Here is a 72,089-nt window from a genome sequence, read left to right on the forward strand (position 1 = left end):
AACAACCTCCTTACCTGCCATAGAAACCCTAGCTCGAGTGCTTGCATTTACCCTAGTAGTTGATGCCGAACTAGAGGCCAAATTATTGACCCCAATAAGCTGCATCTTTAGTGCAGTTGGAGTAGCCACCAGTGCTGCACCCAACACTGTGCGCTCGACTTCATCATCTTCCTCCAATGGAGGCCCGGAACATGGTAATCTTACATGGGTAACTAAACCACAAACTGAGCATCTACCAAAAAGTTTATCATACCTGAACTTGTAGAGAAACTCAACCTCATCCTCCACCCAATACCAGCGTTTGAAGGACAATGGTCTGTTGAAAGGTATTTCCACCTTGATGCGCAAATTGACTACCTTCTTGGCCTGTTTATCAATCTCCTTGAAATCCCCAAGAGTGAATCCAATCATAGTCATCACCCTCTCAAATCCATTGGTAGGAGGGATGCCCTGCAATGTGATCCAGTATGACGACGTCGCAAAAGAGACAGATTTAATGGGAGCAACACCATCATAATAGGCTAGGGCAACCGGTGCATGGTTATAACCCTATGGGGCTCCCTTCTAGATTCGATCTCTATCAGTTGCATCGGACAGAGTGAAGAGAACTCTCTGCCCTTCCGCTTCTTCAAACCGTAGCGATCCATTCACTCTTCATGCATTGCGAAACATCCCCAGGAAAGAACGAACTTTGTATTCCCGAGCAGTGAGAAATTTGCCCACCAAAAACACGTTTGTCTGACGCAGACCCTTCCCTTGTGTAGGTCGCAGATCGACCTACTTCCTCCCCTCCACAATTACAAGAGAAGATGCAAGCCGAGCAGCCATAGCATCAACAAAGGTCATTGTTGAAATTTGCACAGAAACACCGCAAAAAACCCTAACCCTAGCAGAAGAGGGAGGCGGCTCTGTCCGCAGGCAGTGACTGTAGCCCAACTGCAACGAAATTATATTTATATAATAATAATTTCCCAATAACCCCTTATTTAGTAATTTATTATAATAATAATCATCGGAAAAAAAAAATTATTATAATAATAATGAGCGAATCATCTCCGACATGGATGAGTGGATGACTTTGGCCGGTGGGTCTGGATGCTGTGACAGCTCCAGCCAAGTCCACGTGGAATTGTACGGCAGCTTCCTCTTCTTCTTCAGATCTAATTGTTAATGACTTCTGAATAATATAAAGGGGTCGTGACCAGTTACCCAATTTTAGCCTAAAAATTGTCCACTTACTCCACTAAAAGTTTTTTAACCTCATTCACCCAATTTAACATTTAATGACAGTTTTGCCCTATCAATTAAACTGAAACTCATCGATCTCTCTCCTCTCTCACTCTCTCTCCTCCCAAACTCTCTCTCTTTCCCTCCTTCCCTCCTCCCCCTTCAGCACCGTCGTCGAGGCCCAATCCGAGGCCATTGGAATCGCGTCGTCGTTGACACTCAAATTGGTCCGACATCAAGGCTCTCAATCTGTCGTCGTGCAGCAATGTTTCGACTCAAACAAAGACTCCGACACAGTCGTCGATGCACAAATAGGAGGTCACGGCAGTGGCGACGCCAGGTTCCTTTTTGTCTACTCTCTGAGAGGAGCTTCTCTCTGTCGCCGTCGTCAGAGGTAAGATCTATGGTTTTCTCCTCTCTCTCTCTCTCTCTGCACACACTCACATTCTCAGTTTGTTTTGCTTCTTCTTTTATTTATTTATTATAAACTGTTAATTGAGTGAAAATGGAGACTCATTGAAAGCCTATTGTGGAGTTGAAACACTAAAAAAAAAATATTATTGCCCCCTAATAATATACCTATTGGGGGTCAATAATCACTGCACTCTGTATTTAAGTACACTAATCTATTATTGATTGAAAATGGAGTGTTTTCTTGGTGGTCTATTGGGGGGCAATACACAAATTATTGGCCCCTAATAATTTCTTAAGTGTGGTTATTTAATCACTAAAATTGGAGCCTTGAAATGTCTTTTGTTGTTTTGAGTTTATTATAGTACAATAATCTGTGAATGATAGAAACATGTGATTTTTGGGTGGTCTATTGGGGGGTAGTAGACAGATTATTGCCCCCCAATAATGCCTTTATTGGGGGTTAATAATGTTAGAAACTTCGATTTTGAAAGTCTAAGATAATGATTTTGGTTTTGTTTACGCGCAGAATGGCAAGACCAAGATTCAACCTATTGAGTGATTCTGAAGAGGAAGCACAAGTTGAGTGAATCATGCCTCTTGATGCAGCTTGGAGAAAGTGAAAACTGAGATCATGAACATGATATCTAACTTCTAATGTACTGTAAAGGAGGATCTTTATTTTGAAAGTAGAAATTTAACATAGGGATTCCGAAAGTAGGGATTGTACATTCTCCTATGCAATTTATTCTTCAATTACGGTGAAATGATATGATTTGGATGATATGATATACTTTTGTTGCATTCAAATTATTACAGGTCCTTTCAACAAATTGCAGATGGATTCAATAAACATGTTTATTGGGGGGGGAATAAAATCTCCATTGCCCCCAATATACCTCTTATAAACAGTCACTGCAAACTCAATCCTGTTCAAAATTTAATTCACTTCTTAAAAAGCAAAAAAAATCAAAATAAAAGTTAATATCAATCATCCCTAAAAGAAAAATGTTACAATGAGCCTGAACATTAACAATTATTGCCCCCCCAATAAACCTATTATTGTCCCCCAATAAAAACTGTAAACCTAACAATTCTGTCCAAAAACATGTACTACTGCTTCAAAGGAATCATATAACCTTTTCCAGAATAAATTCACCTAGCAACGAAAGGATCACCAATATTCCTATAAAAAAATCAACAAAACAAAACTAATATTGCCCCCTAATAAACAGATTATTGCCCCCCAATAATAATTTCAAAACTACCAAAACACATCAGAAGTAGCAATAAATTACTTTGAACACAAAGAAAAAGATCATTGAACAACTATTATAGGGACTTCATAACAATTAAGACAGATTATTACCCCCCAATAGACAGATTATTGCCCCCCAATAATGTAGTCAGAACAACCAAAACACTTCATAAACTGTAACAATTTGCTCTTAACACAAAGGAAAAGATCACTAAACAACAACTAGAGAGACATAATAACAACCAACACACATTACTGCCCCCCAATAGACAGATTATTGCCCCCCAATAATATAGCCAAAACTACAATACAGCCAGTTCAACTAAACATGAAGCTCAGATTCCCCAAAATCACTTCAAAATTAACACAACAATTCAAATCTAACACAATGTACACAAAAAAACCCATAAATTCAAATCAAACATATTAGATCGAGTTAAAATAATACAATTTGAGATCGATGAAGAAAAGAATCAAACCGCGACGAAGGAGGAACATAAACAAGACCTCGATCTCGATCCATGGTGATAATCACAGCACAGCTCCTCTCTCTCTAGAAATCGCAGAGTTCGAACTTAACACGAAACTTAGATTCACTAAAATCAGTTCGTAACCCAAAAATTTCAAAACTAACACAACGTACACAAAAAAACCTAGAAATTGAAATCAAACATATTAAACCGAGCTAAAATCAAACAATTTGAGAATGATGAAGAAAAGAATCAAACCACGATGAAGGAGGAACACAAGCAAGAGCTCGATCTCGGTCTATGGTGATAATCACAGCACAGCTCCTCTCTCCTCTAGAAATCGCAGAGCTCTCTCTCCAGAAACTGCGCAACTTCTCTCTCTCTCTCTAAAATGGCAGAGATTCTCTCTCTAAAATCGGGGAGTTTCTCTCTCTATCTCTTTCTGTTTCAATATTTAGCTTTGACAATTAGAAAAGGGCAAAACGGTCCAAAAATATGAAGAAAACATGTCAAACTCTTAGAGTTTTGGGTAAGTGGGGTTTAAAAATAAAAATTGTTGTGTAAGTGGGCAATCTCTTAGAGTGTTTGGGTAAGTGGGGTTAATTAACCCAAAATTAGGGTAAATGATCATTTCCCCTAATATAAAAAAGCATGGCCCGAGCCCTGGATTGTAACAAAATCTGAGATCAATGTTTTCCTTCAAACATATAATTTGCGTTTGGTGTATGCATACCAGTCAAGTCCATTATTGGTTGGGTCAATAGACTCAAAACCCAAAACATAGACAAGAGCGTTCCTAGTCCATGGTGTTCTTTCATCCCATTACGTGGACATGGAGATTATCCAATTCCGGTTCTTCATTTTGAATTTTAGGATTTGAATAATGAACTTTCATCTACTAATTTATTCAAAAATATCAGCAAATAGATTTTAAAGGTCAATCAATAACTGATACACATTTGATACAACTTGACGTGGCGGGTCTGGACCCCAATAGTGATTTGGAACAAAATTGATTGAAAATGTATTTTGTTGATACAGCTTGATGATGGTGAGCTCGACTACGAGGGTAATTTGGGACAAAATCGAATGAAAATGTATTTTGTTGATACAATTTGATGTGGCTGGTCCGGGCCCCAAAGGTGATTTGGAACAAAATTGAGTGAAATTGTGTTTTGTTGATACAATTTAATACACATTTGATACAGTTAGATGTGGCGGTCTCAGGCCCAGGCCCTGACGATGATTTAAGACAAAATCATTTGTTGATACAGTTTAATACACATTTGATACAACTTGACGTAGCAGGCCCAGGCCCCGAGAATGATGTGGAAAAAAAATTGAGTGAAAATGTGTTTTGTTGATACAAGTTTGAAAACGATTTAAAAAGAAATAGGAAAAAAAGAGGGAGTTTAAGATGAACAATTTTGTTTAAAAGGGGTCTTAAAAGATTACCCTTAAAATAAAATTATATAAAACTGATAGATTACACTCTTATCCGTATGTTTTGTTTACACACTGTTATTATAACAATGGATTTCAATTTCTTTCACTAAAATATGTATCAATGCTCATATTTTTATCTAATATATTATTTTTTCGTTAATAGAAACATATTTACTATGTTGTTCAAAAAAAAAAAAAAAAAAGGGGCAAGAACTACTGCCTAACCTAAGCCACATACGGCCTAAAATCAAGGCCATGCCCTGGTAAAATTACACCATTATAGACTTGGGTTGTATATAACATCGAAAATCCTAAGGATGCGCCGGTCTAACCCCAGCCCAAAAGCAACAAGTAAAAAGGATTAGGATTTGAGACACAATAGCCCAAACCTAGTGATGCCCTTCCCTAGTTCCCTGCAACTAAACAGGGGCAGCCGGCTAACGCCACAACATGAGTCATGTGAGTGCATCACCACCCGAATAGAATTAGGTGGTCTACCTTGCCAAAACCCTCCAACTCTCCAACGTTCACCATTAGGGAAGCACCAAAAGAAAAGAGAAGCACACTTTCACCTCTTCAACAATATTAAATTGTAATCCCTCAATGATATTAAATTTTAATTTTTAACCAAAGAAAAATCTGTTCTTGACTGCTTTGAGTATGTAGAAGTAACAAAAGTTAGGAGAGTAAATTGAATGACCGATTTTTCTCCATAATCAATCTAATCATTTACAGTTAACATCTTTCAAGAGTAGCATTTTAGTTGGCACTTCTAGAATTCTTGCCTTACTTCCCCCCAAATGTTCTAACGAGCCAAGCACTTTTCCAAAAGATAGCAAAGCATTCTACTTCACAAATTACAAATTTACAACACAATGTTTGAGTTCACGTCCCATGACCATGTGATATCCATCTTTACAATTGATAACAAATAATGAATTGAGGCTTGTAAGCTAAACCTTGCTTCCTCTGGTACTCGTAACTTTTTGGTTTTTCACATGGGAGATCATGCCCCGGCCATTTTCTCAGATCTCAATCAGTTCATAATTTCATATTCCTTCTTCTTTGCGTGCGTTCTTTCTGTTTGTTCAACTATATAGCTGCTTAATTAGCTAGACAGCTGCAGTAAATCAGTCCCATGCTGTCTATCTGTTCTCATGAATAGTGAACTAGTGATAGAGCTGGCCTATCCTTATCTTGAGGCTCAATTTCGTCTTTTTGGCATAGCTTATGTCATGTAAAAAGTTAGTTAATTATAAGGTTTAGTATTATATAGGGAAAATCGTCTGTACAGTACCTGACCTTTTCTTCATTCTAAACTTTAGTACCTCACGTTTAAATAATATCAAAACGGTACCTGAGGTTCTGACCCCGACCAAAGTTTGGTACCTCGGACCGTTAGCTCAGTTACAAAAACTGACAGCTGAAGGATTTTGATCATTAAATGACCAATATACCCTTTTGTTTCTGTTTTCGTTAATTTTTTTCATATAATAAAAAAAGCAAAAAAATTTTATGAAGGCGGCAGAGGAATTGGGCATTCCAACTCGATTACTCTGCGGGGTTGGGCGGGATGAGATTCGACGGCCGCCTAGGCTGGGCGGGTGGTGGTTGGGCGATAAGCGGCCTGCCTGCTCCTCTCTGCGACTGTGAGACGCGCATCTCTCTCAATCCAAAACCCAGTGAAATCAGCCTCTCTCAATCAACCACCGTAGTGACGGTGACTCCGCCGTCGACCACCGCGCGCTTCTCTCTCCCCAGCTCTTGACGTCTCAATCCGATTCTGAGGCTCAGAACTTCATCTCCGATATTGCTCCTTTCTCTCAATCTCCAACCTCCGTCTCTGTCTCTGTCTCTGTCTCTCCTTGTTATTCAGCTTTTAATCAATTTCAATTCTTCGGTTTACGATTGGGTCTATTGATTCAAGTAACTGAGTGGGTTTTCTGAAATTATTGTTTCTTATTGATTGGGTATATGAAATCCATGTTGGCTTGCTTGAGTTGCTGATTGTTTGGAATTGAATCAATTGATGCTTCGTTAATCCAATTGCTGGTTGTTTATGTTTATTAAAACAAGTGCTCATTGTTTGGAAAATCCAGTGGATGATCCACATCTTGGCTCTGCAACAAGTGAACCAAGCTCAAAGCTAAGACACCCAGTAAAAGAAATGAGCCAAAGTTTGAAGCTTTGAGCTTCCCGATCATTTTGGATGGTTGAGACTAATGGGTTCTTGAATTTTAATGGTGACTGTGAGTTGGACTGAAGAAATTTTGAATCAAAGACAAGTTGGAACTGAAGATTTCCTCGTCCCTGTTATCCATGCTCTCCATCTCTGCCAAAACATTATAGAACAAATCCACATCACAAGGAAGGAACAGTGGACCAGCATTTTGTACCCATAGTCCAATGCTGCATCCTCTAACAGAACCTTGAACAACTGATGATTAGCAAACTCTGCCTTCACCACATCCATGCATTAAATGATCGAGTAAGTGATCAATTAAGCTCCTAGGAAGTTCTAGTAGGTGTTTTGGGGGCCTATCTTTTTTCTGGGAAACGAAACAGGAGAAGATGAGAAGAAGAGAACTAGCTCAAGGACTATATATATTTGGGTTGTGCAGAAATCGTTGAATATAAAAGAAAGGAGCCAAAGTTTGAAGCTCATTTTGGATGGTTGAGACTAATGGGTTGTGGAATTTGGAGAGGATTCAATGTGGGACTTGGACATTGAAGTGGGGTTGTTTGAAGGTTCAGAGAAAGGGAGAGAGGAACAGTGGGGAGAGAGAAAAAAAGAAATTAAAAAAAATACTTAGATAAAAAACTAATGGATTAAGACATGAAAAGACAAAAATATCCTTCAGCATATATTTTCCGTAACTGAGCTAACGGCCCGAGGTACCAAACTTTGGTCGGGGTCAGAACCTCAGGTACCGTTTTGATATTATTTAAACGTGAGGTACTAAAGTTTAGAATGGAGAAAATGTCAGGTACTGTACAGACGATTTTCCCTATTATATATGATGTATTTGACAAAATGTAATAAAACAGATTATTTTAAAAGTTATATTAATTTATTCTTGATAAGAAATTGATAAACGACAACTTTAATTAGGCCTAAACCGGTTTGATGGAGAAGAAAACTCCAAAGAAAAGAGAAATCTCACAACGGATTTCAATCTTGCTTTGTTGTCTTGGCTCGTCAGTTGTCACCCTTTCAAATTCAAAATGTCACTAGTGCGACGAAGACTGTTATAGATCATTGAAGTTTGGTTGTTGTCCACTCGAGTCGGTGGGGAAGTAGCTGTTAGATGAGTGGGGTTGGAGCTTAAATAACTACACCTCACTTCTTTGTTTGGATTAGGAAAGATGGATAGTGACGACAAATTATCATCTCATTTTTAACTCTTTAAAAATCTCGGAGCAATTTGCAAAATGTATAAGACCAAATAAATAAATAAATAGGGTTTAGGGGAAGAACCACAATAAGTTTCAATTATTGGACTTGTTACTCTTTTAGATTCATTTCATTGAATTGCTTCATAAATAGGGTTTAGGGGAAGAACCACAAATTTTGTTGCTCATAGGTTGGCAAGCCTTGGTTTTGAATCTTCTATTCAAACTGAGTGGTTTACTTCTATTCTGACTATTGTTTCAGATGCCCTATTAGAGGTGGCAAACGGGCCGGCCCGGCCCATTTTAAGCGGGCCTAGTCGTGCTTCGTGCCGTGCTTGGGCCGGCCCATTTATTATCCTGCCGGGCTCGTGTCGGCCCATTTACATAAACATTAAGCCCGGCCCGGCCCATGGCCCGAGCCCATATCGTGCCGGGCCCATGGCCCGAGCCCATATCGTGCCGGGCCAAGCTCGTGCCGGGTTAATAACGGGCCGTGCTCGTGCCTATCCACTATAAAACATGATTTTAAAATCTTAATTTGAACAAATAAAAATTAATTTTATTTAACTATTTAGAAAATTAAAATAAATTAAGTTCTATAACGTTTTTCTTAATCTTAGCTTTTTAAGATTTGATTTCTAATAATTTTTTATATTCCACTATAAGAAAGAAAGAAAGAAAAAACTCAAAATATATTGTTTTTAGTATATTATTGTGAGATTAATCTTTATTAATATAATGAAGATTTAATATCTATTATTTTTTCATTCATTCTATAGTTGTATTATTATGATATTAGTCTTTATTAATAAACATATATTTAATATTTAGAAAAAAAATACTTATGTCAAAATAAGGTTATAATGTTTTGTTTCATTATTTTGACAATATAAAAGAAAGCATTGGTGGAATTGTCATGAGATTTTAAATAAAAATATCTCATATTCAAATCTCATCATTGTAGTTTTTTAATATTTTTAAAAATAAAATGAAATTTTGTGTTTGTAACGGGCCGGCCCACAATATATCGTGCTCAGGCCGTGCCGGGCCCATTTCGGGCTCGGGCCGGGCCGGGCCGGGCCAATTGGCCAATATTCTTAGGCCCAGCCCGACCCGTTATTCTAATGTGCTCGGGTCGTGCCGGGCCACTAACGGGCTTGGGCCGTGCCGGGCCCGTGCCGTACTCGTGCTTAGTGGCCCGTTTGCCACCTCTATGCCCTATTGTATGATCTAAATCATACTTGATGAATAAAATTCATTGTTTCCTTCAGAACAGATTCATTTTTAATAATATGTAACTTTCAGTCATATTGAAAACACTTTGTTCTTCTACAATAATTAAGTATTCTTGACAAAAGAAAATTCTATAATATGTTAACATATGACATTTATACAATTACCACTTTTAGGACTTAATTATTCGAATGAGAACCTATTGTAATTATCACTTTTAGGACTTAATTACTCAAATGAGAACTTATTTTACTCTAATGAGGACCTTATTTACTATTACAAGGACTTTTTTTTAGTTACCAAATGAGTCTTCAAAGTACTAACATGAGTTTTCAAAGTGGTAAATATTACATAAAATATAACACGTATAAGAAATGCTAACGTACTATAGCTTTACCCCTTGACAAATACAAATTATCTAAGCCAACTGAATCGATGAGAATTATAATTAAATGGCGAATAATTTTTAATTTAACTGAATTTTTTATAAATCATATTTTAATATAGACTCTACGCCATTTTGATCGCCATGCATTAATTTTTATATCAGATTATTTGGGCATCCTTTCTTTTTATCATGCCCCTTTTTTTGGCAAAGAAGAATGATTTATTGAATGAAAAAGAGAACAATTCAAGGGAGACAAGAAGCCAAAATCCTTTGACACCAAACTATCGCCTCCATTAAGGGAAAATGTTAGAGTCGAAACCTAGGTTTCTCATTCAACAGCTACGGCGCCCTCCTTACGGTCGGATCCCATCGTGCCTAGCAACGCTTGACGTCGATATTCTCTTCCTCTGTCTTCCAAGGATTAGAGATTTGGTTTCATGGGTTTCAGCCGATTTCAATTTGGCTGGCCTCCTTATTGATTTTGGGTTGTCTGGCGATGCTAATCACTCTGTGCAGTTGGGTTGGCTTCAATCAATGCATTTGTTGGTTGATTTATCTTTTGGGATCAAGGCTGTTCTAGCTTGTTTTGTGGTAGATCATGGTACAAGAGATTGCAGTGCAACATATCAAAGGTTTTTACCAGGCTTTACTGGTGTTGTAGTAACTTGGTGGTTAGTGTTGTCGACTACCTGCTTCCTGGTGAGCAGTTTAGCTACAATGAGCTAAAAGGGCTGGTCACCAGAGATAGCGACGGTGACAATTTAGCAAGCGGAGCAGAGTATTCTTCTTCTTGCTAGCATAGTTTTTGCTTGGGCATTCGCCTTTGCCTTTGGGCTTGGTCTCAGATTTAGAATGTTAAGGGTGGTTTTTCGAATAGGAGATTTTGAGCCTCTGTGAAGAAGGAGCAAACTCTGACCCTAAGGGAAATGAGCTTGTTGTAATTTTATTTTTCCTAGGTAGTAAGTCTGTATCAGCTGGGAGAACTTCTATGAGTTTTCTAAGATGTTTTTAGTTTACTTTTTTTTTTGTGATCGAAGTAAAGATACTTCATTAAGAGGCCCAAAGGGAAAAACCCAAGGACGGAGGACAGAGCTCCGAAATACAAGATTAATTAGAATAGGAAAATTACATCTCTAACCTAACTCCACATGAATTAGGATACAAGAGACTAACCCTACAAAATAAAGAGAACATATCCTAACTTGATACCACTGCTGCCGCCACCCAAGCAATATTACACAACCAAAAGCTGCACAATGATCGACCAAGATGTTGCCAGAATAGCCAAATTCAAGGAATAAAATCCATGACACCGATGCCAATAAAACCCTAGAAAGCAGCTCCAATTATGCCCAAAATGCACTTTGATACGGAGGAAGAACCAACACCTCAGACCAATCTTATCATCTCTACCAGAACCCAACGATCCGGGAAGGAAACGTAGCCACCAAAAGAGGACAGAAGCCAACAGAAAAGAAAAAATACAATGGTGAATGGGGGGTGAAACACCCACGCGTGAGCACCCATAGACTGCAAGGTAAGTGATTTTCACTTTAATGAGGCAGCCATGAGAACCTCCATGGAAGTCAGTGGTAGAGGAAAGGGAGTTGGTATGGGATATTGGGTGGAAGGAAGTGTGGGGACTGATCTCAGATCTGAAAAATTTCATAGATAATTGACAAGAAATTAAAGGAACAAAGTAGAAGGAGGAACAGAGTCCTCTAGATCCGGACATAGCCAGCACAATCACCATAAGAGGGTGTAATATTTAGACAAACCCAGTAAAATCACCACAGAGGTTGTAGAGGATTATGGTTGGGGATGGAGGCTGGTGAGGAGTGGAGCAGATGGAGGTGGGTGAGGATGATGGGTTTACTGACGGTTGAATCTCAATGGATGGGAATGGCAGATGATAGGAGCACAATGTGTGACGTTTTTAATATGTATTTTCCCTCATTTGGCTAAGTTATTCTCTTAAAATTAATAATTATAACATAGTTTCTTTTTTTAGGTACTTCAATGACGGAAATGGAGAAAACAGGCGAAAAAGAGCAGAAATAAGCGTAAATTAAGGACAAGTCATTTTAGAAACTTTCCTCTTTCATTATAGGAAATATTTCCTGTTTTGTTTTACGGAAACTTTCTTCATTTGAACTTTCATATTTCTGATTTTCTTGTTTTAAAGAGAGAATTTAGGAGTCCATCACATTAAGAATTCTTGACTGATGAAATCAAGGAAAACTTAAAAGAAAAGAAAACTTGCATAAATCAGGAAGAATTCAAGGAGATAAAATGGAGTGTTTATAGTCAATATTTATTCCTAATTATCTTATTTACTATTGATTATAACACTAATTAAATTCTGATTTTTCTTGATTGTAGGAGTTCATTATGTGCACAATTGGAAGAAGATATTAGTGCAATTCAAAGGAGAGGAATAAGGGATGTATCCGGTCACTATTCAAGGAATATACAATGAGTCATTAAAGGGAAAAAAGATCAGAAAAACCAAGACTTTGTCATGAGAAAATCAAGCAAATTTGGAGGAGAAATCACCTCTAGATGATTGGCCATGATTGCATCACAAGATAGGAGAATTCCACTATAAATAGCAGCCATTCTCTACTCCAAAATCATCACTTCTCCACGCAAAATTCAGTTCATTAGCCTAGCTCTCTTTTCTCCAAAACCCTCTGCAAAATTCAAAAAAAGTCTCTTGTCATGAAGAGGTTTAGGACTTCTCAAAGGCTGTTCATGTTCTTGAAGGCTAGCTATGTGTTCTCTTGACGTTCTCCAAGCTTCCTTGAAAATCAAAAAGTGTAATCCATGGCCCTTATTTATGTTGTCGTACTCTTTAGTATTGAATTTCAGATTTTGATTATAAACTTTGTTATTGGAGTTGGATTTTTGTTAAGAATGAGATTATGTTAGTAATTTTCAGATTCATTTCTTTATGTTCTTGAGTTGTTTATGATATCTGTATAATCTGATTTTGTGCTATCCTTTTATATTTTTAAGCATATGATTTTGGTTAAATAATGATGTTAATCTGCAGGTTAATAAAGCCAAATTTGTGTTCTAATTCCCCTAATCGTTTTAGGGCAGCAATTGAAGTGGTTAAGACTATGTACAATGGTCGAGATTATATGCTACATGTTTGTGCGTTTGTAACTTCTTATGGATGCATGCATGTTTGAATTCAAAATTCAAATTGCACTTATTGATTCATATTTAATGTTGACGGATGCTCTTCAGTATTAACGTGATGTTTTATATGAAATATTTTAAGTTATGGACTTTTCCTAACTTAGGAGATTAAAAAGAAGAATTAAAGTGGTACTCGATCTCTTCAGACTTGTACTTCGAATTCATTTCTGATATTTAGTGTTTGCACGATTTTAGGTTGTATAGATTGAAATAATTCGTTGCGTGTTGATATGGTTTGAAAATTATGATTTGAGTGTGAAGAAGTCGATCATTGTAGATAGTTTTATTTGTTTTGTTTTTATTTTAAGTAGATTAGAAACCAAATCTCAAAACCCCCCATTTTATTCTTTTATTTGTTAACTGACATTTTTGTGTAGGTGTACCCTACAATCCCCAGACTGAACGATCCCTGCTTATCCTATACTGACAACTATATTTTGTAGGGTTAAATTGTGAGGCTATTTCAGCCGCACCAATTTTTGGCGCCGTTGCCTGGGATTGGTAAAATCTCTAGCACTTAAAGTGTCACTGATTTTGTTATTTATATAGAATGCATGCTAAATTTTATTACTATACTTGTGGAATGGTGACAAATTGCGATTTATGTTTGGCCAAGCTATAATTGTGATTTAGATTAAGTTTTATGAGTGTTACCAAATTGAGCATGTCTTTTATAATTGTTGTGCAATTTGTAGAAGTTTTTTTTAAGCATGTTGTAAATTGTATGTGTTTCACTTAGATTAATATACTTAGGTTGTTATGAATTTTGCTAAATACTTAATTGTTGTAAGTGTGTAAAATCGTATGAGTAGACAATGGCCCTTTTGTTAATATTGGCCTTAACCCTTTATTAGTACCTTGCTAAGGTCTCTTGAGGTTGGGGGCGGCCTTTATTAGCACTTGGAGAACGGTCTAACACATAAGTTAATTTCTCAGCTGAGTAAGGGGCGAATACGAATGGTATCTTAGATTGAGACACTGGGTGATGGGTTCAATTGGATCTCAGAGATACTATATAATGAGCCTAAACCACTATGTGGGAGTAGCCGATAGGAGCCTAAACCACTATGTGAGAGTAGCCGATAGGGGCCTAAACCTCAATGAGGGAGTAGCCTCCGTAATATCACCAAAATGAGTCCTCCCTCTCACTTACCTCTTAATCTGGCCATCTAGCCTTCTCAAACAAAGGAAAGAGACTTATATCTAGGCGACTATCCCTATATCGTATCTCACCAATAGTAGTGGTTTCTATTGGGCTCGACTTACAACTTGGAATCAATTGAGATAATAACTATGTTTATAACAAATTTAAAAAAAAATTGTTGTGCGACATGCTTAAGGTATATTGGATTAAACATGACCTTGTTGAGGGTAGCTGTTCTATAGTCCCATTGCACAACGAGGTCCTCTGTTCAGTACCTAAGTATGTAATTGAAAATGTAAAAGTAACTTAGAAAGTTGAGGATAGGCCTTTCCTTCAACCTCAGGACGTGTGAACAAGGAGAAGAGTTCAGTCTGAAGAACTATAAATATTAAGCGCTGCATGGGAGGCAATCCATTTCAACCGAAGCTGTGGAGGAGCCATCAACGAGAGTTTGACATTTCTATCCCTTCACTTGCTTAGGTTGAATTGTACTTGTGTGTTTGTTTGTTTGTTTATTTTACCCTTTCCTTATTTTCGTAGCCCCCCATTTTTAGGGTGTATATACCATATTTTTTTGCCTACATTGAGGACAATGTAGATTCTAAGTGTGGGGTAGGTTTACACCTTTATTTCATAATTTTTTTCAGTTTAATAAAAAAATTAAAAAATGTCAGAAAAATAAAAAATTTCGTTGGTTTTTGATTAGTTTTAGAGTCTTTTGTTTTAACTTTGAGTCTTAGGAAGCCCTTAACTGTCTAGGATGATTCAATATCTCTGAAATTATGGCTAAAAGAGGATCACAATATTGAGATGAGATGTTAAATGTTATTCTTTGGTTAATTGAAATATATGAAAAGCATGTGCATGAGTAGTGGATATGGATTTCGTAACCTTGGTATAGAATATGAGCATGTTAAGGTGAGTTTTGATTCATAAAAGCCCATGTGAGATATTTGAGCCATGTCCCTTTTTCTTTGAGTGATAAATAAAATATATTCTTATTTTCTTGGCGATGTTTTGATGATCTCATTATTCTTTCATTTGATTGATTGCTTGCCATAGATTAAGTTTAATGGACTAGAGAATACTAGAATTCACTCTTACGTTTGTTGAAACTTTTATCAATACATGTCCCTGATTCTGGAAATGATAAAGGCACCATAGGAATTATCACCAATGCCAAAATGCCATGTGTCCCTAATTGTGTGCACAAGATGTACACCCCTTAGATAAACCCCTTTGAGCCTACATGTATAAGCCTTTCTTTCATCACCCACATAATCTTCACCATGTGAACCTTAGTATAGTTTTGACTCTACCCTTGTCCTTAGGGCCTAGTAGAGCTTAATTTTGTGATGTATTGTGTGAAGGGATGATGAAAAATAAGTGTGGAGGTGGATTTGTCCAAGAGAAAGAAAAGAAAAACTATGAGGCCATAAAAAAAAAAAAAAATTTAAAATGATGATGAAAAAGAAACGGCAATAGAAGAAAAAAAATGTTGGACATGTTGCTTTGTTTGTGAATTAGGAGATTGTGTATGTTGAAGGTTCAAAATCATAATATGAGGCATTTGTTCTTTTTCACAATGATGCAAGGAGTTGAAAATGATGGTTGGGCCCAACAAAATGAAACCTGGGCCTTAATATGGAGACATAAGGTGAATTGTAAATGCTCTGGTAGGTCTTTAGGATCTTTTTGTGATTCCTTACCTTTCATTTCTTAAAAATCTTGAGCCTCGGCCCCATTACAACCCTTATAAGACCTTTTTTATCCTTAAGATGGGACAGTTTTTGATCTATGGAGATAAGTTATAAGAGTTGAACTCATGGCCTGAGTCCATTTGTGCAAGTAGTTGATATCTTTCATGAGATCTTGAAAAATTATATTCACAAAGTGCTTTTCGTTTCTTATATATGTGAGCTATTTGATTGCCTCAAAATATTTTCTCTCACATATAATTAAGTGATTATAAGCTTTTAAGCATTGCCTTGATTTAAAGAAGAAAAAGTGGCTATACCTTGTGAGGATATGAATCATACTTATCTAAAACATGCTGAGCTCCGCCCTATCACCACTGTTACAACCAAGTCCTACTTATTTGTATGTGGATTATATGCTTCAATTAACTCTCGAATATCTAAATATTGATTCTTGATTACGTGCTAATTTTGATGCTATGAGAGTAAGGATTTATGAGACAAATGTTAACGGCAATATAGTCTTTGTGTGTCACCTGTGTAGAGTCTAGTAGTGACTTGTTTATTTTGGTTGAGTCTTTCGTTTTGAGTTTGCTAAGTGACTAGCAAAAGCTAAGTGTGGGAGAATTTGATAGGAGCACAAAGTGTGACGTTTTTAATATGTATTTTCCCTCATTTGGCTAAGTTATTCTCTTAAAATTAATAATTATAACATACTTTCTATTTTTAGGTACTTCAATGACGAAAATGAAGAAAACAGGTGAAAAAGAGCAGAAATGAGCGTAAATTAAGGACAAGTCATTTTAGAAACTTTCCTCTTTCATTATAGGAAATATTTCCTATTTTGTTTTAGGGAAACTTTCTTCATTTGATCTTTCCTATTTTTGATTTTCTTGTTTTAAAGAGAGAATTTAGGAGTCCATCACATTAAGAACTCTTGACTGATGAAATCAAGGAAAACTTAAAAGAAAAGAAACCTTGCCTAAATCAGGAAGAATTCAAGGAGATAAAATGGAGTGTTTATAGTCAATATTTATTCCTAATTATCTTATTTACTATTTATTATAACACTAATTAAATTCTGATTTTTCTTGATTGTAGGAGTTCATTATGTGCACAATTGGAAGAAGATATTAGTGTAATTCAAAGGAGAGGAATAAGGGATGTATCTGGTCACTATTCAAGGAATATACAATGAGTCATTAAGGGGAAAAGAGATCAGAAAAATCAAGACTTTGTCATGAGAAAATCAAGCAAATTTGGAGGAGAAATCACCTCTAGATGATTGGTCATGATTGCATCACAAGAGAGGAGAATTTCACTATAAATAGCAGTCATTCTCTACTCCAAAATCATCACTTCTCCACGCAAAATTCAGTTCATTACCTAGCTCTCTTCTCTCCAAAACCCTCTCTAAAATTCAGAAAAAGCCTCTTGTCGTGAAGAACTTTAGGACTTCTCCAAGGTTGTTCGTGTTCTTGTAGGCCTAGCTGTGTGTTCTCTTGACGTTCTCCAAGATTCCTTGAAGATCAAAAAGTGTAATCCATGGTCCTTATTTCTGTTTTCATACTCTTTAGTATTGAATTTCATATTTTGATTATGAACTTTGTTATTGGAGTTGGATTTTTGTTAAGAACGAGATTATGTTAGTAATTTTCAGATTCATTTCTTTATGTTCTTGAGTTGTTTATGATATCTTTACAATCTGATTTTGTGCCATCCTTTTATATTTTTAAGCATATGATTTTGGTTAAATAATGATGTTAATCTGCAGGTTAATAAGGCCAAATTTGTGTTCTAATTCACCTAATCATTTTAGGGCAGAAATTGAAGTGGTTAAGGCTATGTACAATGGTCGAGATTATATGCTATATGTTTGTGCGTTTGTAACTTCTTATGGATGCATGCATGTTTGAATTCAGAATTCTAATTGCACTTAATGATTCATATTTAATGTTGACGGATGCTCTTCAGTATTAACGTGATGTTTTATATGAAATATTTTAAGTTATGGACTTTTCCTAACTTAGGAGATTAAAAAGAAGAATTAAAGTGGTACTCGATCTCTTCAGACTTGTACTTCGAATTCATTTATGATATTTAGTGTTAGCACAATTTTAGGTTGTATAGATTGAAACAATTCGTTGCGTGTTGATATGGTTTGAAAATTCTGATTTGAGTGTGAAGAAGTCGATCATTATAGATAATTTTATTTGTTTTGTTTTTATTTTAAGTAGATTAGAAACCAAATCTCAAAACCCCGTATTTTATTCTTTTATTTGTTAACTGACCTTTTTGTGTAGGTGTATCCTAAAATTTCCGGACTGAACGATCTCTGCTTATCCTATACTGACAACTACATTTTGCAAGGTTAAATTATGAGGCTATTTCAGCCGCACCAGCAAAAAACTCTAAAGAGAGGGAGGAGCCTCTCTCTCTAGAATTCTCTCTCTCTCTCTCTCTCTCTCTCTCTCTCTCTCTCTCTCTCTATAAAAGAACCTGTTTTATGTTTTTAGTTTACTTGTTTTTATTAAGTTTTTATTAACACTTTAAAACTTAATAAAAAAACACATTATATGAAATAATGTTATTTTTTGCATTTTTGACCCGTAAGAAAAGAATTTCTTAAATGGATCGACTACATAAAAACAAGGGGACGTGACCACTTACCCAATTTTAGACAAAAAATTGCCCACTTACTCCACCAAGAGTTATTTAACCCCATTTACCCAATCTAACATCTATGGACAATATTGCCCTCATACTCTCTCTCTCTCTCTCTCGACTCCCATCAACCTCTCTCCTCCCCTTGCTTCTGGAAAGCCCTCGCCGGAATTCGAATCGGACCCACCGGCCACTGTCGTCGGCGATCTCTGAGTCTGCGACCTCCGCTTCTTCTTCCTCGCCTTCCTCCTACTCCAACTCACTGCTTCTTCCTCTTCACCAACTCGTTCTCCCCAGCCAGATTCCGATTCACCATCTCCGTCCTCCGATTCACCTTCACCATCCAAGATCCGCGACCTCACCCGCCACGTCAGCGCCAAGGTCTTAGAAGCTAGATCAAAGGCTGGGAGGCTCCGGTGAGGAGGCTGGATCGGAAGCCGGAATGCAGGCGGTTGGGATCGGTGCTGCAGATGACTCCGGTGAAGGGGAGGCGGTGCTGCAGTTACTTATGGGCTGGCGGAGACGAAGGACGATCTGGTGGGTAGGACGTCGGGATTTTTTTTTTTTTTTTTTTTTTTTAATTTTGATGGTCTACTGGGGGCAGTAGACACATTATTGGCCCCCAGTAGACTTTGATACGAGGGACAGGGATCACTATAGTGTGGTGTTTTGATAAGTTACATGTTGTTTTCTGTGTATTAAGGTCAAATTATCAGTGAATCCTACAAAATGGTGCATTTTTGGTGGTCTATTGGGAGGCAGTAGAGACATTGGACTTTGTATTGGGGGGCAATAATATGATTACTGGGGGGCAGTAATATGATTATAAATTGATCAATTGTTCCTTTAGTGTATTCATTTTGGTTTTGGGAGTTCATACAATTCACTGGACGTCAATAATATGATTTTTGGGAGGCAATAATATGATTACTGGGGGCAGTAATATGATTACTGGGGGGCAATAATAGCCGGATTCTGGAATCCGGTCACCGGTAGTCGGAATCCGGTCACCGTTTGCCGGATTCCGGTCACCGGTCACCGGAGTATGGTCGCCGGAGACCGCGCCGGCCACTGGTCACCGTAGCACAGCAAGGTGGAATGTGACTTCTCTCTCTAAGTGAGAAAGAAGGAGAGGGCAAAAAAGTCTCAAAAAAAAAGAAAAAAGAATTAATTGGGTAAAGGGGAAATAATCCCTTAGAGTGTTTTGGGTAAATGGGGTTAAAAAACAGTTGGTGGAGCAAGTGGGCAATTTTTAGCCTAAAATCGGGTAAATGATCATTTTCCCTAAAAACAATGACTTAGCCAGGGCTAGCTAGTTGTTCATGCCTCTTTTTTTACCATAGCCATATCCCATAATATACATGTCATATGTACGTAATTTCGACGAGTCTTCTAACTTGCTTAAATATCTCTCAGTTTCAACTTTCAACAATATTCTCCAACCCGTATGCATACATGACGCATACAGATAAGAATATATAAAAGCCTTGCATGCCCTATTTAGATTAATTAATACATACCCTTCTTTTCAACACCAAATGGAAGAAAAGGCCACTCTTCTCAATATTGAAGCTTAAGCTATATTGTTTGTGAACACCATAATGTACTTTTCGCTCTTCCTTTCTTCGTCCTTCTTCATTTGTTAATATTAATTTCACAAACTTGGGTACTTTTGTCGTGCCGGCAGTCCGGCACTTTGTTCAATTAGAAAAGTCCAATGCCTTCCTATGCTCTTTCTCTGCTCTCCTCCAAGTTTGAACATCTTTTAATCTTAATTTTAAGATAGTAACTTGTCTTACAGCGTAATACCCCTCTCTCTCTATATAGGATTTCTAGTGGCTTTCTAGGGTTTTGCCAACATTAATACAGCGATGACATGCTCGTTAAGCATCACCAACAAAGCACTCTCAGACTAAGATGGGACTGTGGATCTCAGTCCTCAAGGGTATGTACCCTCGTTGGAAAGCCAATCTTGGTTCTTGATAGGCATCTCCTCACCCATCGTTCCTTCCATTTGAATATTTTCAAGGCTAACATGAAGAAACTATGTCGAAAAGCTAATTATAGTTCTTGGTAAACTAATATAACTGATGTTAAGTATTATATATATATATATATATATTTATCAAATAAATTCTTTTATATAAGAGTGTTATAAGTGGTATGAACAATACAATTAGGAGCCACTAATGATTAAGTATTAATTGATATCAAGAAGTTGTGCATTTTCCTTGTTCCATCATGTCTTGGTGAACTAATGTACGTTATAGTACACTTTCTCACACCCGATATACTATTCATTGTGCAGCCATTTATTTACATGATTATGTGCCAATATGTGATCCTCGTTTACTTATTATAATGATGGCATGAAATGCAGGTTTCAAGTGCCTTGGACTTGGAGAGTGATACCTTTAACGGAGGATATTTGTTATCCTACCTCTACTTTTGATCACATTTCTTTACATATTTTCAGAGAGGCCTCACACCCCAAAAAATAAAAAAGAATACATCACAGACCAAAAATGTTAATCATAATTGTAGTTCATGCAATAACATTTCAAATAACTGTATAAGCCCTTCTTGTATTTTCTAGTAGTACTGAAAAAGATCAGACCTAAAAAAAAGAGAAAAAGAAAAAAAAATTGAATAAACATATGAAAAGGAGAAGCTGGTTAGGAAAAGAAACGAAGAAAAATGAGTAGTGGAAGAGGGAGGATTCAGTGCACTGACGTGCACTTGCACTGACATAAATAGATGGTTAGATTATATTAAATACACTCTTCAATTATTAATAAAAATATTAATTATAAATATCAAATGTTAATTTATTTGCACCGTCGGTGCATAGAATAATTTCCAATAAAATTAAATAAGCACCTCGCATCTTGATTCAGTGGGAGGAAAATTAGTTGCATCAGTCACAGTCAGTAACTGTAGCGTAAGCTCCAACGAGATTATATAATAATAATCGCCCAATAATTAAATAATTAGATTCTAATCAGCACCGACATTTCTCTGGGGGTTGACGCGTCCGTCTCTACGTTGAGAAAAGTCCACGTCGAATTGTACGGCACCGTATTCTTTTGGGTTAACGTCCCGACGTGTAATCACTTCACTTCTTTAAACTGTAAGAATAATATATAGTATAAAACCCATGGCCTGGATTGTAACAAAATCTACGATCAAATGCTTTCCTTTTTGGTCAGGTCAATGCTTGTTTCATGTTTGGGTCAAAACTAAACAGAGACAACATTCTCCAATTGAGGTCAAATTCTGCGAGTGCACTTTCATCCACCGGTTAGTTCAATTCAAAAGCAGAAATATTAGCATAAATAATTAAATTTTGCTATCCACAATTTTATTTGGTATTTAGTTATTTTGTTTGGTACATAGACCTTCCTAAATTTTTGTAAAAATTTATATTCGATTTTTCCCTAGTATAAAACTGAAATATAAAAAGCACCACAACTTACTCAATTCTACCTTCTTCTCCCTGACTCTCTCTCTCTCTATCTCATTGTTTCTCCTTACTTTTTCTCTATCTCTCTGTTTCTTCTCTCTCATTCTATCTCTATTGTGATTGATGGGAACTTGGGAAGGTAGTGGTTAATTAACTATGGCAAGTGTTTCCAAGATTTGCAGACTTGAATGATGTATAGTATTGCAATTGTTAAAACAACATACCAGAATATGGTCTAAAACGTAGCTAATAAATTAGAGGACGATAGAAATATCAAATCAAAACACAAGTTAAATGACAGCATAGAATTAAATCAAGCAAGGTCACAAATCAACCTTTATGCATACGGCAGAACTTGAAATCTTATATTCTCAGACCTAAGACCAAAATCCTATCCTTGAAATCTCCACACCCACCAAAATTAATTACCAAAATAATCCATCAACCAAAAAGAGAAAGAGCGAGGAAGAAGAAGGAACACTACGGGCTTGGTTCTAGTTTTTTCCTTCTTCTTTTTTTATCTTATGTTCTCTACTGGGACAAAATGGCTCAAAAAAGTTTACAAAAATTTAGAGAGATCCATATATCAAAAATGTGAAGGTATGAATAGAAGCACTCTTAGTTATTTGCGGATAACTTAATAAGATAGAATGAAAAAGTTCAAATTGAAATTTGCAACTTTAATTAGTGATATCTTTTTCTTTTTTTGAATATTAATTAGTGGTACCTTTGTTCACTTTAGTTCCAACTTTTGTTTGAGTATTTTTGCTTTGTTATGTGTTAGTCATATTTCACATAAAAGAAATCAATCATTTGTTTTAGGGTTTAGGGCTGAAAAATGTTTCTGCCTCTCTCTCGAGGGCTCTCTCCTCCGCCTCCTCTCTTCGCTGGCGGAGGCAATGTACTTTCGATCTGGAAGGATGGAGTTGCCTCCTTCTATGGTCCAATATGTGGTGGTAAAGACGGGCCTCTTCGTCGAAACCTACCTAAAGTTCTCTTTCAAGCTCCTGATGGCGGAATTGACGGGGATCTGATGTTTGATCGGATCTACAGAGGTGTACTCGTGGGTGAAGCGACTGGCGGCGCTTGGTGGCTGCAGCCGTCCAGGGCTGTAACGTTTGGTTCGCATTGGAGAACTGATGGAGGGTTTTCCGTTTGATGGTGGCATTCTCTGGCGTGGTTGGGATTAGTCGTTCCTGTTGAAGGACAACGGGATATGTGGTGCCCTCGACTCTCCTTCGTCAGCAGTGGATGCCGGACTGGAAGGGGACTTCGAGTATGGTGATGGAGTTTGTTATCTTTAGCGTGCATGGGATCCATTTCTGCTCGGGTTTCTTCCTGGTATGGGGTGGTGGTCTACAGGATGATGCTATCAGTGATGGTGGTCATGCAGGCATCAAACTCCGGCGAGTGATGTATGGCGGCGGTGATTTGACAGCAATCTCATCTAGGGTTTGTCCTAGGTGTTTTGGTTGGGCCTGGAAGTGGGCTGCTTGGTTTTTGTCCCATTCCTAGGCTTGGTGGGCCTGTTGGGGTTATTTAATTTTGGAAGGGATGGAATGTGACTTGTCATCTTCCATTCCTAGCTTTTAGTTTTTAATTAGGTCGCAAAGATCACATTCTCTGAGGCTTCATTTTATTATTTGCTTCGGAGGATGTTTTGATCTTTGTTTGAAATAAAGGTGTGTTATTTGCCTCAAAATGTGGGTGTACTCGGGGTGGCCTGGGGCTTGTTCTTGTAATAGAATAGGTGTTTAGGGTTCCCTAAGGAACAATTCTTTCTGTTGACCCCATAGGGGTGTTTCGTTTTTGTACTGCTTGCTGAATATATATAATGGGCTGACCTCTTTTAATCAAAAAAAAAAAAAAGTCATATTTCACATAAATGTTACTGGTAATTTACATAGTTATAATTATTATTTTACCAAAACTAAAATCCTTAAGTATTAAGCTTCATTAATCTAAAAATCAAGGATTACTTGTGAGATATAGAATGTAGTTAACCATTCGCCCCAAAATGAAAGATAGCTTTCATAGGTTTGTGTCTCCATTATTGTGTTCTGGAAAAGAAATGGCAACTAATTTTCAGTGAGGGCTCTTTGATATCTCTTCGTTTCTACCCTCCATGAAATATTTAGTTCATATAGTGGAGTTATACCTAACTGAGATGGAATGAGTAGAAAAGAGGATTTACAATTATAACTGAAATTTTTTTATATAAGTAAATCAGAATCCAATTTAATAAAAAAACACAATGATTAGAAAATAGAAATTATTAAAATTAAAAAATAAAACAAAAATAAAGTGTATAAGCGACAAATAAGTCTCGCACACGAGTCCTTACCAAAAGACACTACCCTAGCTACATACATATCAGTGATTGAAAATTGAACTGGAGATTGTGTTCCAAAGATCATGTAGAATACGACCCTAATCAAAATGCATACAATTGTCTCATCATACACTATGGGAATGGTGAGAAAATATATATTTTACATCCCAGAGGGGTTATAATTGAAGATACCGTTATTTTTAGTACTAGAAGTACTAGTGCTATAAGAATGGGAAATGCCCAACCTTTGAGTGCAGATTGAACTACCTCAACCCTCTTGTGGGGATAATAGTTTTCATTTTCCATCTCATGGAAAACCCTTTTTGATCCGTTTAGCCCTATCCCTCTCTTTTCTTCCTTTTAGATTTGATGTGCAACAAGTATGAGGTTTTAATACAAAATGCCTCAGCATGAGTGTGCATGGTTCCGCTTCTAAACTCTTTTTCACCCTTTCAAATGTGGGTTTCCAAAAGTCCAATCTAAGTCACCACTAATTCCAACAAATATCATCCACACTTCTTTTGGTAATCGCTCAGATTTCCATGTTCATCTATGCTTCGAGATTTCTAGTGTTTACTAAAAGGAAAACAGAAATAATAAGAAGACAGTGCAAAGAAAAAGTTGCCTAGTTATCTTCCTTGTGAAGACAGGATTACATTGTAGATGTTTCAATTAATCATGTTTAGTTAAAAGGCCAGACAAGAGAGTTAATGAGCACTCCACAGAAAAAGTTGGTTAGGGTTGCTTGATTTATCATCATACTACGAGCCCGAGTCTCGAAGAGAATAAATAATAAAAATGGAGAACAAAATCCATTTACTAGATCCCAAAAGATCTCATTAAACTCATCGAACACCCAACATTTGGCTAATTTGGCCGGTTTCCAATTTCTCCGAACCCAACAAACACATTTGACGGTGATTCCAATCTTGGTCAAAAAATAAGTAAGTTTTGTCTTCTGTATCAACGTCTCTTGTGGGACCGTCAATCTGCCGCTCCCATTAACCTACCGACTACCGTCATCCACGGAGAAAAAGAACTTTTTCCGTCACCGTCAGGTCAAATTAGTGAAGGAGATCCCACGCTCTTCTCTGTTATCCACTTCCATCAAGTCCTTGACAGTAACTTTTTGTCTCCAATAATTACATTACTACAACGGATTTCGGATTTACCAGTTGTTTTTTCCCTATCGGGGAAATTATTTTTTATTCTGACCTGATTTGTCAAGGACTTGGTGAATTATGGGTCCGTGACAGATATCATGGGGACAGGGGGACATCCTGCCATTCTGGCAGTATTTAACCATCAATTTAGATCAGAAAAAATAAGTGAAATATAAATTTAATGAATGAGTCATTTGTCTTAAATTTTAATAAAGTTGATAATCGTCAAAAGAATGCAATAAGAATTTGAATTTGTCATTTTGAATTCTAAATTTTTATTTTGAATACTCGTGGAAGATTGATGAAATTGCTTCATTTCAAGTATAAATGACATTTTGAGTTCTGTAAAGTACCTCTAAGTGGTTGCTTTGGGTCATTGGTATTGGAAGGGGGCAATGAGGTACTCACTCCTCACCCTTATCAAGACCTTAACCCTAAATTTGGGTTGGATTTAGAGTTGACTATGGTTTTGTTCGGACCCTCTTCCTCAAGGAGTGTTTGGCTCTGTTACTAACTTGGTTGTTTAGGTAAGCTCCAAAGTTGTTTATAATGCAACCGCTTATTTCTTATTTTCGTAATCCTTCTCTTGTGCCTCAGAATCTTCGAGTTCAGTGGAATAATTGTTTGCTTAAGATCTCTATAATGACATTTCGGTCTTCTCACATCTTCCGTGAAGGGAATAAAGTTATAGATGTTTTAGCAAACAATGGTTCATCTTCTTCTGAAATGGTGTGATGGGATTCATCTCATTCATTTATCCTTTCGCACTATGAGAATGATTAGTTGGGTCTTCCTCAATTTCATTTTCGATAACTAGCTAGAATTTTATTATGCTTGTACTTTGGATTGAGAGGTTTTGGTTTTTGGTCCTCCTCCTTTGTATTCTTTTTTCCTTTAATCTCATGCAGTGATAGAGAGTATCATCTTCTTCTATCTCTCTCATTACCATTAAAAAAAAAAATCCTACATAGACACAAAGCTCAAAGATCGTTGTTGAAGCAAATCGGTTGCTTTACATGCTCCTGCCCCAACATGGGATGTGCAAAGCGGTTGTGTTTACATGCTCCTGCACAACACTAGATGTGCCTATGCTCATAATTTTGAAAAGAACTAGAATGTCTTTGCTTACTATGGGTAAGCACACCAAACTGCTGGAACTCTCCATCAACTATTCTAGTGGAAAGTTATTGTATTTTTTTTTTTTTGGTATTGAGGATAAATTTCTTCTCGAAACTCCGAAGTCAATGTACACCAAAGAAGAAAAAATACAAACTTCAGTCACACAAATTGGCACCCCAATTCATGCAATGTGTAAATCAAGACTCACAAATACAGTAGATTGATGTATGAATTTACAACTCACTTCACAATCGTCCTACTAACCAAACTTCACTAGCGTCAAGATGGCTAGTCTTTTTAGAGTAAGTGAATCGAACCCACAATTGGTTTTGCCAATCCATTAACCCTAAGGGGTTAAAGATGGAAAATTGTTTCAAGAGTTTATTTTAGCATTACCTTTTAAGGAAGAGTTAGGTGACTATTTAATTAAGAATATATTTACTGATAATGTAAGATTCTCTGTATCTTGATTTTCTTTATCTCAAATTTATTAAAAATTCACTTTCTCGTATTAATTACCTGTATCGATATAAATACTCTCACATATGAAAGAATTTCCTCAACACCGTGTGGTTTAACATCAGGTCAGATTCATTCTAAAAAAAAAAAAAAAAACATCAGGTCAGATTTTTCTGTTTTTTAAAACAATTTTCTCAGTTAACGTTGTGTAGAGCATATCAGAAAGGAAATTTGAAATAAGAAGAAGGCCATGCCCCAATAATTAGGCCACGAAACATGGTAAAGTTGGCCGGTGGTTAATTAACTACTTTGCCCTCTTTAATGCACTTTCATTTTTTTATAATAATTCACGACAGGCCCATCGCCCAAACTGCACCTTCACGCGTCAAAAGAAAATCCTTTCTTTCTTTAAAAATTCGTTAAAATAAGACCCCTCTAGCTTCTACGTGTACCGCGTACATTTGGCACTGACGTAAATATTCCCTCAATTTAGGGTCAATCATTTCCCATTATTCCCCATACTTCTCATGCCTTGGTCCCAAACTCCCAACCCAACACAGTGAAACTCGTCTCTTTCCTCAACATCATTCAATCTCTCTCTCTCTCTCTCTCTCTCTCTCTAAGTTGAGTTTAGTGGGTTGGTGTTTAATTCACTTCAGACTCCTTTGTTTCTCTCTCTCTCTCTCTCTCTCTCTCTCTATTTCTTCTCGTTCTGGCTCCTCCACACCCACCATGGCTGAGGCAACAAAGCACAACAACCTACCCATCAATGGTGGAACATTGATCTCAGACATGAAGAGCCTCTTCTCCATCATCAAAACCAGAAGAACTGTTGCCTTCGCCTATGGCTTCATGTTTGCCTTTGTTGTCTTCACTGTTTTCTTGGCCTTCAATCCAAACCCCAACTCTGGTGCTCCTTGGTTCACTAACATATTCAGCACCAGCAGCACTGCTACTACTTCTGGTAGTGGATCTCAGTTCTCTTCCTTTTTCTCTTCTTTCTTCTACCCCAATGCTTCTTCTTCCTCCTCCCAACAGTTCCAAAGTTCTGTTCCTTCTCCACAAACACAGCCATCTAGATCTAGTAACACCACTGTGAATAAACAACCGCCGAGCCAAACTCAGCCCATTGTGAATTCTGATAAACCACAAGTTTTGAGCCCAAATCAGACATCAGATTCCCCATCTAACGCTTCCTTAGCGACCCAGGACAGTTCAAGTTTGCCTAAACAAACCCTTGTGAAAAACCAAACTCAGACCACCCCAAATTCTGATAAGGCCACAGTTTTAGAGGCAAATCAGACCACAATTGCCGCCCCAATAATTCCGGTGGCGGTGCCGGTGCCGGTGCCGGTGCCGGCCAATAAGACCACGAGTTCACCTCCGAAATCGGGTTCCAGTGGGAAGAACGACCCTAAGAGTGTTGCTGAGAAGGGTGTGACATCGAATTATACGGATGTGTTGAAGAAACAGAGCAATGAAACAAAATCCAGTGTGTCGGTGAAGGAGGGGAAGGATGATTTGATCAAGTCTTTGTTGAGTTGTGATTTGTTTCACGGGGAATGGGTCGAGGATGATTCATACCCTCTTTACGAACCTGGGTCTTGTCCTTTGATTGATGAGCAGTTCAATTGTATTCGTAATGGTAGACCTGATAAGGATTATCAGAAATTCAAATGGCAGCCTAAGGATTGCAATCTCCCAAGGTATGTGGTGAAAACCATTGTTTTTTACTTTTTTTTTTTTGGAATTATTTCTTACATGTTCAACTCCAATTCGTTATTTTTTTTTGATATGTTTATGAAATGGGTATTGGAACTGGCTTTTTGAAATGGTTTTTTTTTTTTGTTGATAAGCTTGGATTAGTTGACATTCATACCGATCTGTCGAATTTAGATTTTGGACTTTTTGATTCTGTTCAGCATTGCTAAAGATTCTAAATTGGAATTTGATCATTAGTTCTACCGCCTTTAGAGCGTTTTGCAGTTTTGGGTTTTTATATTGCAATTGATCCATTGATATAATTTATCTTTATGATTGACCAAGACTTAATGTGAAATGTTGCTTATGACCAGGTTGGATGGAAGTCATATGTTAGAGTTATTGAGAGGAAAGCGCTTGGTTTTTGTTGGTGATTCTCTGAACAGGAATATGTGGGAATCTCTGGTTTGCATTTTAAGAAACTCAGCAAAAGATAAAAGCAAGGTTTATGAAGCCCATGGAAGAACCCATTTTCGTGGGGAAGCTTCATACTCGTTCATATTCAAAGTACGTTTATTCTATCATTTGACTTATTCTGTTCTTAGGTTGTGGCCGTTGTGCAGCAACATTTCCTCAATTTAGTGGAACTTATTTTTTACGATGTTCTGTTTAATTAAATGGACTGGCAGGACTATAGTTGCACAGTGGAGTTCTTTGTTTCTCCCTTCTTAGTTCGAGAATGGGAAATGCCGGATAAAGATGGATCGAAGAAAGAAACACTTCGTCTTGATTTAGTCGGGCGATCATCCAATCTATACAAAGATGCAGATATTCTCATCTTCAACACTGGACACTGGTGGACACATGACAAAACCGCGAAAGGGTACGTTTAGTATTATGGTCATAGTTGTCGCAAGTTATTATTTTTAAAAACCAGACCGGTGCTGCTTGTAGTTTAGACCCTTAACCTGTCCACGGGAACTAAAGTAGCGTAAACATTTGCAGGAAAGACTATTACCAAGAAGGTAGCCATGTTTATGGTGAATTGAATGTTCTGGAGGCATTTCGGAAAGCTTTGACTACGTGGTCCAGATGGGTTGATGCTAGTGTTGACACGGGGAAAAGTATGGTATTCTTTCGGGGTTATTCTGCCTCCCATTTCAGGTAAACTGGAATGATCATATTAACCTTTATTTGTGATGCATTGCACTATCTTGTCCTTCCATTATTTGTTTTCTTTTAAGGTTCCTCATCACCATTCAACTTCAAGTTAAAAATGGAAACCAACTCTTATGTAATTAGTGATTGTAACTATTCATAAATAATTGAAGCCTTTTCTCCAAAATGTGTTTAAAGTTACCAATTTCTTTCTTAAAAAATTTGCTGGCACTTGAAGAATTTATTATCTTTTCTTCAACAGTGGTGGACAATGGAATTCCGGTGGGCAATGTGACAGTGAGACTCTACCTATCTTTAACGAGACTTATTTAAGGCCATACCCGCCAAAGATGCTGGTACTTGAGAAGGTGTTGAAAAACATGAAACACCACATCACCTATCTCAATATCACAAGATTGACCGATTTTCGGAAGGATGGCCACCCATCAATCTACCGGAAGCAAAACCTTTCCCCAGCAGAAAGGAAATCCCCAAAAAGCTTCCAGGACTGCAGCCATTGGTGCCTTCCAGGTGTTCCAGATGCATGGAATGAAGTTCTTTATGCCGAGCTCCTAGTAAAACTGCACAAGAAGAATCTGCATCAGCAACTGCAACAGCAGAAGAAGAGAGCATAGGTAAAAGTTACACGAGCTTAAGAAAGCCATAATTCATACATACTCAAAACTGTGTCTAAATCACACTGTAGCACTATACTTCCTCCAGTTTTTGCTATTTCGGCATTATTCATAAAAACATGGAAGCAAAGTTATGTGAAGAGAAATGATGTTCTTGGAGACATGAACCTGAGCTTGTAGTAAACTTATCTGTTTATGTGAATGAAGAGAGCTGAGGGAAGAGTGAAGAGGGAAAGAGGGTAGAGAGGGATTTTAGCTGGTATTTTCTCTTGTAAAGTCATCCTTCTTTACCACATCTTGTTCTTTTAGCCTTAAAGGCTTGAGAATTGTAAATGTCTTAATTCTATTTATTTAGTTCTTTTATTAAAAATAAAATAGTGGGATATATTATAATAATATGTTCCTTTAATTATTTCTCTATGAAGTCACCAACTCTGTACTGCTTTTGATGAATTTATAATCTGATATCGATGTGTTTTTGTTTAGTTTATGCTGAGGAACCCTTTTCCAACTTCTCACATGGGATGTTTGACCGTAACTTAGCAACATTCCAATCCATACTATAATTGAGAGTCAGGAGATCCGTGTTTGAATATAATTTGTTATATCTGGTCATGTTTTCCTTCCCCTTTATTTTGTTGGGAGTTGAGACTGGATTCTTAGTCGTGAGAGCTAAGTCTAGTATATATTTTGTTTCTTTGGTCTGAGAGAGTAAGAATAGTTTAGTAGTTTGCCCTTTTTTATCTTCTTAGGTGATATGTCGTCGGCGATGATCTTTGTTTACAGTAACTCATGGATTTTAATGGAAGGAGGAGCTTCAGTCCGACGACGATCTTTGTTTACAGAACTCATAGATATTAATTAGCGCTTCAAACTCTGGCTTCAACATTCGAATCTCATTAAAGATGGCTTCTTCCATAGTTAAGTCCAAACCTGTTGTATTCAAAGCCCGGATAACAATAGCTGCATCACTCTAAATCCACCTTCTTGTAGCCTTCACTTGGACAGAGTTGTAAACCCATGCAGTGCTGTCATTGCTTCAATAGCCAGGATAGAAGGGTGGCCTGGAATTACATTATGGGCTGCAAATTTCATTTATCCCATCTCATCTCTTTAAGATCATACCCACCCCAGACACATCATGCTCACTGGTACTGAAACATTAAGCTTTATGCACATACCTGATGGTGGAGACCACTTTTCAGCAATACTAGGAGCCTTCTACTCGGTAGTAGGGTGGGCGCGGTTTGGTGTTGGGCCAAAACCGCAACCGAACCGCTTCATTTGGTTGTGCTATATCCAAAACCGCAACCGCAACCGCATTTTAAAAACCCACACCGCTTACTTCGGTTACACCCTTTTGCGGTGCGGTAGGGATCGGTGTCGTTTGTGTTCGGCTTTCTTTCTTTTTTCTCATATTTTCGACCAAAGTCGATAAATTTAGCTGTCCTAAAATAAGCAAAATCAACTATCAAAATATCAACAAAATAAACAAATCATAATCTATTCACTAAATCAAGTAATGAACATTTCAAATAACCTGTTCATGAAATCAACATCTCAATTAGATAAATAACATTAACAATCTGTCAGCATCCCAGTTGGTGTTGTTCCTGTGCTTGACCCAGTTGGTGTCGCATTGGAAGTTTGCGATGCTCCACTTCCCTGACAATGAAATCAACACATAATTTAGCATAAATGAACATAGTTTGCGATGCTCAACTAATTTGCTGTACTAGTAGCTCAATAACAGTAAACAATAAAACAATCAATTAACAAACACTCATTGTCAAACAATTATCAAACACTCAAATAGTCATTTATCAATCAATTATCAAACACTCTGTAAAGGAAAACTAACGAAAACCAATTATCAAACACTCTGTAAAAAAAAAAAAATACCACACTGAAATCAACAGATCAACAACAACCAGACTTGAAATCAACAGAACAACAGCGTTAAGACTTGAAATCGAACTCAAAATCATCACTATCCACACAATAGCTCAATCATGATTTCAGACTTCTCAAACAAACTTAAGAAGCAGTGATAACAAAACCAAATCGATTTGAAGAACTAAAGAAGAAAGTAAGTAAGAATTGAGATAACATAAACAAGCTGAACCCAAATCAATTCGAAGTCGAACTCATAATCAAGGTGAACCCATATTCGAAGTCGAACTCAAAATCAAGGTGAACCCATACTGATTCCATCCGGAGATGAGATGAGAGGACGTCCTCGATCGGAGTTAGTCAGCTTTGTCAGCCTTAGTCGACGTCTTCGGTCGGTGTTGGACTACTGTGCGTCAAGAGAGAAGAGGGTTGTCGTTGTGAGTTGAGAGAGATGAGAGGACGACCTCGGTCGGAGTTAGTCGGCCTTAATCGGTGCCTTCGGTAGCCGTTCGATTGCTGCGAGTCGAGAGAGAAGAGCGGCTGTCGCTGTGAGTTGAGAGAGATGAGGGTCTCGACGAAATGAGGCAGAGTCGACATGAGTCAACTAGGTTTTCTTCAATGAAAGCAATCAGGTGCAATAAGGAGTACGTGTAACCAGATTTGAACCAATCAAAATTCGACAACTATTAAAAATAATATCAATATAAATATAAATAATATTAATTTAAATAAATATTAATTATTTAAACCGGTTCGGTTTTTTTCGGCCGGTTCACAAGCTGAACCTGGTCCAGGACCGTATATATCCGGTCCGGTTCGGTCAAGTCTTTTTTTTCCCCATGTTTCATCCGGTTCAGTCCCCGAGCCGATTCGGCCGATTTTTGGCCTCCGGTTCGGTTTCTGCCCACCCCTACTCCGTAGGCACGACAATTAGATGACCCGGCTTCTTTGCTTCCGAATAAGCATCCAACCATTCTTTGTTATTATTAATATCTTGCTGCCCTTCAACACCTTTATTCTCATGCTTAAAGCAATTTCTATTTCTCCAAATCAACCACACCACCACTCCAAACAATTGTAATTCTTCCTTTGTTGACGTCTGAATAGCATGCATAAACAAATCAATGAAAGTAGGCTCCTACCATCTTTTATAAACTCCATTCCAGAAAGAAAACTTCCAAACCTTCTTTGCCTTTACAAAAGCCCATAAACAATGTATTGTGGTTTCATTCTCTCTTCCACAACGAAAACAAACAAAAGAATTACCAATCTGGCGTTTGGCTAGATTTGCGGCACAAGGTAAGAAATCATGATCATGCGCGTCAAAGGAATAATTTCACTTTATTTGCAACATTCAAGCTCCAGATAGACTCCCAAACCAGATTCTTCAAGGGAGCTCGCTATCACTACATTGAGCTACTCCATTCTTAATCTAACACAGATCTCAAGGTAACCAACACCCAGACTAGACAGATTTAGTCTTAGTTTGGGATTGCTGTGCTGTGAGAAGAAGCACTTCCAAATTTGTTGTGAGAGGAAGCACTTCCGAACTTGCTGTGAGAAGAAGCAGCTGAGTGTTGGTAAACTGTTTTTAAAAGTGCTGTGAGAGCGAAAAGCAATTTCTGAGTGTTTGGTAAGTTGCAAGGAAAAAGTACTTTGGCTGGGTATAATTACCAAAATAGTCATGAATCCTGCAAATACTTCTAAAATACATGATTTTGTTTTTTAATTTTGTACCCGTACCAGATAAAAGTTATCTCATGTATTGTCTTGTACACTTGGTCTAGTGGCATAATCTCCCCTTGTAAGTGGGAAGTTGTGAGTTCGACTCACGAAAAATTAATTGTAGCATTTGAGTTATTTACCTAATAAAAAAAATTAAAAAAAAATTATCACTACTATTAGACTAACAATGTACAACCCAGACTGCATAGCAAGATATTGTCCGCTTTAGGCTCCACCCTCACGGCTTTATTTTTGGGCTCCCACCCAAAACGCATCTCACTATAGGGAGATGAGTCTGCACAAATAAGACATATCACCGCCATGTGCGTGAGATCCTACAAATAGTAATTATAATCTAATTAACTTGAAGGGATTTTGTCCATTTACACCATTTTTAGAGATTTTTTTCCCACTTACCCCATTAAGTTTTTTTAATTCCCTCTTACCCAAAACACTCTAAGGAGGTCTTCTCTAATACCCTATTAAGATTTTTTTTAATTTTTTTTATTCTTTTTAATACCATCTTACCCTCACCTCTTTGTTACTTAGAGAGAGAGAGAGAGAAACCATAGGAGACTTCGCCGGAGCCCGGTCACCGGCAGCTAGATTCGGGTCATCTGTCACCGCCCACCTGAATTTGCTAAAAATCTCAAGGGAAATTTTTTTTTTTGCCCCCTATAGACATCTATTACCCCCTATTAGAGGAGCAATATAGGTCTATTGCCCCCCAATAGACGTCTATTGCCCCAATAGTCTATTATCCCCTAATAGACGTCTATTGCCCCTCAATAGATGTCTATTGCCTCAATAGTCTATTATCCCCTAATAGACGTCTATTGCCCCCCAATAGGACTTTCAGTTGCCAGAATGGGAACTAATCTCCCTAAATTTAGACAAATAAAACTTTCATTACAGAAAAAAAAAAAAAGCAAGGAGATTACATCAATTAAACGTCTATTGCCCCTTAATAGACATTCAAAACTCTTTTTTTTTTTTCTTTCCTTTTGTCCTATTACTTTAAAAAAAAAAAAAAATATTGGGCACCCATGTCTTTCTTCGCCGATGCTCGTCTTCTTCACCAGTTTCAGACCTGGACTGTGAGAGTCCAGCAGCCATATAATGGGTAGAAGGCAAGGTCATGGACGACGTACGACAGCCTAGATTTATGAGTTACGATCGAAAACTCGGCGTAGGGCAGCCTTGTGACCTTGGATTTGTGGCTGAGAATGCTCCAATCGGAGTTCTTGGCGGAGCATCGAAGCCTGACGGGCCTCCGGTTGGGTGACGTTCGACTCCGATGAGGGGTGCGAGAGAGAGTCTTGATGAAGCATCGAAGCCAGAAATGTCCATGGAATCGAGCAAGGAGAAGCTCTGTCGGTATCGAAGTCATTTGTGATGGTCCGGATATGATTTTGTTCGAGTTTGAGACCCGAGACCCAGAAGCAGACAACATGATCTCAGAAACTGCATAGTCCGGCCATTAGTGTCGCTAGAGTTAACAGGGACAACGAGAGAGAGAAGAAGAAGTGATTTTGCAGAAAGGGAGGAGAGAGAGAGAGAGAGAGAGAGAGAGAGAGAGAGAGAGAGAGAGAGAGAGAGAGAGAGAGAGAGAGAGAGAGAGAGAGAGAGAGAGAGAGAGAGAGAGAGAGAGAGAGAGATGTTGTAGTTTAATTATTAGGCTTAGGGAAAAATGGTCAATTGATGTCAAATTGTGTATGTGGGAATAAAAATATGTTGTTGGGGTAAGTGGGATAATTTTTGCTCATTTTGGTCCTTTGGGTCAAGGACCCTAACTTTAAAATATAGATTATACATTATTGAGTAACATAGTAAAAGATCATTTGATAACCAATTTTATTGAAAATATGTAAAGTTCTCGGTTATAAGCTGCTTGCTTGCTTTTCTTTCATGACTTTATAGAACAATTAATTAATGCATTAAACCTATCGAAAAGTCTTTCATGGCAAAATGTACATATAGCGACTCCAACTTAATTAGTAAAGACTGTCGGCAACTCTGCAAGTGAAGTTCATAAAGCAGAACAAAGAGGTCGGGTACTTAGTGTTCACTCAAAAATCGTCTCGGCCACGTGGCACTCGGCCGAGGTCTTCTTGGCTTACACGCATCCTTCTGGCTTGGTGACGTGTGCGCGGGCGTGCCAACTCGTAGCAGAGAGGTCGAGCGAGGTTTTCATCTAGATTACTGAGTTTGTGCTGATCTGACTTCTAATCAGTTGATTGTGGGCTGAGGAAGGAATGATCTAGGCAGCGGGGTTCTATCTGCCTTGGATGCAAGGACTTTACATGATTCGGCTTTGCTAGCCGGAGTGTTCGTGCTGTGCAACTCGGTGAGTGAATGTGAAAGTGCGAGTGACAATTGATAAATCTATAGGATGCAGATACTCACAAGTCACAGTAAAAACAAAATCAAAGTATAAGGTGTTACCCTGATGCCTTGATTTAATACGAGTACGGACGAAGAAACGCATGAACCCTAAACACTTGTTTATATGATTTTCTTAATATGATTTGTGAAAAAGTAAATGCAGGAGAGTAGATGCAAAGAAATTAAGTGCAGGAAAAATAATGAGCAAGAGATATAAAGAATGACAAAATAAATTTGCAAGAATGTAAAGTGCAGGAAAGACAAGAACAATACCAGTAAGTAAAATAATTCACGAGAGATATTGTAAATTGATAGAGTGTAGAGATGCGATAGAGAATTTAAGAATGTTGAATTTGTATTGAGCTGTTGTGTTTTTGGTCGTGGACCTCTAACAAGGATGTCTACAACCTTTTTTATAGTACAGAATAAAGATGATAAAACAAATACAATCTCAGCTTTAATTGTTGAGACTGGATTGATTACAAATTAAATTCTAAGAATAAAATTCCTTTGATGTGCATAACTAGCGATCAACCATCATGACTCTTCAATGCTTATTTTTGTAACAGACCATCATGACTCTTTAATGCTTATTTTTGTAACGGCCACACTTAGTGCTGCAATGTCTCTAAAAGTACATTTAGTAGCTTTTATCTGCTCATAATGTCCTGCCATCAATGTCCCTGACCAATTAAAACGGGCATTGGATAGGACTTTCTCAGCCACAAGTAAACCAGAAATCGACAATGAGGTGAAGCGAACCGGACCTCAGCTGAAGTGAGCCAGGCCTCGGTTGAGGTGAAGTGAGCTGGACCTCGGTTGAGGTGAAGTGAGCCGGACCTCGGCTGAGGTGAGCCGGACTTCAGCTAAATATTTATTATATCACGGCTTACTATGACCCAGGCCTGCTTCATGTGGGACCCGGCTTAACGTCATGTAGGCCTTGCCAAATTTAGGTTCAAACACCTAGCTAATAATTCGCTTAAGGGATTATTTATCATCATATATGCAGTTGGTCGGTTAATTGGGTTATTTTTCCAACATTTTTTTCTTTTTTTCCGCTAACAGAGTTAGCTGCGGTTAAGTGAGATGCCATATGTCAACATAGGAGTGGATGGGACAGCTGATTTCCTCCCGGATTGTTGGACTTCATATTGAGTTCTAGCCCCTGCAGTTTTTGCTTTGAGGTTTCATTGGCGCTGGTGGCATTGGTTTTCTATATGAGATTTCTGAAATGCAGTTCATGATTGCTTTTGCTTGTTCCATTACACAAAATGATGGCATGGAATAAAAAGAAATTGAATTTAAGCTTATTATTATTGGAAAACCATGTCAAAGATTTAAATTGCTTTTCCTCTAGCTACAACAAACATGACCATCCTACTCAAACAGCAACCGGCGACAATCACAACCTGAATTTACTCTAAGTACTAGTTAAATTTATAACCAAACCAAACAAAATTTAAAACATTTGTAGTCTTTAATCACAAACCCACTACAAATGTGCCTATGATATTCGGCAATGCAGTTATTAGTACTCATCTTTTACTTCTCATGTTGAGTTGGAATGAAGTGCCACCAAAGATGCATAAGCACCTTCAGTGATATTCATTAGAGAATCATGGCTACCCTTCTCAGCAATCACGCCGTTCTTCACCACAGCAATTATGTCTGCCCCTTTAATCGTGGTAAGGCGGTGAGCAACGACCACAGTTGTTCTATTCAGCATAACACTGTCCAAAGCATCTTGTACTATGCGTTCTGATTCTGCATCTAGTGCACTTGTAGCTTCATCGAGCAAGAGGATTTTCGGGTCTTTTAGAATAGCCCTTGCAATGACTATTCTTTGCTTCTGCCCTCCAGATAGTTGAACCCCTCGTTCCCCGACAGAGGTGTCATAGCCATGAGTTAGTAAAGATATGAAGGTGTGTGCATTTGATGCTTTTGTGGCAGCAATGATCTCTTCTTTAGTTACATCTCCACGCTTGCCATAAGCAATGTTAGTCCGAATGGATTAGTTAAAGAGAATTGGTTCTTGACCAACCAAACCTATTTGTTGCCTCAACCAGTTTAGCTTGAACTTGTTGATTTCCACTCCATCTATTAGTACGCGACCTGAATCGGGGTCATAGAATCGCTCTTTGAGAATTGAGACCTACCACTGTCGATTTCCCACTACCACTCTCTCCAACCAAAGCAACAGTCCGTGTAGAAAAAAAAGTAATAAGCTAAGCATCATGCTGCAGTATCTGTAATACACCAAGTCATGATTTGTAACTACCTTTCCGGAGGGTATTTTCAAACAAATGTCTTTAAATATCTGCACATCTGGCCTTGTGGGATATTTGAAGCTAACATGCTCGAGATCAATTTCTCCGGTTATGCTCGATAATGTAGTGCCTGTATCGCTGCTCGAATCAATCATAGGCTTGCTGTCAAGAATCTTAAATATCGAAGCTGCTGAGTCCTTTGCTTTGTTGGAGTCAGGACCCATACCACTAGTCACTAGATTCTGAAACCCCTACTGCTGAGATTGTCAAAGCAATGAATACCTGAAAAATAATGATTTAGAATTAGAGCAAAAAACACTCATGAATGGTGAATGGAACGAGGAAGAAGTTTGAAACCTTACCATGAATACTTGTTCAAACGTAGCTTGCCCATTTTTCACAAGAATAGCTCCAATATAGAAAATTAGCGCATTTGTACAGAACATTACGAAGAACGAGAAGCCAAAACCTACTCCACTCACTACTCCTAACCGTACTCCTTGTTTCATAGGAGCATCGCACTTCTTCTCGTAGGCTTCCATCACCTTCTTTTCAGAACAAAATGATGCAACAGTTCGAATGCTACCAATTGCATCATTTGCCACTTGGCTTGCTTCTTCATACAAAACCTGTAGGTAAATTGAATATATAAGCAGCACATTAAGTGTAGAATATAAATAACTTGTGGGGAAAGACTCGACTGACCTTAGCATCTGCACTAAACCCTTGAAGAAATTTTGTTTGCAGTACTCCTTGCATAATCAGCAATGGCGACATGGCTAAAATTATAAGCGCTAGTTTCCAGTTAGCTGTAAAACTTATAATCAACCCTGCTATGACTGTCGCTATATTCTGTGCAATCAATGCTAAAGCATCACCAACAAGAGCCTTCACGGTTGAAGCATCAGAAGACAACCTTGCACCAATGGCACCACTAAAAGTACACAATGTTTCAGTTAAAATGTATAGATAACTTAAAGCTCATTTAAATACTGTTTGTTTATCTCACCTTGACTTTGCAGGATCATCAAACCAACTAATTTGTTGGTGCACAACCTTCTGGAATGTCAAGGAACGAATTTGCTTTATCAATTTTCCACCTGCAATTGCAAATAAGATATTCTGCACTGGAATGACAGCCAGTGCAAAGCATCCCATCCCTACATACACTCCTGCCCATGTTTTTGAGTCTTCTCGTAGCTCGTTATGCGGTTCATAGAACATTTTAATGACTTTTGAGAGTAGTAAGCCGAAAACAGGAAAAATTACTCCATGACCAGCTGCAGCAATGGCGCCAAGAAGCAAAATTTGAAGCTCATTTTTGTTCAGCATTGCCAACCTTTTGATGGAAACTGTTTTACGCTCTTCAGGATCAACCTTAGGTTTTCCAAGGCTCTCCTCGTCTTGTACTTCAATTACGTGCCAGTTAACTAGAACAGGAGTACCAAAGCTGCAAATGGTGGAGGATAGCCGGCTACCTGATGAACCTCTGCTTAAAGATGTCCCTATTGATAATCTCTTGCTTCCAAAGCTACGCAGTGTTATATTTATCTAAACTAGTATCAAGATCAATTGGTTCCACATCTTTTTCTTTAGCTCCCTCCTGCATGCGAATTAGTTGGTTGTAAGCTCCTTCTGGATATTTGGTCAATTCATCATGAGTACCTACAAATCAAATGAACAACAAATTTATTTGGACAACAAGTCTATTGTAGATTGAGATTGATAGAGTACATATGGTTTCGTCTTACCTTTTTCAACAATTTCCCTTTATGCACCACTGCTATTGCATCAGCATTTCTAATCGTTGTCAAGCGATGAGCAACAACAATAGTTGTCCTATTTGACATTAATCTCACAAGTGCATCTTGAACTATTCGTTCAGACTCGGTATCTAGAGCACTTGTAGCTTCGTCGAGAAGCAGAATTCTTGGGTTTTTCAAACTGGCTCTAGCAATTGCAATTCTTTGCTTTTGTCCACCCGATAATGATGTTCCATGCTCACCTACCATTGTGTCTAGCCCCTGTTCAAAAAAAAAAAAAAGAACACGTGAATCTCTACTACATAGAACAAATCCTTACATATCATCAAAATGGTTGACACAACGTACAAAACAATTAGGTTCACCGGGGGCAGCTTATCAATGAACTTTGCTGCATTTGCAAGCTCTGTGGCTCTTCTAATCTCCTCTTCGGTTGCATTTTCTTTCCCATATGCTATGTTTCTGTTTTATTGTTGTTGTAAAAAGATTTGGTTCCTGACTTACAAGCCCAATCCTTTCCCTTTTATTGATCTAAGATGTAAATTCTTTAAATCTACACCATCTATAAGCACTTCACCAGCTTCTGGATTGTAGAATCTTTCTACCAGGCCTATCACTGTTGATTTCCCACTTCCACTCTGCCCAACCAAAGCAGTCGTCGTGCCATTTGGAACATGCATGTAATGAGAATCCAGCAAAGATCTGCACATCTGGCCTAGCAGGATACCTGAAGTACACATCTTTAAGTTCGACCTCTCCTATAATATTTTCTAATACAACTCCAGTAGTATCATAGGGATCAATCGTTGGTATTCGCTTGATGGTCTCAAGCATTTTGGATGCAGCAGCCTTCCCTGCTGTAAATGCATTGAGAGACGGTGATGTCTGTCCTAGTGACCTAGTACAAAAAATTAAGTAAGCGTTACCATGATTCAAAAGAAAAACACCTAATTTTGCCCCAAAATGTAGATTATAGAGTACTAATATACTTACATTCCACCAGCCATCATTGCAAATAGAACATTAATGACTTGGCCCCCGTTATAGCCTTTCACATCAATGATAATTTTGGATCCGTACCATATGGCAAGTCCATAAGTGCTAAATACAATAAGCATGAATGTACCAAGTCCAATCCCTGTGGCTAGTCCTTGTTGAACCATGTTTTTGTAGGCAATTTTCAGGTTTTGGTTGTATTTTTCTATCGCTTGCCTCTCTCCGGTAAAAGATGCAACCTATAATGCACAAATTTAACTATAACATAGTTATGTACTTTGATAACTTAGATAATGATATTAAACATCAATGCCTAGTTAAAGAACTTACTGTTCTGATGGCTCCAACAGTCTGTTCTACTATACTACCAGCTTCCGCATAAGCACGTTGCCCGCGTGTTGACATTTTTGAAACAACAGTGGCCATGACTCCACCAGCAATGACAATAGCAGGATAGCAATACCAAGGTTAGAAGCCATCCTTTGATAAAAGCAATTACAAAACCGCCGAAAAAAGTTGAAATGAGTTGTATAAACTTCCCCACCTACATATATCACAAATCAACAAGATATAATGAGTAAGAACTAACCATTGCAGCTACCGCTGCATAATGCCACTCATGGTAGTGATTTAACTTGTGAAGTATCTTAACAAATTAGCTGCCTTTTCTCCCATGGCATCTTGAATGAGAATGCCAGAATGTTGTCCCCTGACATATATTCTCCCAATGATCTCTCCGGTGTTAGTTTGGGTGTCAAAAAATCCAATATCTTGTCGTAGTATTGTTTTCAAGTACAAGCCTCTAATTCGAGTGGCTTGTCTTTCCCCAGTCACCATCCAACAAGACACCTCTACACATATATAACAACCATCGAGCAATATAATAGTAAGCATGACTAATTTTAGACTTTGTTTTATTGCTAAAACATAATCAAAAGCCAACTATGTGTGGCTACTTATCCACCTAATTATCAAAGTAACACTTACGCAAAAATGCAGCAAGACCGGTACCAATGGCCAAATATAAAAATTTTAGAGACACCTGAAACATATATATGGAGGAGGAATTAGTAAATTAAATGAGAAAGGCTGCAACATATAACTTATCACACTCGTTAAATAACCCAATTCGATAGCCCATTTCCAATCGCACTCAAACTTCCGACAACCATTAATGAAATGTCATACCGATCAGCAAACATAAACAACTTGTAAAAAGAAACACTTTGCTTATCTTGCTCACTAGCTTTATACTTAAACATTGTCCTCTCTCCTCCTGGTTCCATGGTTAAAGTATCTTTTCAAGTTGTGAATTGACCATCATCACCATCTTTATATGTATATAAAAAATAAATAAATAATTGTTTGTTTTTAAGGTAGTTGCAAGTTGTTATTTGTTAGTTATCCTAGAGGTAGAAAATGTGCTAGTTATTCCCTTCCTCTCTGGCTCTCTACTATTTTGATATTGTGTGTTATTATACTTATATACTTCCTCTCTCGCACTCCTAGAGACCAGCAAAATAAGAAACTCATACTTGTTCAGGTGGAAGTAAAACCGTATGGTTCAATTTAGGGTTTATGCACGTGCTTCCATTCTAAAATTTGCTATTTATAACTATGTCTTTATTTAAAGACACGCAATCAAATTGTATAACACTTTAATTAATATTACCAAGTACCACGGATTTATATTGAAATTTTAGTAATATTTTTCTTGTTTAGGATAATGAGGCAGTGATCCTAATTTTAGAATATTTTCTTCAACATAAAGGCTACTTACACATTCGATACATTTAGCTACCTACAGGAAGCCTGCTCACCTAAAGAATAGTATTTAAGAGACTGTAAGGGAAAAGTGAATATAATGGTTGAAAATAAAAACACAGTTTTAAGTTTTTATAATTTCAGCTTTTTAATTTAATATATGTGATTGAGATGCATTTATCTCTCACAGTCCTTTAAAACTATCTCTTAAGTAAGCAGGTTTGTTGTAGAAAGTATGATAGAAAGCAGTTGGAACCACACAAAAAAAGTTATACGGATTTCAACTTTCAAGTTCATATAATTGAGTCTTTGTAAGGAAACTATTTGAGATATGCTAAGTAGCTCATTTAATATTAATTTATAGAGTGCATCTACCGCAAGAATTCTTGCACTCAAATTGTTAGACAATGATATAGCGTACTGATAAGTTTAATTTAAGGGGAATTTGATTCTACACTCAAATTCACCCACACCTTTTAGATTAAACTCATCTATAAGATTGTTTTAATATACACCCAAACCTATTAATTAGGTTTATCTAAAAAAAAAAAACCTATTAAGTAGGATAAATATTAAAACCCATTGTTGTTAAGAATTACTAAAGCTGCCACCATCCCCAAACTTTCTGTAGATGCAACTCTTGAGAAGGTTGCACAAAGACATCATCCAGAATTAATCAACTCTTGATTCCAGCAATTGAAATCAATATCTGGGTTGGAGGTTATGTAATCTCCACATTCAAAAGCTTGAATTATAGGCGCCTAAGTCATTCTCTCAATGATTTAGGTACAAATTGTGAACTCCCTGAATAATAGGTACCTAAATCATTTCTTATGTTAAAACCCACACGATGTTTAACACCTGAATGATAGATAAAATTATGCAATTTTACCTATGGTTCATTATACCTAAGTTATTCCCTAATTGATAGGTACAAATTGTGAACTCCTAAATGATAGGTACCTAAATAATTTGCTTATGTTAAAACTCACATGATATTTAACACCTATATGATAGAAAAAATTATACAGTTATACCTATGGTTTATCTAGAAATACCAAATTTAGCAAGTGAAAGTTAATGACGAGTGTGTTGGATTATTCTATTTCATTTCCAGTAAATAAGGTGAAATGAATATTTTACTAAAAAGTCAACGGCTATATTTGAGGAACATTTTACCTATTCAATCAGAAGGGTAAAATAGTCAAACTAAAAAAACGTGAAAAATCATAATTATAGACTTAAAACCTATAAGAAATGTTTAATTATGTGAATGGGTGTAGACTAAAAGAAAATATAGGAGTGAGTGTTTCCTAATATGGGTGTAGACTAAAAAGTCAACGGCTATATTGAAATACTGCAAGTAGCAGGCTTGCTCACTTAAGACTTAAGAGACAGTTTTAAGGGACTGTGAGGAACATATGAATCTCAACCACATGTATTATATATGGTATAATTTATTATCCACAATTAAATATGATATAATTTTTCAATTTTTAAAATTTAATCAAATAATTAATAATGAAAATGAATATAATTAATATAATTTGCAGAGAGAACATATAGGAGGAGAGTTAAATAAATTTTGAAAGATCCTCCCCTGTAATTTTAGAGTATGCTGTAAAATAGGAAATCTGTTAAAGAAAAAACACGTTATGTGTCTTCGTCAAAGTAACTGATGAAGAAGGAATTAGGAAATTAGCGGTTACAGCTCAATCATCCATTATTCTCATTATTGTAATTGCTATTACCATTGTAATCCTCACCCTATATAAAGGGATTATCTAATGAAATGAGTAGATGAATTTTTTCATTTTACTTTTACACGTTATCAGCACGCTCAGAGCCAATAGCAAGAAAAAAAAACCTAGATTTTTTTTCCCTTTCACGTTATCAGCACGCTCAGAGCCAATACCAAAAAAAAAAAAAACTAAATCTATCAAGCCGCGCCTCCGTTCTACAAGCACCAAGCAACTCGTGCGTCAGTCAGCCAACGACAACCATGGCCCACATCTATCCTCCTGCCCACCTTTGTCACGCAAGTCCATGTGCGCAACTTTCTCAGCCCACCAAATCAACAGGCCTAGCAGAAGCCTAAAAACTCACTACGCACGCCTGCATCAACACACGCGTGCTTTAGGATCGTGTTGTTTTCTCGAAACCAAGTATGTTCTATTTTATTTATTTAATTTCATACTCCGGCAAATTTAATTCTTTACAATTAGAACTTTTGAGCCTATATGGTTAGATAATATTGATCCTTTTAGCATGCCTTGTTATTTTATCTATGTTTTATTATTCGTAGAAATTTGAGCATGCTATATTATTGATGTTATTATGTGTAGCATATATTTTGTTATATATTATTTGTGAAATTTGAGCATGTCCTGTAATTTATGTTACTACCTTCTATAATTGTTTTATTTAGCATGTTATATATAAATTGAGTTTTGCCATGATAATGAAAATTCATGCGTATTATAAATACATAATTACCGCGATAGAGTATTTTCACATAGCATCGAAAAAAATGTGACCATTACGAATCTTGGTCTTGAAATCTAATTCATATCCTTGAAAAATAATTCACATGGATGTCTTTATGACTGCATAATTTATATATATTCTGTCTTGTTTATGTAGATGGTTGATCCAACTCGACCTGAATTTGATATTTTGGACTCAGAAGGACTTGAGTACCATCATTGGGTTTCCAATGTGGATATCGCCTTTGTGGTAAAAGACTACACTGCCACCATCAAAACTCCCACCAACCCCAAAGACTGGACCATCTAACAAGGTGAAAGCAAGTGCCTTAATGTTTCTAAGGCGACATATTGATCCTAACCTATGCTGGGAGTACCTTCAGTTGAAGACATGCAAAGAACTGTGGGATGCCCTTAAGGGACGTTTTGAGAACATTCATGACACTTTGCTCCCAGAACTGACCATTCAGTGGAATGAAATCCACTTGCTTGACTACAAAAGGGTCAATGACTTCAACAAAGACATGTTGCGCCTAAAAGCACGTCTCAATTTATGTGGAAAGGAACTCACAGAAGATGATATGATCCAGAAGACTCTTTCCACTTTTCCTACTTCAGCACTTATACTAGCGAACCAATATAGGCTGGAGTATGACCACAAAAGAATCACAACCTTCAATAAGTTGATCAACCTACTGCAAGTGGTTGAGAGGCATAATGAGGTTCTTTTGAACAATAATGTCAGGCCCGTTGGGACAAAGAAAATTCCTGAGGCTAATTATGGCAAGGTGAAAGGTGGAAAGAACCCCAATGCAAAGGGGGTTGGACGTGCTGATCCCTACCAACGTGGAAACAATGCACCACGTGGAAAGGGACATGGCGGTCGTGGTATGGGCGGTGGAGGCTCTCCTAATATATGGTGCAGAGATTCTGGTACTGGCCTAGTGGTCATAGAAACAAGGTGAAAAAGGTACCTAAGAACCCTTCAGTCAAAAAGGAAAGAGTTGGCAATGAACCATGCTATAGGTGTGGAATTATTGGGCATTGGTACAAGAAATGCCAAGCAAGCAACAGAGTAGCAGCCACTTACAAGAGGTATAGGGACTCTAAAAAACAAGAGGCTCACTAAATGGAAGAAGGAGACCATGACCTAGACGTAAACCTCACAATTGCAGACTTCAATGGTAACAAGGAACTTGCTAAGTCAATGGATGCTCCAGATTATGACTGATCTGCTTTATTTATTTATTTTATTTTTCAAAAACAGTTGTGAAGGCATAATGCTTTTTTTTTTTTTAATTAGACTATTGCTGGGTCTTAAAGTTTATTTAAACAATGGTTTGATGAATTAGATTTCTGAACAAGACCTTGATTTGATTATCGTTGGCCTATTAATAAATTTCGAATTTTATTCTAAAACATTGAATTTATTCAATTTTATTTACTACACATATCGAAGTAGCACTATAAAGATGTAAATCAATACATCTAGAAAAATCAAGAAAAATTAGTAGAATGAAAAGATTATCATTCTACCTAAATCAAAATACTCTAAAGAATATGAGATATATTTTTTTTAATTACTTAATAATACCTCCCATTTACTTGTACTCTTGTAGGAATGAATCGAGGAGAGCTTGAGTGCTTAGTTGATAGTGGGACTACCCACACCATATTAAGGAATAGGCAATTATTCATTGAATTAATAGCCTATAATTCCTCTGTGACTACGATGATTGGATCATCACAAGTAATAAAAGGGCGAGGAACTGCCAAATTTTTGCTGCCTAACGGCACAATGTTTATAGTCACAAACTCTCTGTATGCACCAAGAGCTAATCGAACTTTATCAAGTTTCAAAGATATTAGTGCCAACAGTTATCATATAGGAACCCACTGTGAGAATGGAACCGAATACCTTTATATTACCTCTAATGAATGCGGAAGGAAATGCATTTTAGAGAAACTAATGAATTAATCTAGTGGACTGTACCTCACTATTATTCAGATCATTGAATCTTACGTCACCAACAATGAAATATAGGACATTGACTCATACAGGCTTTGGCATGATAGCCTATGGCACCCTAATCGTGACATGATGATCTGTATTTTAAAGAACTCACACAGACATCCCTTCTTTCGAGTGAAAAATAAAATGAGAAAAAAATCTGCCACACTGTAAGGTGTCGGTCCTAGTACTGCTCAAATGTAGTCATTGCTTTCCCTTAGGTGAGCAAGCCCATCATGTGTAATCTTTATCTTATTAAATATTAATAACATTGACATTTTTACTTAAACAACGTAGTGAAGGTAAATATAATTTCAAGAACCCAAATTTTTATTTTCTAAAACCCCAAAATTTTCTCTCAATTTTGTTTTTTGTTGATATTAAAAATTTATAACTAAAAGAAACTATGCCAAATCCTTACCCAAAAAAATGGAAAGGTTTCTTGTTGCTCGCTCATGCATCTATCGTTATCTCTTAAATGCAGGCACACATATATGTCCTTAATTATGATAAGATTAATGAATGACAACAGTAAATTAATCGTGAGGAATTGTTTCCTGATCTCCTCCCAGAGAAAGTCTTGCGTACGTCACCAATATCATGTGTTTGGTACAGCTGACCAAACAGTGCTATACATGGAAGTGTTTTGAGTATTTGACTTAAAAAAACAGAAGTAATTTCAAAATAAGAATAATTTTTTCAAGATTTTAATTGGGCAGCAGCATCGCTACGTGACACACAGCTGCGTATATAAGAAATTTGCCTCCTCCCATCACTAACATAAGTCTTGCCCCAATATGTATGGCAACTAATCAGAAAATTATAGCACAACCCGTCAAAGCATGCATAGGATGACTTTGAACGATCCTTCAATACGGTGGCTGCAGATGAATCTATAATCGTTGGGGATAAATTCTAACTTTCAATAGCCCTATAATTCAAAGACGTCAGAAAGATGGATGTTCACCAGTCAGACTCATAATCTTTCATTTACAATCATTAACAATATTGGTTATGTTATTTAAACCGAGTGTATCCGTAGATGCAATCTGCGTACGTATCATAAACTACTAACTATCAAGTGACAGACATTACTCCATGGAGATCGACAAACCATTATCTGGTGACAAACTTCTACTACAGATCGATCGCTACTCTGCGACTGCATGAATTGATTCTACTATTAATATAGTTGATACACAAGAAAAAGACGTAACCAAAAGGCAAAAGTAAGCAAGAGAAGCAAGATCTATATGATGAACATTTAATATTGCTGTACTGGTTTCTTCAATCATCATAGTTTCATAGGATATTTCAAACCACGAAGGAAATCCCACATAATATCCTTTCTTTATTCTCATGCAGGACGAGATCATTGGAAAAACGTGACTAGCCATTAATGTAGTAATGTACACCATATGTCATATCTAAAATCGATCATGTCCAACAACAAATAATAACGAAAAATACTAGTGCAATCAATACACAAGAAATTTTAATTAAGTAAAGGAATTAAAAAAAACACAAATGAAGGGGGTTCGTTGATTTCTATCAAAATCGTTCCTACTTTCTCATCCTCCTCAATGAACAAATATATATCATGATCAGTGATCACCCTTCTCCAACTAGTCTCTGATTTCTAAAACTCTAAAGAAGAGAAACCACAGAGACGAAGATCGGGAAAACCCCCCCAAAAATAAACAAATAAAAGTAAAACCAACTCCAAAACCCAAAAATATATACAAATGGATTGTTTAATGGAGTAACAAGCTAGACAGATCTTCTAAAAGATCGATCTCGATCATGCAGCACCTTTGTTAGCTTGGACCTGAGGCTGCATGTGAGCCTGGGCTTGAGCAAAGGGAACGTGACTGTGTAACCTTGAATGGTTATTGGTTAGACCAGAAGAAGGAGAAGAAGACTTGATGGTGGTGTTGGTGGTTGGGTTGGTGGTAGTAGTGTTGGGGGAGGCGGTAGTGACGACGCGCTCACAGGAGGGACACATTGTGAGAGTGGTGGCAGGAAGCTGCATGTAGAAAGGTTGAGAGGTTTTCAAGGCTCTTAATTCTTGCAGTTCCTTTTGTAACCTTCTGTTCTCTTCTGTCAGTGTTTCGCAGCACCTCTTTAAGTACTCACAATCTACTTCTGTCTGCTTCAGCTTGGTCCTGTGTGATCAATTTGAAATTACATCATTGAATATTTCACCAAACAATACAAGCAACAAAATAATTCCAAATCCATGTGTACATGAACAGTGCCCCAAATATTAATACAACAGTAATGGGTTTTCTTAGATCTATTTAAACAATGAAAATAAATACAAATGGAGTAAGGAAAATAAAAATACCTTGCTCTTCGATTCTGAAACCACACTTCCACTTGGCGGGGACGAAGATTTAACTGTTTTGCCAGAGCTATTTTTTGCTTCTGCAGAATGTTAAGTCACAGATTAATCAACTAATAAGTAAATGTTTTTCTTTTTTGGTCATAAAACTAATAAATAAATGTTACGGACATGTATGGTAAAGAATCAAAGATGGAGTCTTTGGTATTGAATTTTTGGTTTTGTCTTTAGCTTTTTGACTTACGGGATTTAAGGTGCTGTGTTCTTTGAAGCTCTCTTCAAGAAAAGCCGATTGGTCCTTGGAGAGCCTGAGTTTCTTCCGAGTCGACCCGTTCTCGTCGTCGTCACTCGCTCTTGAACTCGCTCTCTCCGTCTCGAGCACCTCCAAATCCAAGTCTCTCTTGCTTCTCCTAACACCGAAATCCATCTGGAACGACGACACGGTGCTGTTCGGAGAAGAGAGCTGCGCCGCCGCGTCTTCTGCCTCATCGGCCGTACCCGCCACCAAGGGGAACCGATTTACATCCAGCCCCTTCCCTGGTTCATCTAGACCGGCCGGTTCGGACACTGCCACTGTAATAAAATGCAAAAGTACCCATCTAATCAAAAACCCATTTCAGACAAAACCAACACAAACCCATTTGAGCACACAACAATTAAAGACTCGGGACGTGTTTTGGTGCTAAGAAAATCAACCCACATGACATGGATTTTATTTATAAAAAAAGGACATAGAAAATGAACGGGTAGTTAGTTATTTACAGTTATCAGTGAGCCAGGGGAAGCGAAGCTGAGAAGAAGTCTTCATAACCGGGGCAGAAGGCAAGAGATTGAGCTGAATAGGTGGATCTGATGAAACCCTTCTTCTTCTTCGACTACTCTCATCTTCTTGATCATAACCTTCACGGCTTTCCCTGCTTCCTAGGGCCATGCAAAACCCTAGATCCTTGTTGCTACCCATGCTTGGGGTTTTGTCAAGGAAGAGAAACTGCTTTGGAGCATCGCCTAAGCTGAGAGCCAGCTCCATTTTTGAATGTTAGTTGAAAAATAATGGTGGAAAGGGAGGAGGGCCTTTGAGGAGTATAAAAAGAGAGAAAAAGAGAGAGACGAATAAGAGCGACCAAAGTGAACAGGTCTAATAAATAGAGTCCTATGTCTATCCACTCTCTACATATTTTAATGTAATGTGTGTAAACACAGAAACACAACTCCCTTTTATTTTCTTTTTGGTTCTGTTCGGAGAGAGAGAGAGAGAGAGAGAGAGGAATTGACCGACAAATCCAGGTTGACAAACGCACGTGAATCTATTTAATTATACATCGGTTCATACACGAGACGAGAGAGAGAGAGAGAGAGAGAGAGATCCGGGTCGGAGTCGGGGTCAGACCAAAATAAAAACACAATATAGATTTTATCCTTTTGGTAGTCAAAATATTATTAGCGCATGCATGCTCCGGCTCTGCTGCAAAAGATTGTGTTCTTCGACTATTGTTCTTTTGTGATTCTTAAACATGACTAGATTTGGTAAATCCGAAAGAAATCTACCATGCATCCGAGGCCTATTTCAGATATGTTGTATTATATTTCATACAATAGTGAACTAATTTCATTTAATATGAATAATCAGTATACAATTTGCATTAATAAATAGTTAGTCTCGATTAAAATTTGATACATTAATGTTCTGGAATGTTAGAAGCTGGCTAGATACATATTTATGCCTAACACATGTACGTGCATTCCTTTTAATCTCCCACGGGAAGAGAAAAGTGGCGGTACGAACCGTGGGCTACGTACTTCCAATGGTAGTGAACAGGTTAGGTCAGTGAATTAATCTCCATGTAATTGGATACTCTGCATAAATCAATTTTGTGTGCTCACCAAAACTTAAGATCAATTGACCATACACTTTACATAATATTTTAAATAAGTCTCTACCCATGAAGGTGAATCATTGCAATCTCATCATTATTTTTAGAGGAATCACCATTAACTACTCAGACATTCTTAAAATAATTCAAATTTTAAAATCTAGTAATGTGATTTTAATTAATTCATATTGTAAGAAGCATATCATTGCACAAGAGTATTATGAGATGCTCGTTATCTATGAGAGATTTTTATTTGAAAATGACGTATCAACTGAAACTGGTATAGAATTTGAGAAATTGAAGTCGGTTTGACTTTTATGCTGAAAATAATAGAAATTGGGTAGGTTTTACAATAAAAGCTTACTTGGGACAAGAATGTTTTATTGAATCAAATATATATATAATATACATAGCAGATGTGTAATGCATATGTGAAGGTGATTATCGTCCCCACTGTTTGCTAAATAATTGTCCTATCTTTTCTTACCAAACAAAGGCCACGATTATCATGACCTAAATATACGAAAACAATCAATTAAAACATAATTATAAAACTCATGAATCGAGGGCAGGGATTAAAATGATGGGGGCATGTTGTATTTTAAAATATTATCATGAGCAGGATCATGATGAAGATAATGATGCTAATATGAAGGGGAATGATGTGGGATGTTGTTATTACCAAATACACAATGATAAGGGTTTGCCATGCACTGTTGGGTTTTTGTTCGTATTCAAATGATAGCCAATTAAGTTAAAGTAGGGTTTTCCCAGTTTCCAACCTTCTCTTCTTTCTTTTTTCTATTATTTTTTTTCCTCGATCGTCTTTTTCTGATCTGAAATGAAATGACTCTGATGGCTCTCCTAGCTTGGACCGCTGACTCACCAACCACAGTGAGCAGCTAGGGCTGGCTACTTATGCTTTCAGAGCGAGAGAGAGAGAGAGAGAGAGAGAGCAGTGCAACTTTACCGACTCTGTTGTGTGACGTATCATTCCAACTCTTGGGTGGAGACACGCCCAATTCCGTCTTCTCGGCAACCAAACTTGCTGGCTTGCTAGCATGATAGGTAAACAGAGATAATCTTTGGGTTTGCCAATAAAGAGAAAATCTTCGGGTACCAGTTCAACTCGTATTATATACCCTAAAGTCTACTTACTCTATTATACGAAGGTAGAAAAAACTCAATACCAACTGTACAAATACTAAATTGATGATGGCATTGCAATAATTTATCTACGATGGCAAACGGCTACGTTGTTATTAACTTATTACTCAAAATAATAGATCATTGCGTGAATATACTAAATCAGATACAGCACACATCATGTTTCTCCATTAAATACTGATGATCAGTAGAGCGTTTCCCTCTAACATAAATAGGTTTCATATCGAGCAACAATTTTTTATATAAGTAACATAACATGTTAGATGATGATCGCCAATCAGAAAACAATATAACACATCGGTCATTGACTATTATAAATATGTTTTGGTTGAAGCAGACAAAGTGATCATCTTTTACGATTCCAAGAGAAGCACTTTTTCACTAATCACTTTTCTTTCGTATAGTTTATGGGGGCAAGTTGCTTTTGTGTCTTTTAAGCAGCTAGAAGCTTAATCAGCTCATGCTTGTGGTTGGTCTCGTTGGACTTGGTAGATAGGAGTGCCATAAAGGCCGAGGACAAGGGCATCCAATGGAGGCCTCTATTATAGGGAGAGGGAGGTGGTCTTTAGTTTCCTTCTTCTGGATTTTAAATTAGAAATCAATAATTTGAGATGTTTGTATGGTGGTCCCACGCGCGTGGGTTAGCTTTTTAAACAAGTCGTAATTAAAATGCACATCCAGAGGATGTGACCAGGTCAGATATGTCATGCTTTTGGGATCATTGCAATAATTGAAGTCATGCAGGCTTTAATGATAGGTTTGAGAGAGAAAAAGGGAATGAAATGAGAGAGATATATTATGTGAATTATTGGCTGGAACCCTGTCGTTTGTGGCACCAAGTTATGGAGTATGTATGACTCTACCTCTATAGAACAAACCCTAATTAAACCCCCCGCCTCCTCTTACATTCCCTTAATCATCAGTTTGACAATAATCATATCACCACAAATTGCAGTGATTACATCAAGCTTGCCCATTGCCCACCTGCCACGTCTTACTTGTAGCTTAACCGAACTTTTGTTCGTGCAAGAAAACTTGGATACAGTAAGTTTGGCTTAAACCGTCTTTATTCTTCTTCAAATGATCCTTGATGCGATTGGGATTCCCAGAATAATGAAGTCCAAGCTCCAAGCCACGCCTCGTGTGAGCAAGCTTATCTGCCACAATCTTACGCTTTCTATGAACATGAACAAATGAATTTAGCATTTACCTCCCGTTTATTATAGCAATTCTAACAACTTCTCTATAATTTATGTATAATATAAAGGAAAGCAAAAGTCAAAGTTTTAGTATATTTTTCTTCAACTCCAACAGATTCCCTATTTTATTGCAATCTCTAAAATTTCCATATTCTTCCTTAAAATTTTAGAGATTGTTGTAAATATAAGAAATTTGGTTTTCTCTTCCCTCACTTTCCCTAAGTTGTTATTGTCACCAATTTCTTTATTTATTTATTTTTTTTTTCTTTTCATTTCAAGTTTGTTGGGTCTCTTGACATTTTTATTCCTCTTTTTATGGTAATGAACATAGGTCTTAGTGGATGTGTGAAGTTGTCGATGCTGCAATTTCCCTTACAGCTGGGAATCTTCCTCTCTATGGCGATGACCAGTCAGACATGAGGCACATAATTTTGTTTGAGCAATTAGGCTGCGTAATTCTGTTTTCATATGGCTGCACTTGTTAATTTCACGGCTATCACTTTGAGTGCGGCGTTCGAACTATACCGATGATACAGGCTGTGGTGACACAGTGTCATCTATTGTTTTTCCTTTTTAGTTAATTTAGGGTTTCTTTATTGTGCATTGGTCTTATTTTCAATTAGTCTATGTGAATTTGTGGTTTAGGTGGTTTTGTAATTGGCAATGGGGTCTTAGGCCCAATTTGGCATAGCTTATGTTATGCAAAAAGCTACTTAATCTATAAGTTAAGTAGCATAAAAGTGTATAGTAAAATTAAATAAAGAAACTTATTTCGATAGTTACACCATTAAGCTGCTGCTTATAGAAATTGATAAAAAGTAGCTTTCATAAGCTACAACTATTTACGATTTAATTTAAGCTCTCTTAATCTGGGCCCTCGTTTGGGTTTCAGTCTTGCCTTTACTATTGTGTCATGGTTATGGCGTTGTTTCTGAAGAACAATTGTCTTGTTACCGGTGTGTTCTTATTGTCAATGTGTTAGTGAATGCCCTTGCTCATGAGTGTGTTGTTACATACTATATTGGCAGCTATACCTAAGAATTTATCTTTTTATTTTTAATGAGTGAGTCAGAACTTAGATGTCATATGTTTTAAAATTTGTAGAGTATTATGGAAGATATGTTGTTTCTCTCATTCATCACTTGCGGAATAGACCGTTGGGGTTGAATAGGCTAGGTTATATGTTTTAAAATTTGTAGAGTATCATGGAAGATATATTGTTTCTCTCATTCATCACTTGCTGGATAGACCGTTAGGGTTGAAGATGTTACCTTTTATGCTCTCCTTTATGTCACGGCATAAAACGTACTAGAGATTGAATTGAGTGAGTCATTTTTTAGCGATTAAATGTATGTATTAGTGATTCAAAATTATGTTTTGCTAATAGGTCGAGAATGATAATCAAGTTTTTTTTTTTTCTTTTTCTTTTCCATTTGTAGGCTGCTCAAGCATATTTTCTTGTAATGGATAACTCTTCTCAAGAGTCTATCCTAAAGTAAAAGATAACACAATCCTTATCAATACTAGTCTATCACCATTGTGGCACACATTCAAATTGACTTATGCTCATTGAGGCATTGATCCTAGCTAGTTGTTTTCAATTTCATCCCCCTAATCAAGACCTTGTCTAAGTTCTCTTGCTTTCGCAAATCATTAGACATAATGACAAATGATGACCAAATATTCAACGAGAAGAAAAACTGGTAAAAACCCATTATTGGATTTTCTGGAAGGACGTTGGTTGAAAGCCTAATTTATTAGTTGCTGCCGGCACCAAGTCTTTTACTTGTATTCGCCAAACAAATATGAGTATTTCTTTTGCAGAAGTAATTTTTTGTTTCTTAGGATTGGTCCCATCCCTTTTAAATTTTGGTATCTTAAAGTAAATCATTATCTTGTGGCATTGATTATGCAATCTCTATATTCTGGGTTTAGAAAATAGTCAATCGCCCATAATGGGGCGTAATTCTGGGGAGCCCTTATGTTTGTTTCTAATCAATCATCAAATCCATTATAAGATTTTAGACTGAAAACATCTTTAGCAAACTCTATATTTTGGCTCCTTAGCTATTTTGGAGAACATGTTTAATTTTTTATTTATTTTAGCAGCTGCACCAGAGTAAGTGGCTCTCCATTATAACTTTCAGCTTCCCTATAATTTTTGTATTATAGAGAAGCAAAAGTCAAACCTTTAGCCTATTTTTCTTCTCCAACTCCAACAGATTCTCTAGTTTACAGTAATCTATAAAATCTCCATATTCTTCTTTAAAATTTTGGAGTTTGCTGTAAATATAGGGAATTTGGTTTTCTCTCTCCTCACTTTCCCTAAAATAGAGATAATTATAGGGAATCTGTTGGAGCAAAAGAAGCTTATTTTTCCCTAAAATAGAGAAAAATCAAAATATAGGGAATCTGTTGGAGTTGCTCTAAATATAGAGAGCGAGGCTCTCTATAATTTAAAACATTCATTTTAAGTTATTTTATGTAATATATAAATGCATTTAAACTATTTAATCTTCATTTAAAAAATAATATAAATTCAAAATTAGCTAAAATAAATAGCACTGATGCGGACATATTTCTAAAGTGGCTAGCTAAAATAACTTTTTAGCTAATTTGACTAAAATTTAACTAAAAAATGGCTAGTATTGTTAAAGATGCTCTTAGCAGCTAAGTCTGATATGGAGGTAAGTAAAGAAGAAAAATCCTAAAGGCTTGTTGACTAAGTGATAGTATGACCGTTTGTAATATACTGAAGGATCTGAGTTCAAACCGTAGAATAAGAAACCCTTTGTTATTTTGATCTTAGAATTCAAACGTTTGATTCAAGATCGATAACAATCATATAGATTATGTTCGAGTCAAAGTTAAGATTGGATTGTTTTCTTTGCGGTCATGGAAGGTGTGCAACTCGTCTAAAACATGCATTCTCATTTAGAATGCCATTCATGCGATGAAAATATGCATAGATAAACAAATGCTAGCTAGTGACCGATGACGAGGCATTTGTATATAGTTATCAAGATAGGAATGATTTTTGTGGATTTTAGGAGAAGATTGAGGGTTGGGTTAGCTTTAGTCGTTTTGGTGAGACTATGAGCAGAGCTGGAATAGTGAGGTATAAGGGCATCTCCAACAATGGAGTCAAAAGCCAAAATGACTAAGGGGTTTTTTTTTCACCATCTCCAACCCAAATCAAGAGGGTGTCAAAATGGCTTTTGAGCCATAGCTTGAGTCAAAATGACTAAGGAATGAAGATAGAAAGCCAAAATAGCTTACGGGAAGAAGGCTGGGCCCCACCTTCTGCTATTCAAAATGAGCGGCTCTAATTCACTCCTCATGAATTTGATTCAAAATAGAAGGCCAAAATTAATAGATACCAAAAGTTAAAAAATAAATATATAATTACTTAATTTCTAATCTGACAGTCAGAAAAATGCGATGAATTAAATTCAATGGCTAATAATAGAGTAATGTAGTTTTAAACGAGAAAAACTTGAAAAAATAAAATAAAAATTTCTATAAAAAAATTAAACGACGGTATATTATATAAGATTATTATGTATGATATATAAATTCATATTGTAGTTAAATAATTATCTAAAATAATTAAAATTATGAAATGGGTATGACTTTTGACTAAAGGGGGTTGGAGATGCAAAATATGAATGAATAATAATGACACTAGGGGTGTCAAATTTTCCAAATGACTTTAGCTTTTAAGTTTTGACTAAAGGGTTGGAGATGCCCTAATATCGTAGCTAAACCACATATATATAGTGGCATATAGGTAAAATCAATGGGGACCGTGGGATTCTAAGAGCTTAAGAGTTCCACCTAGTAGGATTTGTAGTATCCTAGCTAATTTTAATATCCTAGAATATATAAAATTTTTGTAAGTTTGAAACAACAAAAGTGCAATTAGTGTATAGGTTTGCTCAACTCCTTCTATGACGTTTGATTCTTGGTATATAGGATTTGTTTGTTTTGTGGAAACCTTTACCCATCTGAACTCGGTAAGTATACTCTTAAATCTGCCTCTGATCTTGTGTTTCTCTTTCTTTTGTCTTTGACTAGTTTAGACATCGCCCAACATGTGGTAATTAAAACTTCAACATGTGATTATTAGTTCTACCGATAATTAGGGAAGTTGGGATGGTAAGAACCAAAGACTTCCCATATGCTTATTTCTACCGATAATTAGGGATGTTGGGATGGTAAGAACTAAAGACTTCCAACTGAGTACGTGGTCATGCGTATTTCTTTTTCACCCCTAATTGGTTCAAATCTTCATCTAACACGAAATGCTTTGTATGTACGAAACTCATATCTCCATAGTAATAAGCGTTTTAAAGTGGAAGTTCATGGAAATTCTGTGAGAGTATGTCCAAAGTGAACAATATTTTGCTATGTGGACTGGCTTGTGACGTAATTGTATTTGAGCCTATCCCAGCTGGAAATGTGCCGATAATGACGTCAAACCCTAAGGGGTGAATTGTTGGAAAATTTGGTCGATGGATGCTACTTCCGTCACCAGATTTCGTTTCCTATAAAATTCCACAAATACAATATTTTATTAGTAAATAAATATAATCACATTAATGCCATAATAAGCTGAAAATAGAAGATCAACATTTATCTTTTAGATTTGCGAGCCGCCACCCAATGATTATTTCAAAAAGAGTTTAAGGTTGAGGCGTGTAAACACTGCCCTTAAGAGTAGATTTCGCCCCTCGGAGACAATGTCTAGGTGTAGCAGGTTTGTGGCTCCCTACCCTCTAGGGTACAACAACCGTTGATCCTTGTAAGCGTACACTCGCAAACTTAGACCCTAGAAATGCTTGACTTTTTCCTTTGGCATTATGGAAGTGCAAGAACAAGGCACACTCTAGAATATGTATGAACTCACTAGAGAAATGGCTACGGAGAGGACTATAGAAGATAATGAATTTCATTGTGTATCTAAGACCAAGAAGTGATAGGTATATATAGTAGATGAAAAGGCTTAGAGATATTATGCAAATTTAATAAGATAATTATTGGAATATCATAACTCCCGTAACCTTAATATGCCATAATATTATGAATATAATGAATTAGTAACGGTTTAGAATAAATGTATAGTAAATAGCTTTTCAATGAATTGGGAGTTATTCAAAGTATTTTGAAATACACAATCAAAATTTCCAACAAGTGGATTGTAGTGACATGTGAGGGCGAGTGTTGCAGACACTAGTAGGTTAAACCTTGTGCTCTACGTCCTACATCATCTAATGAGGAAAAGTAAAATGCTTTATAAGAACATACTCACATTTTCATAATAAAACGTGTTTTGTGGTGGAAGTCTAAGAACAAAACTGTGCCAATGTAGCCTAGAGTCAACTATATATTTTTATGCTAATTGAATTGTGACAATCATGCATGTGACTGTCTTGTTTTTTAGCTAGACGTAAAAACTGATAGAAAGAATAGAGTTTTAACCTATAATGTGTCATCTGATGTGTTTTGTAAGTATTCAGAATACCCTCGAATAAGGTCTGTTCCCTTGGCGACTACGTGTGGGAAGAATTTTTTTTTTTTCCTTTTGAGTAAAGAGCAGGTGCAGCTGTAGAAGAATTTTGTTCTTAAAACTTTTGAAAATCTACAAACATTCTCAATCTTCGTTGGAGTATCCAAGTGTCTGGCAATATGCATGTAGCAAATCATTTTAGATGGCATTAGAGCAAGTTCACCAGTTTGGTCACCAAGTCACATACTATTTACTGCTTTTTAGTGTTTATTTCCATTCTCTGAGTCACGGGCATAGTTTTCAATAAAACTTGGGTCATCAAGTCAACTTAAAACTTTTGAAAATCTACAAACATTCTCAATCTTCATTGGAGTATCCAAGTGTCTGGCAATATGCATGTAGCAGATCATTTTAGATGGCATTAGAGCAAGTTTACCCGTTGGGTCACCAAGTCATATACTATTTACTGCTTTTTAGTGTTTATTTCCATTCTCTGGGTCACAGGCATAGTTTTCAGTAAAACTTGGGTCACCAGGTCAGCTTGCAGGTCACCAGGGTGACCCAGGGCACAAAATGACCTAAAGAGTGAAAATAAATACTAAAAAATATTGAATAGTAAGTGACTTGGTGACCCAACGGGTGAACTTGCTTTTATGTTAGTGATAAACACATCATCTATGACAAAAGGACAGTACTTGAGCCCAAATGTGTACGTCGACCTGAGTATGCATGTATTATGTATGAGGTGCTGTAAATGCAGATGGTCCATGATGGTAGGGATATGAGGAGTTATGAGGGAGATAGCCGGGTAGGGGATGATGATGGGTAAAGTCACGTGAGTATCGCGTGAGAGATGGATGGGAAGATTGGGTCAGAGTCAGTGGAATGACGTGAGAAGAGAGACAGAGACTTTATATTAATAATTATTATTGGGGTTATGGGCGCGAGGCAGAAGAAAGAAGAAGGAGGGAGGAGCCAATGATCAATAATGATGGCTGTGACTGGGCGGGGACACAGTGCAGAGTCCAAGGGAGACAAACTCTACAGCAGCAATCATTTGTACGTCGGATCTTATTAGGCTTTTCTCTTCCGATTATTTACTCTTAACTTTTTCATTATTGTCGTGCTTAATTATCACCATCATCGTGTTCGTCGCATCATGCGGTCCCTCACCGGTACCGGAATCATTAGCCACCCTTACTACATTGATTGATTCTTTTCCTTCACATTATTACATGATTGATTGTACATGACTATACCATATCTATATATTTTGTTTAAGTTTTATTCATTTGGTGGAAAATAGTCAATGAACCGGTTTTGGCCCGGCTCGATTTTCTTTGTAGGGTGAGCAAAAAGTTATATACAGTTCTCCGGTTTGTTGATTCATAAATTCATATTGTATAATTTGAGTTCTAGAAATATTATTGTGCGATCGTGATGGAGTCTTTGTGCCATATTTTGCTAGTCTAATACTGCATTAAGTCATTAATTAAAACAAGTTGAAACTTCTAAGAATACATTGAATTTACAAAACAGTTAGCTGTCTTATTAGATCCTATATTTTTCAGGATATTTAAAAGTTATTGTCTCTTTACAGTTCAAAAAAATATGCAAAAATTTTGTGCCATATTTTGTGTGAAAATGTGGATTCTTTGTGTCAAATTTTGCTAGCCTAGTTATACATTAATTTATTAATTAAAACAAGTTGAAACTTCTAAAAATACATTGAATTTGCAAAACAGTTAGGTGTCTTACTAGATCCTAAACTTATAAGGTTACTTAGGAATTATTGTCTCTCTTCGGTTCAAAAAATAGATGTGAAAATTTTTGTTGATCTTTGGTACTCCATCATCGTTCACTCTTGCTCCTTTGGATACTAATAGGATTCCTCACCAGTCACCACTGAAGTTTATTTACTTTTAGAGTCTCATATTAATCAAGTTTGAAACACGATGATGCTCGAAACTCATTCGGTATGCCCTCTCTCTTACATTATAATCCAATTAACTATCCAATTACACAATTTTCTTTTCAATATACAAGTTTGAAATTTTCAATAAGAGTCTCTATCACGCTTTTGCTCATTCCCCTTGATAAAGAAACAAAATTTCTACACAACAATAAATACTTGGGGCAAAGTAAAACACTAGAAAATTGAACCCAGGCTTTGAGAGAGTTTTGAAAAGCCGAAGTATCCAATACTGGGCATAAGTTTCCAGCAGAGAAAATACAGGCTATCCAATAAAAACGCATATTTCTAACAATAAAACGAGATGACAGACAAACTCTGATACAACTAGATATCCTTTGCGTAGTGGATCTCTTGGGGACCTGCGCGCAAAGATTTGATTAGGCCGCAGAGACAGAGCCACATCAGAACCCAGAAGCTAGCTACCAGTAGCTGCTTTAGCCCTCAGTAAAAATTGAAAATGGCACCATACCCAGTAACTTTATGATGAAAATATTAAAAGAAGACGGGGTTTGTCTCAAGTTTCAACCCCACCCAATAGCCACCGGGAAAGGGAAACTATGTAATGATGGCCTGAAGTGTGAAGGCTTTGTCAGGTCTAGTCTGGAATGTGTTTGTATGGGCGAGAGTCAAATACTTCGATCCTTTTGATGCCAGTGACCACTCCTCACCTAGGTCCCCCCTCCTTATTTCTCTATCTTTTCAAAAACACAAGCTAATGCTCCACACTTACCTTTATTTCTTTTCTTTTTTTGGGGGTATTGTATTTTTCAAAATTTCCTCTTTATGGTAATTAATTTAATACGTATCAACGTTAAAAATAGTTTAATGGTCATTCTAAATCATAAACTACGCACTATAACAACACTTGATTTTAAGATATATTGTGGTTATGTTTTGAGATCCCACTATGTTTGCTTTATATAATTGGGTGGTTTCTAGCATCATGTTCTGTCGCCGTACTTTGTGACTTATGGTGGTTTTGTCATTTGGAGAAGGATATGTTATTTCTGATCCCGTGACAAAACCACCATAAAATTATTATGGATAGTTTATAATATATGGTCATTTTGTGATCATTCTCTATATGAAAAAAACCACCATATTTGTGACAAAACCACCATAAGGTTATGAGACAAGCTACGATACCCCCTTGCGTATCCCATACCTTTTATTTTTCTTAACATATAACAAGTTAATATGATGGTAACCTAATGAATTGTTCATTAGGTTATATGACACCATGTACCCAAATTTACCCATTTACTAGTCATTTGGACAGTAAACGTTAATTATTTTTACTATTTACCTTCGTTTCAGATTTTTAGGGGTTTCAAGAGTTGACTTTTTGTTCAGGTCAGTTTTTTAGAAAACTTCTTTCTAGAAAGTTGTAGAGCACGTTAAACCGAGTTCGTAGACATGCGGCGCGTTAAAATCGGATTTGTAATAAAGAAGTCATAAGGGTTTAAAAGCAGTGGCAGTCTTGTGGTTTTTGAGAAAACTCTTTAAAGTGTTATTAGGTGTTTCTAGAAATAGAAGTTGCTATTTTTGGGGGATTTCCACTTTGGGAAATCGAAGAGAGAGAAACCGGAGGGAGAGAGAGATAGAGATAAACCTGAATCAGTACCAATCTTTCAAGCCTCACGGAATTCCGGCCACCTCTGGCAGTGAAACCAATCCCATCTGGATTGTCTTGTCTTCCTCTTCCTCCTTATGGTGGTGGAGTTTGACGTTTGCAGCGGTGGAAGATACAACAAGCTCGAATTCCGACGAGCTTGTTTTTGGTTTTTCCGACCAATTCTTAGTTTTTCGGCCATTTCAGGCCGCATCACCACCCACATCTTGATGCCCTCTCCTCCCTAGTTTGAATACAACCGATGGCTAACTTCAATTCAGTCGGAGGAAGGAGAATCAACGACAAGAGAAAAATCTAGGGTTTTCGGGTTTCTGAGGTAAATTCCGATCTATAAGCTTGAAATTGAGCTTTGTTGTAGTTATGAGAGATGCTGGGGATACTGAGATGATCATGTTGATGAAATTTGGTGACCCAATTTGAGGTTGGAGCCAGCGGCGCGTGAGGCCCAAGCGCAGCTACCTGTGGCGGCGCGTCTGGCAATTCTCGAGGTCCTATTTTGGTTTGTTGGGTTGAGCTCATCGTTACGAGCATGTGGGTGTAGTTTGGTAGCTATACGATGAATCTTGGGATTGTTGGAAATTTCTGAAGTTTTGGACATTCGGGTTCCGATTCGGGAAGATCCGACCGTTGGATTGACCCTAGCTTTCGATAGGTTTTTATAACTATTGAGTCAACGTAATGTTTGAAGTTTGACCTCGTTCTAACATAATTTCGAGCTTCCGATGAATTATTGGTTTTAGGGTTTTGATTTTATTATGGTCAATTTAATTATGATTATCGAGAAACATTTATTTATAATATCAATTTGTTCAAGATGACATGTAGACCGAGTTCGAGAAGGAAATCGTTAGACTGCCGTTGTAGTCACAAATCTGTGAGTGGACATTTGATTTTAAAATAAATTATGCATGCAGTACCACTTTCGAGCATTTATTTTATTATGAGATTTATTTATGATTTTACGACTTATTGAGATATTGAGTTTTATGAGTTTTGATTTATCGAGTATTTGATTTCTGCCTTCGAGGATTTATTGATGATTATATTTGAGTATGAATATTTTATCAAGTATGTGATTTATGTTTTCAACGGGTTATTTATAATTTATCGGCAATGAGTTTATTTTGAGTTATAGAGGATTTTTAAAGTTCTTACCGATTGAATTATTGAGATTTTATGATATTTTCTATCGAGATTTTGAGTACCGAGTTATGAGAGAGAAATGGAGATTCAAATAGTATCAGTATGATATTCCAGTATTTGAGTATAAACGATTTATATCTTTATTATGATTTATTAATTTCAGTTTATTCAAGAAAGTAAATATGTTAGTGCATGCATGCATTACTTGGTCGGCAGTACCCTCCGATGCGTCATCTGGTCAGTAGTATCCTCAAGATGGCATGAGGTAGTTAGTCGGCAGTACCCTCTGACTATCTATGGTTAGTCGACAGTACCTTCTAACCATCACCTCCTCATTCAGTTGGCAGTACCTTCCGATGTGTCCCTGGTCGGCAGTACCTTCCAGGTGGCATGAGATAACTAGTCGGCAGTTCTCTCTAGTCATCGCCTATTTTGAGTTATCATTATATATATTTGAGATATTCGAGATTTAGGAAAGGATTTTGAGATACTTGATTATATGGGTATTTAACAAGAGTTTTGAGATGAGATTTCCTGTATGATTTGAGCTATTAGTATATTTTGAGATTTCAATATGAGAGATTAGTTAAGAGTATTTCTACGAGATTTGACTGCATGCATGGTTTTAAGAGAATAAATTTGGGAAAGCATTAAATATTCGTTCTATTTTGTTTATAAATATTTATTTTCGTCCATTCACTCTAACCGTTTTCAAATGCTTTTTCCTGAGCTTTTCTGTTTCTCGTGCCTAGTCTGCAGAGTAGTTGAGGTCGAGCTTGCGTAGGATTCGAGGCATAGTGACCACCGCTTCCATCTTCTTAGTAGGTTACATGTTAACCTACTTGTACCTTATTCCTGTTCATTTGTCTAGATTTGCTCTGATGACCGTCTTTCAGTTGTGTTAGCAGAAAGATAATTTGATTTTCAAACTTGAGTTTCAAAATTGTCTTATATTACTTGTTGGGAAGTTGTTTATGAATTGTGGGGAGTAGCTAGGTTCCAGGAGTTGATGATGGATTTGATTATTAAGGAGTGTTGTAATGTTTTTTTTCCAGGTTTTGGGTTATCCACTTTTAAGGAAAGTTCTGCCAAATTTTCAGTGGAATTTCTTCTAAGGTGGGCTCCGCAAGGCTTGTTTCGGGTTTCAAAGTGAAATTCGGTTCTGGTCTTGTTAGGTTACCCATTCAAATTTTGACACATAACAATTTTAAAAAAAAATTACAAATTTAACAACACATTTTTTGTTATATAAATAACATCGTTCAAAACACATAATAGAGGTCATGAATATATTAATTACACCGAAAGGAACTAAAATTACCATTTATGATCACAATTGTAGTAGTTATCGTAATTCAGTGGTCAAACATGTAAATATTATAGTTGGAGCTTTTTTATTGATTGAACAACATTGTTGATCAAATAAAGAACCATGTTAGAACATTGAAGACTCGAGCCTATTTTGGTCTATTATGAGGCTTTACCTTTTTAAGCACGCATTTGTCATCAATTTGTAAATATTGTCCTAAATGGAGTAATTACCAAAAGGTTTACTCAATTACACAATCGAGAACTATATTACGTGAATGAGGACACATCAATCCAGATTTCCAACTTAACCAAATTTCCAGTTGATCTCAGCTTTACACACACACATACATATACACCAAATTATGATATAGCAATGACTAGATAATATGGTGGTTTTGTCACTTTGTGATAATTCTATGATCATGTGCATTGACGAATGGAAATTTAAGAAATTTTATCTCATGTGGACTGACTTTACATAGTCATGTAGGCTCAAAAAATTGAGCTTCATTGGACTAGTGGATGATACATATATTCTATTACTTGGCCGCTGATTTAGAGTACAAGCACATATAAATTTATTGTATGTGCCATTCTGAACTTAGGATCTAATGAAATCTCTACTTATTGTATAAAAAAAAAATTGTGGACATGTTATCCTAGTAGTGCTGGACAATTTTTTGAAAACAACATAATGATATTATGGATAGTTTATAAATAAATTAACTGTAACACTAAAGAGTAAAAGTATTAGAATATTAACATTTAACGTGTGTAAATAACAATCAATTAACTGTAACATGTTAGTTTTTTTGCAATTACACTCTGTGAAAGTTACATATTCAAATTGCATTCACATCATGAATAGGTGGGCTGGAGAACTAAATGCTGTTTCTATTAAAAAAAAAGGGTAAATAATATCGCCCAAGATGAACTAAGATGTTTGTATAGTCATGTATTATGTGCGCAACTCATTACATTCATCTTTTTACCACTTAACAAATATTAAGTTCATATTTTAAGTTTCAAAATCCTCCATATTTATTGTGAAAATGTCTATAGTATTAATCAAACAGTTTTGTTTTGTTTTTTTATTCAAAAATTTATATGGAGGTAGACTAGCTTTGGGTAAAACCTTTCACTATATCGGAGTTAATTTACCTATTCATAGTCAATGTAATTAAGGGTATTACGTTTCTTTCCCGAGTAAAAAACTAAAAATTAATAGTTGTTTTGCATTCAATTGATAGTGTTGTGGTGATTGAGGTGCCACTAGAGCAACGAGCAATCAATACTTGTAAATGATGATGGCAATGAACTAAGAAGGCCATTTGGTCAATTGAAAATTAAGATCATAATGGAACCACAATTACAATTCCGACAGGGAAAAGAAATACTTAAAAGATGATCGACAATGTTTAAGTATATATTGTTGGCATCATTAGTTATGTGATGGAATGATTTCTGTATGGAAATCTCTCGAGTTGAAATCCTAGCAACGAAGTATGTATGTATTGAATCTCTCATTCTCATGAGATGTTGTACTATATATGATAGTCTATGTACTCTCTTATCCACACATCAAATATTTTAACATTTTAATAGCCACTTTGGTTGTTTAGCTTATAAATTGAGTTAAACTCCAATATAACACGTCAATTTTTGATAATAATTGTCGATAGTACACCGTATTTGTAATTATTATAAATTTTTTTTTTGGAGTAAATGAAAATTTCATTGATAATTGCAGGCTAGAACGACACTTACAAATTTTCCAGAAATGAGAATCATGCACCATTCACTTAAGACATCGAAACTCACTTAATCAAGGAGCCTAACAAACTATATGATCGAACTAATATTTCCTATGTTTTTAGTGCATTTCTCTCTACATTTTACTTAGTTATTCTCTTAATATTATCATTTCTAACTTAGTTTTTGTTTTTAGGTATTTTTGAGTTGAAAATGAAGGCAAGGAGGAAATGTGGCGCAGAAATGAGAAAGAAATGAAGCTTTCCTAATCCTACTAGGAAAAGGAATCCTAATGCAACTAGGAGTGAGCTTGGAAAAATGGTGTTTGGAAATGAGAAATGACAGAGTCCCAGTTGGATTAGGAAACCTGATGCTGCTAGGAGACCTGGTGGTGCTAGGAGATGCGGTGGCTTCAAGATAGTTCAAGAATGTTCTAGAATGCACAAGGAATTTCAGCAATTGAAGGAATGGGCTTTGAAATTGTCCAATTGAGAAGCCTGGCCCAAAGATTGAAGCATGTGACTTGCACATGAGTTTCTAGACTCTTCTTGACGTCTTGGAGAAGTCCTAAAACGATTCTAGTTGGGTTTTCCCGTGAAAAATAAAGAATATTCAAGAAAATTTCAGAAATCCCAAAAAGGGAGAGTTTTTAGGAATCTGCCTCTACAGATCAGTCAACTTCGACAGAGCCCTGATGACAGCTCAGAATGAACTAAATTGTGATCTTTATATGGTTGGAAATCTACGGATGTTTAGTTTCCAGATCTTTTTATGGTTTGTCAATATCGATTTTCTAGAAAAAGTTATGGCTGATTTAGTGCATGAAGGTCAATCTGTCAGGAAATCGGTTTTGTGTGAATAAGGAGAGTTTGGACGTGAATATCTTTTGGGACGAGTTTGGGAACGTCTCTACTCCATATTTGATCTGATTTTGAGGATATATTGCAGCCATGATGATGTGGACCAATGAGAAAATTCAAAAGGAAGTCTACATCAACACAAAGAAGGAAAGTGAATCAGAATTGAAGACGGATCGAGAGCTAGGGTTTGACGTCTAGAGATTCTCTATATATACACACCTATGTTGGAAGTCCCAAGCATCTTCCTTCACTCCATTCAGCCATCTCTCTCCCTCCATATACGTTCATCCATTCCACAATTCAAAAATATCATGAAACCCTGAATCAAAATCGCAAATCCTCCCCTTTACTCTCTAATCGGATCCTCTCCATTGTTCAAGCATTGAAGTCGTGAAGCAAAGTTCCATCATCTCCAACACATCCTTGACGTAGTCTTTATCAATGTCCACCACCTTTGAAGACCTTCTTGCATTCTTAAATTTCTTCAAAAGTGTAACCATGTCCTTCTATCTTTTGTTTTCGGTTTTATTGTTTTGTAACTTAAAAATCAAATTCTATAGCGTTCTATGTTTTTGGTTTTATTGGATGTTTCGATTATTTGTGAGAATAAAGTTTATGTTTTGATGTTCAGTTTCCAATAATCATGAAGATGAAAACGTTTTAGGTTTCTAGAAGACATAAATTGCGATTTCAATATGTGCTGATGTAAGTTCATTGATTTTGTGCTTCAATCCCACCTTTTATGTGTTTTGTGTTCTTGGTGTACAACTTAGAATATTGAGCATGTAATTGAATCCAAATTAAGATTGCTAGCGTTCTAGGTCTTAATCGTCAAGTGGAAAACCTATAATTCCTTAGTTAAATCAATGAAGAGTCTTGCATGCTTGTATGACATTCCAACTTGTTCTTGGCTTAAATCATTCAAACTTTCAATGTGTTTACTGCGTTAAGAATGTTTTTGTTAGTGATTAGCTACCACTAGTAATTGCATGATTAATAGGGTTAACTATGGTGCGTTCATCTAGTTAATTTAATTAAGGAAAGTAAAAAGAACTTTGTATGCGTTTATCTTTGTTCTTGATTGATTTCTTCATTCACATGTTTTGAGCCATTATTTATGATTAGAAAACTTGTTTTCGTGTTAATGATTGTTAACTTCATCATACATATTTCGTATCACCCCTTATCTATTTTGATTCATGGTTTGATTGATCATTGTAAATTGGTTAATTTAGTTTAGAAATAAAAACAATTCGAAACCCCTATTCTATACTTGTAATTTTCGGATATATTGTATACTTGTAATTAATTCTTCTTTCTTTGATGTTTAAATGACAGGAGCACCCTCAAGCTCTGGCTTAGAACGATACCCTACTTACTCATACTATAATTCGATGCAAGGTTTTAAATTGGCACTCACTTTGAGCGTATCACTATAACATTACCCTACAAAGAGATAATTTTGTGTGAAAACTTCTTTTGCCAATGTGCTCAATTGCGGTGCTCCAGAAGCTTCCATTATCAAGATGTAAAAGAAACATCATAATCTGCAAGCTAAAAAACCACATAAGCGAAGTTATTTGGAATAATCCTCCAGGATCCCAAATGCGAAACCCGAAGTATGTAGGCCCCACATTAGCCCACATGGTAGTAGCAAAAAACAACCTAGAAAGGGCCTAATTCCAACTTCCAATATCTGCAGCCTTAGTTAACCCACTAGAGCTCGGGACTAGATCTGTCCAAGACAAGCTAGGGTACCAAACCGAGTTGGGCCTCCATCTTGCTTTGGGCCCCCGAATGGGTGTCCACATCATTGCATGAGAGGGCAGCTCGTCACAGTTGACCAAGCAATGCGCCGCTACCATCTGACCGCTCGCTGCCGCCGCTCTTACTTTGGAGATCACAGACCGGAGCACTTGTTCATCACTCACGTTGCTGATATCTTGCCTCAAGGCCAATGCCATCCCCATCACATAGTCCTCAGGACAGATTATGATCCTCCTCTGCCATGACTGATCTTTCAGCATCACCATTACAATCAAGTCGTTTAGGAACCCACCACCCCATGGTTTTGACTTCCAGATTCAGTGGATAGCAGCCTTGAGTCGAGCCCTCGGTGGACGAAATCAAGTCAATTCTTGCACCCATCTAGAGTTGGGTCCCCATGGATCTGACCGCCGATCAATTTCCTTCTCATCAATCAGTCGACTCCTGTGAGGAACAGATAGGGTGATGAAAATTTTGGGAAAAAACGCTTTGCCTGATCGAGTGGTCGTCGTATGGGATTGGCACCTTGGGGCCATTTGCATGTGGCTTAGTAGGGAGAGTATTACCGATTGCCATAGCTGGAATGCGGGACTGTGAGAGTTAGGGTTTGGGGAGAGCCAAAACGCCATTCAAATACAACTACTATACCCAATTCACCCCGCCTACCCGTGCCTTGGTTGGCAAGACTGTAATTATTATAATTGACACTCTTAATTGACATAAATTATCAATTTGAACTCTTTAACTAAGTGTCGTTGAGTTTTGTCTCTGGTATCAACATAGTAGGATAATTGTGCTATTGGTAATTATGCTTCGTTGTAATCGAATTATCTTTCCGTTATGTCAAAGCAAATGAAGTTGCCAGTAGAACACTCTTTGCTAGTTGGTGCATGTTAGAATACATGTATTTTGTAGATACTACTGATATTATTTCGGGATGTTCTCTAGATGCTTATTGTAAAAAGGGGTTTAAGCACAATGTCCCCCCTTGTATTCGACAGTTTCATTAATCAAGACTTAAGGGCAATTGCACCAGCCCTTTATTAAAGAAAAAACAAAAAAAGTGATGTCATACTTGTAAGGTCCATGTATTGATATTTACTTGTCTCACATGAAATTTTACTTGTCTCACATGAAATTTCAAATTTGTCTCTAACCCAATATCAATCTCGTCTCTCCGAAGAAAAACTCAAAAAGATAAAATGTGACTCTCTCTCTCTCTCTCTCTCTCAGATAATTCGTCATATCTCACCAAAGCTGCGGAGCATGGAAGCGGTGGCCATCGATGTTCTCATATGAAGTGCCTGTCTCGTCCCATCGTTGGTTCTCTCTTACTTTTCTTCTCATGTGATCAGGTCACTTCACTCTCATGCTGCAGGTCTGCTTGCGAGAGAGACTTGTTCTGATGATGGTGTGTGACTGCCCTCTTAGCCTTGTGGTGGTGGGATGACCTCTGTCGTACAAGTGTGGGTCCATGGTGGGGGACTGCCCTTGATCTTGAGGCAGAAACTGGTTGTTCGGTTGTAGTACGTCTGCTGAAGGATCATGTTAATGACAATAGTCAGCTTCTTCCCTTTCGTGGTGGAGGCACAACGTGGGTTTGGGTTGTTGAGAATATATACATCCGACATGGGAAAAATGAGACCTTGCATATGGGTTTTTAAGGGTTTGGCCAACTCTACCCATTGCCAATTGAT

At 36.9% G+C, this 72,089-nt stretch overlaps 2 protein-coding genes and 1 pseudogene across 2 annotated transcripts; 1 reads left to right on the forward strand and 2 right to left on the reverse strand.

Annotated features, from left to right (window-relative positions):
* The first annotated feature begins 27,622 nt into the window (after window positions 1-27,622).
* Window positions 27,623-30,982, forward strand: LOC112192473 (protein trichome birefringence). Its single transcript, XM_024332227.2, has 5 exons — window positions 27,623-28,780; window positions 29,150-29,342; window positions 29,465-29,658; window positions 29,781-29,939; window positions 30,196-30,982. Exons 1-5 carry the CDS (start codon window positions 27,807-27,809, stop codon window positions 30,566-30,568), a joined length of 1,893 nt encoding a protein of 630 aa, XP_024187995.1. The 5' UTR covers window positions 27,623-27,806; the 3' UTR covers window positions 30,569-30,982.
* A 7,141-nt stretch (window positions 30,983-38,123) lies between these two features.
* On the reverse strand, window positions 38,124-42,886 carry LOC112194350 (annotated as a pseudogene).
* Window positions 42,887-49,257: 6,371 nt separating this feature from the next.
* LOC112194845 (homeobox-leucine zipper protein HOX11) lies at window positions 49,258-51,353 on the reverse strand. The gene is made up of 4 exons (XM_024335084.2): window positions 50,968-51,353; window positions 50,450-50,778; window positions 50,209-50,288; window positions 49,258-50,026 (listed from the first exon to the last, which is right to left on the reverse strand). The coding sequence occupies exons 1-4, from the start codon at window positions 51,230-51,232 to the stop codon at window positions 49,663-49,665; spliced, it is 1,038 nt and encodes a 345-aa protein (XP_024190852.1). The 5' UTR covers window positions 51,233-51,353; the 3' UTR covers window positions 49,258-49,662.
* Window positions 51,354-72,089: the final 20,736 nt, after the last annotated feature.

Source organism: Rosa chinensis, chromosome 3 (genome assembly GCF_002994745.2).
Source record: "Rosa chinensis cultivar Old Blush chromosome 3, RchiOBHm-V2, whole genome shotgun sequence".
Classification (NCBI taxonomy): Eukaryota; Viridiplantae; Streptophyta; class Magnoliopsida; order Rosales; family Rosaceae; genus Rosa; species Rosa chinensis.

Bases quoted from the DNA above. Each gene is read 5' to 3' on its own strand.
- LOC112192473 (XM_024332227.2), top strand. From the start codon at position 27,807: ATGGCTGAGGCAACAAAGCACAACAACCTACCCATCAATGGTGGAACA. The intron at 29,659-29,780 runs GTACGTTTAGTA...AAACATTTGCAG, and splicing joins CATGACAAAACCGCGAAAGG to GAAAGACTATTACCAAGAAG. The intron at 29,940-30,195 runs GTAAACTGGAAT...TTTCTTCAACAG, and splicing joins TATTCTGCCTCCCATTTCAG to TGGTGGACAATGGAATTCCG.
- LOC112194845 (XM_024335084.2), bottom strand. From the start codon at position 51,232: ATGGAGCTGGCTCTCAGCTTAGGCGATGCTCCAAAGCAGTTTCTCTTC. The intron at 50,289-50,449 runs GTAAGTCAAAAA...AACATTCTGCAG, and splicing joins AACACAGCACCTTAAATCCC to AAGCAAAAAATAGCTCTGGC. The intron at 50,027-50,208 runs GTATTTTTATTT...TTGATCACACAG, and splicing joins TTTCAGAATCGAAGAGCAAG to GACCAAGCTGAAGCAGACAG.